General features: G+C 44.8%; 1 protein-coding gene across 1 annotated transcript; it reads right to left on the reverse strand.

Moving 5' to 3' along the window:
• Positions 1–26,479: 26,479 nt before the first annotated feature.
• On the reverse strand, positions 26,480–60,104 carry CDH26 (cadherin 26). Its single transcript, XM_044984581.1, has 18 exons — positions 59,974–60,104; positions 50,427–50,504; positions 49,385–49,507; positions 47,932–48,093; positions 46,681–46,828; positions 44,203–44,369; positions 43,712–43,840; positions 39,515–39,700; positions 39,060–39,328; positions 38,350–38,492; positions 36,539–36,772; positions 35,620–35,841; positions 31,898–32,028; positions 31,419–31,496; positions 29,996–30,064; positions 29,777–29,830; positions 28,981–29,067; positions 26,480–28,284 (listed from the first exon to the last, which is right to left on the reverse strand). Exons 1-18 carry the CDS (start codon positions 60,004–60,006, stop codon positions 28,093–28,095), a joined length of 2,505 nt encoding a protein of 834 aa, XP_044840516.1. The 5' UTR covers positions 60,007–60,104; the 3' UTR covers positions 26,480–28,092.
• Positions 60,105–60,948: the final 844 nt, after the last annotated feature.

The raw sequence follows: 60,948 nt of genomic DNA on the forward strand, positions 1-60,948 counted from the left end.
TACACAATGGAATTTCCTTACAGCTGAAGTCTTAATGTCACAGTCCTTGCAATGAACTGTTGAGAAAAAGATAGAGATCTAAACTGGGTGGCCCTTACATGCCCATGCAGGGGTACAGGAGGAAGTCATGATTCTAACATCACGCCCTCTGCATGGTCCTGTCAGGGCTGGCTGTAATTGCCATTCAAGGGCTCAGGAGAGCCTAAGGGTTGTGCCCCACATGCCTTCCAGCATTCTCTTTGAGCAGTCTGCCACGGCCCTGCTCTATGCTACAGGTTCCGTGGACATTGGGCCTGAGTAATACGAGAAACAAAAGGATGGGAGTGTTGAGAGAACGTTGCACATGGAGAAATCAGAAATGACTAGATGGTAACAACTCTAATGAACAGAGACAGGAGAGAGAATTTAGGGGCACCAGTCAAAACTCTGATCTGGTGCCAGTGCCAGGCAGAGAACTATGAGCACAGACGTGGCGTGGCGGGGGGTGCAGCAAGCTGTGAAGTGGACAGTGAGTGAGAGGTGAATAGAAAATGTAAGAGGAAAGTCTCTTTGACATCTTGTAGTGAAGGTGGCTGGATGAAATATGGCATTTAAGGTACTTTAACATACACGGGCTAGCGTCCTGAGTCCTCTGAAAGGGCACTACTGAATCAAGTGACAGTATTGAGATGTTTCCTTGACAAACTGTTCCCCAAGAGATTGCTCTGAAATGACTGGATTGTGATGTTGGGGTTTTTTAGCATGCAATTCATTATTTTGCTGTCTAAGGAAAGGAATATACTTGACTCCGGTAATGGAGGAGGAGAAGGGTAGAAATGATGTGAAACCTAATCACAAGGCAGAAGTGCTGAAGTTTGGTTAAAACCAGAATATTCAAGTCAGGAAGGATCCAGCAAATGTATTTTTCGCAATATATCTCACGCGTTTAGGAGATGGGTGAGTTTTCCAAGGTGGTAAAGAACACTCAGAAACAGTCCACTAGACAAAGGAGTAATTAGCAAGACCAAACAATAGGGCACAGATTCCCTGAAGGATTCAGTCCCTTCGAGGCCAAACAGTGAAGTTAGTGAGTGGGTACAGTTCAGGGTCGAAAGAGTTGGCAAGTACGGAGCTAACATGAGAGGATCAGTTTTCTTTACTGTGTAATCAATAGCTTGTGAGCAGAAGGATTTAGGATGGATCCATACTTTTGTGGGAGAGCGTCCAATAGATGTTTCTGTTGGTAGGCTAGATTCTTTCTTTAAGGCTAAGATTTTCAGGAGGGATTTACAGGGTTTGAGAATCCAACTACCAGTGAAGTTCAATGTCATTTGGGTGTCTAATTCTCTTAGGTCCCTTTGTGAATTCTAGCCTTAGTTTCTTGACAATAGGCCTTTCGTATCTGAAAGCACAGAATGGTCAGACTTTGAAAGAGGGAAAGGCTTGAGGTTTTTTACAGCTGCCACAAGGGTCTGTTCTGCACTTGATGGGCCAAATTCTCTGTCTCAGTCAATGGAGCTGCATCAGTTTACAGTAGCAGAAACTTTGGCCTCATGGGTGGGTAGCTCCTGTTGACAATACTGGAAGTTAGGAGAGTTATTGGAAATACCTCCTTATACCTATTAGAATATAGTAGTAGTGTTTCCATCAAACCCGGGATGTATATTTAGAAACAGAGGTTGAGAAAACATCATGTAAGCATGAAACTAACCTGCCTTATGACTACCTGTTTATTTAAGGCCACTCTTACATTGAGCGGTGCCTTACTCGAGTAACCCCAGCGGGAAGTACCAATGTGAGTAATGATGGAAGAACTAATGCTTATTATTTTATACTAGCACTGATGTTATTCATTGGGTCATAAAAGTGATCTTTGGATTTCCACCTCCACCCTCCATTTTATTGTGTATTTGAAAGAAGATTATTTTATTCTAAATGATTGGGCAGTAAACAGGCTCAGAATTAATGTCTGTGTTTGAGTTATAGAGTTTTTGTTGATTTAGCCTCTGGTGGAATTCTCTACTCAAACTAATCCAGTTGTCACACTCAATCCTCATTTTCAAATCTAAACAGAAGAATTTTTTTCTCCCAATATTGTATTTCTTCACTAGACTTGAGCTTAAGAGCTCTAAGATGCTTCTGAAAGGGGTTCTGAGAATAAGAAGTATGTGCCTAATTATTTTCCGCAGTGCTTTTGTAGCCATGTTGGTCCCAGGATATTAGAGAGACAAAGTTGGGGAGGTAATTTCTGTTAGTGGACTAGGGTGACCAGATGAGAGGAAGAAAAAAAAGCCAAATGCTGCTGGCGGGGGACGGAAGCCAAATGCTGCTAGCAGAGGGGGAAAAAAAAAGCGAGTGCTGCCTGCAGAGTGAAATATCAGGACAAATATACAGTACACCATCCTGACCAAAGATCAGTCGGGACGCGGGACAAACACCTAAATATCGGGACGTCTGGTCACCCTATAGTGGACCAACTTCTGCTGGTGAAAGAAAGACACTTTCGAGCTACACAGAGCTCTTCCTCAGGTCTGGTTTTGTCATTCCTTTCTATTCAGTTTGTGTCTCGTGTTAATTTTTTGATGTAACTTTTTCTGCTTAGGTTGCAGTGTGCAGGCCAAAATGTTGGTTAAAGTTAAGTTTTGAAATCCACATTCCGGCATCTCGTTAGGTCTGATTTACCTAGGTGCTGAGCTACCTGCAGCTCCCAGTAAAGTTTAAAAAAACTCTTGATGGGAAATTTTGCCGTGAGCACAAGACCTTTTCCCAGGTTGGAAACTTGGGGACAGGGGCAGCTGCAAAAAGCACTCGGCACCTTTGAAAGCCTCTTCCACCTAGGTGCCTAAATTGCCCAGCCTTATGCACCCACCCAGGTTTGAAAAGTTTGAGCTCCATCTGCAGGTCACATCCCTTCCAAAAGAATCCATTTTGTCACTCGTATCCGCTTCTTCCACCGCTTGTGACAATTTTTCACAACTCCTCATTGATTTTTATGCAAAGAAGTCAGCTTTATGGCAAAAATGGGAGCATGTGAATATGCCTCTTCGGAGCTCTTGTGTGTGAAAGCACTAAACTCCACTTACAAAGGGGAAGGTGCCATGATAACCTCCTGTTACTTGGGGCCGCATTGGGTCAGCAATGCATGGCTGTCCTATAGGACAAGTCCTCACTAAGGAAAGGTACGAAGACTATTGCAGGAACTTCCTCTTATGTCGTGTTTCCTCAGTGCTCTGCACAACAGGGCTTACTCAGAGGTCCCAGTTGGGAGCACTAATACAATCCAAATATATACTATATATTTTCTTATGGGTCAAATCCTTTACACAAGCAAAACTCACTTTCCTGGGAGATTTGCCTCAGTAAAGGCTCAGGACAGAAAGACTGGATCCTGTGTGTTAATATCCATTGCTTACTACAGTAAACACATTTAGCATTGGAAGGTCTCTTGTGTGCCTTGATTGGGTGCCAAGATTCTAATCTTGTTTATACTAGTGTAAATCCAGGGTAATTCCACTGAATAAATCTATCTGTTGTAACTCCATTTGCATCAGTGGAATTACTCTGGATTTACACTGGTGTAGGCAAGATCGGAGTCTGGTCTGATCTGAGGCAGTTTGCTATTACAGCTGTGACTGTGCAGGTTCTGTAGCCTGCAACGTGCAAGAGGTCAAACTAGATGATCACAATGGTCCCTTCTGACCTTGAAGTCCATGAGTCTGGGCTGATACTTGCTACTGCCTGCCCGGTGGCTCAAGGAATCCTGCTCACACACATCCACAGCCAGAAGCTCATCGCCTCACTATTTTATAAAGAAGTTGCTGTTTTAACACTTACTTCAAATCTGGGTCAGTTACAGAAGGGGACAGGAGGGGCTCAGAACCAGAATCTAGTATCATTCTACTTTCTCCATTTGCCTCCCATGACACAAGTTACTTTTGATGTCACAGCCCCAGAGGGCAGGCGTGAGTTCATGGGATACATCTGAAGTGCAGCTGGGAGGTGTTACTGCAGAACCTATAGACAGACCCAAGCCAGCTTTGGGTTAGCTAGATCAGTAACAATAGCATGATGTTGCAGCAGCACAGGTGGATGCATGACTTAGTCCCACCCACCCACGACTCTGGGTATATACTGGAGCAGCTGCCACTAGATCAAAAGCTAGCTGACGTGTGCTAACACATGCTGCAATCCCACCTTCTGACTGCACTGTAGACATAACCACGGCGAACAAGCCTGTGCAAAATGCAGAGTTTACTTTCCTTACCTGCTCTGGGACACAATTCTTTTACTCTCTCTCCTAAGCATGTTTTACTCTCCTCCTCCGCAAGATTAGCCTCAAAGGCAGGGCATGCTTAGGCTGAAAATAAAGATACAAGATAGAAAAAGTTCTAGGGGAAAACAGTCCCTTATGGAAAAGTCCTATAGCATTCAAGAGAGAGGAACCCAGTAAGGTTCCATAGAAACTACTCCAAACACCTGGAGAATTTAATAGAGAATGAGATTCCTTCTCTAGGAAGGAAGTGGAATTCTATGCAAATCTATGGAATTCTACAGCAGGGATATAATTCTCTATTAGGTAAAACAGGATGATTCAAAGGGCCTATAAAATGACTACCTTTTCCTATTAAATTCAACAGGGTTTTGGTTTTTTTGGTTTTTAAGGAATGGCTTGGGACCAGATTGTGGGCTTGGGCTAGGGTTAGGATTGGAGTCAGTTGGTGCCCCATTCTAGCCTTAATGGCCCTGTAGGGAGGCGGTGTGGTTCCCCGGTGCCGGACGAGCTCCGCCGGACACCAGAGTGGGCAGAGCCAGAGCACTCCAAGCCCACCCCCCTGATGGTCAGAGGCTGGACAGGAGCTATAAGAGCCCAACCCCAGAGCTCACTCAAGAGGCAGCTGCTGGAGAGGCCACCTGCCTCCAGCCCAGTTCCCGCTGGGGAAACTCCAGCAACCAGCGGCGGACCTGGAGACTGGTCTGACTGGCCGACACTCAACGGGGACCGGCGTGTGGGAGAGTTGCTGAGCCTACCCCTTGCCAGATACTCAGAAGAGTCGCTGAGCCTACCCCTCACCAGCTACCCCGAGGATCCAATGGTGATCCACCCCCCTGAGGACACCACCTTGATGCGTGGGTGGCAGTGTCACCCGCTCCCAGGCCGCTCGGAGCCTGAAGTGTGGGTGTGTTATTTACCTGTGTTTGCTCAGCCCCTGCCTGAGCCTTGAACTCATTGCTGCCCCGCCCTGACCCTGGGCCTGGCCTTGTTGACTATATAAACTTCTGCTCAGCCCCTGCCTGAGGGCCTGAGCTTTGAACTCATCGCTATCCTGTCCTGCCCCAGGGCCTGGGCTCGTTAACTAGGGCAGTTTTTTTACCCACAAAAGCCAATAAATCTGTTAGTCTTTAAGGTGCCACCTTGATTTTGTGGATACAGACTCATACCACTACCTCTGATTCTTAACTGCTACCTGTGTTTGCTCAGCACTTGCCTAAGGGCCTGAGCTGTGACTCTTTATTTCCCCGCCCTGCCCCAGGTCCTGGCCTTGTTATCTGCTAAATACCTGCCCGGCGGCTTGGGCAAGGACTCCTGCAGCCCAAACAATTCCCCAAGGGGTCGAGCAAGGACTAAGGGAGGCGGTGTCGTTTCCCGCCGCCCTGGAGAGGGATGAACCCTGACGAACCCTCTCTACAGGCCCATACATTAAAGAATAAATAAATGAGGCAGATGCAATGAAAATATTTCATTCCTCTCCTTCTTGTGAGCCCACTGGCAATTCTAGCCAAGCCAATGGGATTTGTCCCGCTTTTGCCTTCTGGTAGCACATGTGGGCCCTCGGCAGCTGAGGGGATTAATCCTCTATTTCTTTATTCTGGCGAAACTCCCACTGATTTCATTTTGGAGTTGTGCCCGTGTAAGGAGGGCAGGATGGAGCTGTAAAGTGATAAAGGAGTAGGTGGGTAATTGCTGTAATTCAGATGTCAAGTAACCAGCCAGACTATTGTTTCTTCCCTTCCCTTCGTGTTCCTTTGTATTTTTCCACCTTGAGCAGCCCTGTTTGATTCTGACTGTGGTGCCTCTGCATTCTCACCTATTCCAACAAGCTCAATCTCATTTTCTGTCCTGTATTCAGCTGGGAGATTAGTAAACCAGAAAGTGTGTGGAATGTAATCTGCATTGTGAGTATGAGACACGATCCCCAACAGCAATATTCTCCCCTGGGTTAAAACGCACCTGACATGATAGGACAGTGGCCTGGAGGCCATTAGAGTCCAGTTCTGAGTAGCGCCAGCCAAGGGTACTGGAACCTTTGTAGAAGTGGGGGCATAATGATGAAATTCCAAATTCTTATCTCCTGGAAATAATTTTAATTTTAGCAACACACATACAGGTCCCAGTATGAACAATGCAAACTCCTTTTGGAGCCTCTTAAATTCGACTGCTGTATAAGCCAGATGGGCTTTGCTCCACTGAGGTCAGTAGAAAGACTCCCATTAATTTCAGTGGGCTTTGGATCAGGACTATCTTTGAGCCCATGAGATCAAACATCGAAAAACAGCTCTACAAATGTTTGAGTGCTAGCCACTGAAATATTGGGGCGGGGGGGGGGGGGGTCAATGGCAAGATTATCAGATTTTTTTTGAGTCAGGCGACCTGGGTTCTGTTCCCATCTTTGCCACTTTTCCAATATGTGACATTAAGCAAGCGGTTGGCCCCGTATTTTCCAATGTGAGTGCCACCTAAATCCACTTGGGTACCTCAATGAAAGGCCTGAATTTTTCAGAGGTGTTGAGCACCCACCTCCGTTTTCCGTTAGAGTCAATGAGATCATTCAAGTGGAGAAGGCGAGGAGGATTTGTCTCTAGTCATGTTCTTGCTGTGAGAGTTCCTATGACTTGGTGGCAGAGTACAGTCCTCCTCTTCCTCCTCTCTCCCAGAGAAACTAGCTTTTTCTGCATGAAAAATGTTGAATATATACTATTGGGTGTTTAGTTTAAAAACAACGAGGAGTCCTGGTGGCACCTTAGAGACTAACAAAGTTATTTGGGGGTAAGATAAGTTTAAAAATGTGTATCTTGCTTAATATTTATTCAGCACACTAAAAATATCTTCTGGGCTTTGCTTTCATTTGGCTCATAAACCTGACTGTTGCAACACCGAAGAGCAATATTTATTCAGTACATTAATGCGCCATCGGTTCAGAGATACTTTATATTTCTATCTATGATACTTATATGTCTCCTGTTGCCGTATAATCAGAGCATCTCACACCCTTTAACCTATTAACCTCACCAGACCTCTGTGAGATAGGACAGTGCTGCTGCCCTCATTTCTCAGCTGGGGAACGGAGGTTCAGAGAGACTAAGTAACTTGCCCAGGGTCACACAGGAAGTCGATGGTGCAGCAGGAAATTGAAGATGGGTCTCCAAAATCCCAGTCTAGCACCCTCACAGCTGAACCATCCTGCCCTGATTTCTTTATTACAGGTGTAATTCTGCCCTCTTTTCTCCCGCTAAGTAGTACCTGTCTCTCCGAGTAGTCTCCTTGCTATCGGTGAGACTACTTGTGGCCAGTTATGGGGGCGGGGAGCAGAATCAAGCCCTGTGTTCCCATGAGACATTCAGCCTGGTTTTTTTTTTTAAATAATTTTTTGGCATTTTTACGATAGCGCAAAGGCTTTATGCATTTGTGCTGTAGGAGCTGAACATACATGTTCATTTGATTGTACAGTGCGTTATTCTGCGATCCTGCTTCGCAGGCAGGCCGTGTGTTATACCGGTATGTTCAGATTAGGTCATTTATGCCTGGATTTCCTAGTTTTGGGCTTAGCCCTTGTATGAGCATTCAGGGGAGGGGAAGAAGAGCCTTCCCATTTGTGTGGTCCATGTGAAGGCCAGGCAGAAATGATCCCTAACTCTGCCCACTGGGACGCCCAGAGCCCCAAATGGGGTGAGCATGGCTCCTCCTTCTAGTGCCCCAGCCAGCCCCGCACAGAGGGGCTAGGGGTGTTCTGTAGGGATGTAGCAGTCTGTGCTCTCCTGTATGCACTGCGAAGCTCCAGGAGGCAGTCTGCCTCCCAGGGTGTCTGAGCTCCCCCTGGAGCAATGCAGCACTGTCCCGTCCCCAACACGGTGCTGTGCCTACAAGGCACAATCAAACCCTCTAGGATTTATTATGGGCTTAGACTTTACAGTCTGAGTAACTCCAGAATTCCTTGTTTGGTCCCTTAGAATATACAGCTTTGAAGAGATCCATTTTTGTAGTGAGATTGCGAGGGTCCTGTGGGTAAGAAATGGCCACGAGATCCTGCCTTATTCAGCCCAGATTCCATGAGCTGTACCTCCTCCAGCTCCTGCCGTCACTTGCTGTTTTTGTGCCTCCCATGCCTCCCATCACCCTGCCTGGAAGGAGACAATTTGATCCCATTGGTGTATCGCTGGCAGCTCTGACAGGACCAGCTCCAGCTTTTTTTGTCGCCCCAAGAGGTGAAGAAAAAAGGGGGGGACCCCGATTGACCTGCCGCCGAAGTGCCAACGAAGAGAGTGAGTGAAGGGCCCACCGCCGAATTGCCACCACAGGCCCGGATGTGCCGCCCCAACAACGGACGGAGTGCCGCCCCTTTCTATTGGCCACCCCAGACATCTGCTTTCTTCGCTGGTGCCTGGAGCCGGCCCTGAGCTCGGAGCACACGGGCATGTTCACTCCTTCAAAGTTGCTTTGCGACCAAGAAAATTGTGGGCCTGACCATCCTCTCATGTGTACCAGCCAAGTCCAGTGGCTTCAGTGGAGTCAATCTCGGATAGCATCAGGGAGAGCCGTATCAGGGCCTGAGGAAGGGAATTCTCTCCAGCTCTAATGGATTTCAGAAATAGGGACTCACTAGTCGCTATCACTTTAAAATGAATTTCTAAATGAAAAGACCCTTTATACTGTCAACATTATACCATGGAGATAACAGGTTCTGTTGGATTTCCATCAGCAGCTGCCTGTGTCAGCAGCTTTGCAGGAGCCTGAATACACTCTAGTTTCTACACTAGAAGCCGCTTCTCTGTGTTGTTTTTCCCTAGGTACAGTGTGCGTGCTGGTGCCTCATACTGCACTCGCCGCTCCTTTGTTGTGTAAAAATGTGTCGTGTGTTCTCTGGAACATTTGTTGGTACAGCATCCACAAATCACTTTTAATTCTCTCCCATGTCTCTTCCAAATGCAATTCAATTAAATAGACTGATGGTGTTTGTATTAATCTAAACAGCATTCTTGGCAAGCTGGCAGGCTGAACTAGAAAGAGTTGTTGTGTTCTTTTCATGAGAGCCATGATCGCAGCAGGGGTTTCTTGGACCAAATGTAGCAGGAAACTTTTTTTTTAAAATCTCATCTCTGGTAATGAAGAGAAACTGTCCAGGGCAGGCACAATACAGGACATGGTATGCGTCCTCATACCCCCTGCAAAACACATTGGGGGAGATTTGCAAAGGCACCAATGGCAGGTAAGCACCTAACTCCCAATATTATTTATCAAGTGGTAGCATCTAGGAGCCCTCGTCAAGACCCCAGTGCGCTCGGTGCTGTACAAACACAGAACAAAAAGATTATTCCCCTTCCCCCATAGCTTACTATCTAAGCACGTTTATAATTCATTGACTTTCACTGGGAGTTTGGCGCCTGACTGCATATATGCCTTTGACACACTCTCCTGTTTTGTTTGCACTGAGAATCCCCACCCTGGAATAGTGTGACAGGGTAAATGATCTTGCAAACAAGACACAGGGATTTTCCTTTATATGCTGCCACAGTGTTGAGATTAACTAACCTCTTTATAAAGAAAACAAAAATGCCCTGGCCCAGGTCGTACACATTTCAGCAGTGTCCCAATAAGTCATATTCATGCTCGAAGTAATAGCAGTCAAGTCAGTAGAGGTGCAGCAGTGGTTGATTTATACCCCTCTGTACACATGTGTTTAATATTTTCTAATCTCCATAGCATGGAGCTTTGTTCTGACATTTTTATTCTTTGCAATAGAGACATTAAAGAAAAATAGGTTAAAGAGACGTCCTACCAATCTTGGTCTCTAAGGTACCTGTCCTGGGGTTGGGGCATTGGACTGGGTTCAGTTCCCCACTCAGCCAGGGATTTCCTGTGTGACCTTGGGCAAAGTCATGGGGCCTTAGGAAAATGGGGGAAATTGCACTGCCCTACCTCACTGGGGTGATGTGAGACTAAAATCCATTAATAAGTGTGAGGCGCTCCAAGACTGTGGTCACAAGGGCCATAGAAGTGACCTAGACAGATATCCAAATGCCACCCAATTCCTCTCCCCAGCACATCCCATTCACCATGGCTGTGTAGCAGCGAGGTCTGTGAGTGTTTGTAGCTCCTTCTCCAAGGCCTGGCTCAAACCTTCTCCCTGGTGCTTGCTGTTGTAGCAGCTTCTCCCCCTCACCTCACGTGGGCTGGGTCCTGGGTTCTTCGTTTCTCTGACCTCTGGCACCTCCACCCAAGTCTTAGGCCCAGTACGCAGGGGGTGCTGGGATATTGCACAATGCTGCTAACGGGCAAGGAGTATAAAATCCAGTGCACAAGAAACACCAAAGTACATTAACACAAACCCCAGCAAAAGAATGACACCCAAAATAACAATGTAACAAAGGGGCCTTTATTTGGAGCAGGAACATAGATTCTGGAGAAGCAAAGGGTCAGGATTAACAGGCACTGAACATCAACTACCAACCCCACAACTCTTCCCAACCCCTCCCTGTCCCATCTGGAAGGTGCCAGGCAGATGGGACACTGGAGACAAATGGCACAGAGCTGTGATCAGCTTAAACAAAAAGGCTCCATTTACTGTGTCTCCGCCCCTGGGTGGGGCAGGGTCCTCTTCTGGCTTCCTGGTCTGGCGTCCTATGAGGGTCTTGTCTGGCTCTTGGTAACCAGCGCTGGGTTGGTTCCCTGCCACTGGTCTCTGCTGGGCTGGAACTGCCTGATCCATGCAACCGGATCCCACAGCAATGCAAAAATGTCCCCTTTGCACACAGGGTCCGGGGGAGTCAACCAGAGATTCCCTGAGCTGCTCTGCTTCTCACAGCTCCCAAACTCAGAGCTGAAACTTACAGTCTCTTTGTCTCTGAGCCAGGCTGGCTTATCGTGGGCCCAGCAAACAGCTTGTCCGGAGCCCCCATGCAGAAGCCTGCCTGTTGACCTCAGCCAGAGTTTCTAGTCCATTCTGCCCCCAACCCTGATGCTGAGTTTGCTAGAAGATGGTGTCAGAGGGCTCTGGTAGCCATGACAGTTGTAACCCCTTTGCTAGGATCCTGTAGAGGCTCAGTCTGGCTCTCCACGAGCTGGCAATAGGGTTGCCATCTGTCCAGGTTTTACCAGGATTGTTCCTTTTCTGAGGTAGCTGTCCTGGGGAATCTGTGAGGGGGCTCAGTACACACTGCCTGCTGTCCAGTTTTAGGGGCTCAGGATCATCATGGCGGGCCTGAGTTTTTGTACTTGAGAGGTGGCAACCCTAGTTGGCAAAGTCCAGGTGCGGGTTACATGAATATCTATCATCTTCCCTTAGCAGCAAAGTAGCCTCAGGGCTGCCCCCTCCACCGCCGCCGCCCCCACCCCCACCCCCACCCCACACACAGACACACACACCCCTGGATCCATTGGCTCTTCAATTCCACATGACAGAACAAGGAGTAATGGTCTCAAGTTGCAGAGGGGGAGGTTTAGGTTGGATATTAGGAAAACCTTTTCACTAGGAGGGCGGTGAAGCACTGGAATGGGCTACCTAGGGAGGTGGTGGAATCTCCTTTCTTAGAGGTTTTTAAGGTCAGGCTTGACAAAGCCCTGGCTGGGATGATTTAGTTGGGGTTGGTCCTGCTTTGAGCAGGGGGTGGGACTAGATGACCTCCTGAGGTCCCTTCCAATCCTGATATTCTATGATTCTATGATCCTAGCCTTGTGCAAGGAATCCCCACGGAGACCATTGCTATCCTGTGAAGCAGGGATGGACCCCCTGGGCTGGGTCCTTGAATCCTCCTTCCCCAGCACCAATCCTGCCGTGTCCAGTGCCTTCCACAGCTGCAGGGAGGACGGCAGGATTTCCCCTCCCCCCCAGTATTTAATTCATACCGAGTTGGGAAAGAATCAGATACTTGTTTAATACCATCCCTCTCCTACAGTTTAGCATGTAAATTTTCTCCAGTCCCCAGCTTTGTTCCCTTTCTTGCCTCCTCCAGTCAGGGGCGGCTCTAGGAATTTGGCCGCCCCAAGCAGTCATGCCTGCGGGAGGTGCACCGGAGCCGCTGGACCAGCGGACCTCCCGCACACATGACTGCGGAGGGTCCGCTGGTCCCATGGCTCCAGTGGAGCATCCACAGTCATGCCTGCGGGAGGTCCACCCGAGCCGCGGGACCAGCGGACCCTCCGCAGGCATGACTGCGGAAGGTCTGCCGGAGCCGGCTGCCGCCCTGCCGGCAAAATGCCGCCCCAAGCGCGCTGGTCTGGAGCCGGCCCTGCCTCCAGTGTTTAGAAATGTGAGGGACGCCAAGCCAGGCGTGTGCAAACCTCCCCACGCAGCTCAGCCCAGGTGTCTCAATCCTGACCCGCAGCAAACTGACTAATCCAGCTCTTAGCCTTTCGGAAGCAGAGGCTGCCAGTCACAATGAACTGTGGTAAATTGCAAATTAGTGAAAGGGGGGAAACTGAGGCTAGGAGATCACCAAGATCATTTTCACTCAGAGCCTAACTGGGATTTGAACCCTAGACCTGAAGGGATGATTGTTTAATTGCATTTTCCCCATTTGTTCACTTGTGTGTGGAGCCTTAGTTTACGCATGCAGCAGATTTTGACTTGGCAACGTCCAGACTAACTTAAAGCATATTTGCATTGTGCTGAGCTTCAGTGTTGCACCATCATGTGGCTACTTAATGCTGTGAACTGCAAATTTAAACACACAATGAAGGGGGGAAAAACACCCTCTACTTGAATTTTTATTTGTTGCACCTTTGTACCAGCAATTATGGTATTATGCTAAGCATCATTTATTTTCTCTGTTGCTCGGTGGTATTTATGTCATGCCAATCACTGGAATTTACACTGCATATTGACACATGCAAATTCCACATGTGGACATTTGTATGCTCCAGGGCAATTGCAAGTGTAAGTCCCCCTTTTCCACCCACAAACGGCAGTTTGCTTGTTCTCCCGTAACCACTGCACTTTTGAAAGTCATAAAAACAAATTTCCTAAAGTACCAGATAGAATTAAATCCACTAACCAGAGCACATCTGTCTCAAAGGAAAATAGAGGGAGACATTTTTATCTTTCATTCTAACTTACCACTTAACAGAAATATACGAACAAGCTGGACAACCAAAAAGATTTTTGTATAAAGGACAAACTCTACTGCAAGCATACAGCACAAACATCCAATAAAACATAATGGGCTTCTCACCTTCCTTCTCTGTATCACCCATTAATTAAGATATAATTTTTTAACAGTGAGGCTAATTAATCACTGGAACAATGTCCTAACAAAACCAAATCTCCCCACCCCCCTCGCCGCCAGGCAACCTCCCTACCCAAAAAGAGATTCTTTATAAAGAGGTTTGTTTTGAAACGGAGCAACAGTGAATATTCTGCCTTTGCTTCTGCTGCTTTGTCCAGTAGCCTCCATATCCAGTTTACTGATGCCATCTTCTGGTTAGTTAGTTATGTATGTTTATGTAGCAAAAGCCTCAGTCAGAAGCTTTAGTATTTATCAGTACTGTTAAAGAGTTTTCTAATCACGTCCCAAAAATAGTTTTCCTTATTTTAAGAATGTTGATCAAATGAAATATTAGAAATTTATTAGTAAGGTAATAATATTCAGCATTTATGAATAATCATTATATTTTACAAAGACAGTTATGAAAGTATGATTCCAACAATGTTGCTGTGTTTCCCATTGTTGACCATTAAGATATGGTGCCAATTTTATGATATTTACAATATATCTTATTGATGGAATTGTCTCTGATCTGGCACCAGATTATCGCAAATCACTGGACGTTCTACCCCTTGAGAGAAGGTGAACAAGAACAAACCATATGTAATAGATGTCAGGTTGCTTAATGCACTACTGGAAACCACTCAGATACTACAGGATGAGGGTGGTATAAGAGCCTATATAGAACAGAGTCGCTCTTTATGTGCTGCTGGGAATTTGCGGTGTGTCACAGAGTTGGGGGACTCTGTGCATCTGGGTTGTGAGATGAGATGTGAAACTGAGACCCTGACTACTTGTGGTCATTAAAGATCCGATGGGATTTTTTTGTATTAACCGTAGTGTCCTAGCCAAATCCTGCATCGGGTAAATACATCCCGCCTATCAAAATCTCCCCCTACAGTTTCAGTTGGATATACTGAACTTCACTTCCTGACCTAAATGTATGTGTAGTGTTGCTGAAATAAAGGGTTGATATTATTACCATTTTTGGTCTGAGTGGCTAGCCAAAAATTCAGGGTCCAGTAGGTTGTTCCAACTGGAAGTAGAAATTGATGGAGTTTGGTATTTTCTTTGATGCAGCTTTGTTTATTTACAAAGAAGGTACAAAGTCCTGTGTTCCTGAGCACCGAGGGACTCAAATGACAGGAAACAGCTTCTTTTGCTCAGAGCACCAAGAGCTCTCATTTCAGCCTGCACCTCTGACCCAAAACTTCTTTTCAGGTTTCTTCGAAAGTCAGCTACAATGCTTTCAGCTGCTCCTTCAGGCTGTCTGTCTCACTCAGCCTGTTCCTGTCTGATCTCAGTTTCTGTGTGATCTCTCTACACACACACACACACTCACTCTCACACTCACTCCCCTACCCAAAAGAATACTCAGCCAAAAAACTCCTGGGTGGATTCATAGATTAATAGACTCTAGGACTGGAAGGGACCTCGAGAGGTCATCAAGTCCAGTCCCCTGCCCTCATGGCAGGACCAAATACTGTCTAGACCATCCCTGATAGACATTTATCTAACCTACTCTTAAATATCTCCAGAGATGGAGATTCCACAACCTCCCTAGGCAATTTATTCCAGTGTTTAACCACCCTGACAGTTAGGAACTTTTTCCTAATGTCCAACCTAAACCTCCCTTGCTGCAGTTTAAGCCCATTGCTTATTGTTCTATCCTTGGAGGCTAAGGTGAACAAGTTTTCTCCCTCCTCCTGATGACGCCCTTTTAGATACCTGAAAACTGCTATCGTGTCCCCTCTCAGTCTTCTCTTTTCCAAACTAAACAAACCCAATTCTTTCAGCCTTCCTTCACAGGTCATGTTCTCAAGACCTTTAATCATTCTTGTTGCTCTTCTCTGGACCCTCTCCAATTTCTCCTCATCTTTCTTGAAATGTGGTGCCCAGAAGTGGACACAATACTCCAGTTGAGGCCTAACCAGCGCAGAGTAGAGCGGAAGAATGACTTCTCGTGTCTTGCTCACAACACACCTGTTAATGCACCTCAGAATCACATTTGCTTTTTTTGCAACAGCATCACACTGTTGACTCATATTTAGCTTGTGGTCCACTATAACCCCTAGATCCTTTTCTGCCGTACTCCTTCCTAGACAGTCTCTTCCCATTCTGTATGTGTGAAACTGATTGTTCCTTCCTAAGTGGAGCACTTTGCATTTGTCTTTATTAAACTTCATCTGGTTTGTCCAGATCATTTTGAATTATGACCCTGTCCTCCAAAGCAGTTGCAATCCCTCCCAGTTTGGTATCATCTGCAAACTTAATAAGCGTACTTTCTATGCCAACATCTAAGTCGTTGATGAAGATATTGAACAGAGCCGGTCCCAAAACGGACCCCTGCGGAACCCCACTTGTTATACCTTTCCAGCAGGATTGGGAACCATTAATAACTACTCTCTGAGTATGGTTATCCAGCCAATTATGCACTCACCTTATAGTAGCCCCATCTAAATTGTATTTGCCTAGTTAATCGATAAGAATATCATGCGAGACCATATCAAATGCCTTACTAAAGTCTAGGTATACCACATCCACCACTTCTCCCTTATCCACAAGACTCGTTATCCTGTGGAAGAAAGCTATCAGATTGGTTTGACACGATTTGTTCTTTACAAATCCATGCTGGCTATTCCCTATCACCTTACCACCTTCCAAGATTCACACCATCTTTTGTCTTTGGTAGGGCTTGTGTTTACAGTGATGTTAATTGAAGGGTGAATTTGCACCTACCAATCTCACTTGGGTTTTTAACTCAACTCATTGCAGTAATATCCACCCAGCTCATAACAGTATGCTGCAAGCCAGAAGTGGCCGCACTTCTGTAGGGGTGAGATGATCCTTCTATAGCATCTCAAATGTATGACCAGAGCTACAGAAATAATGGTGCCACATGAACATGAGAGGATAGTGCAGACTCCTGCTGAGGCCACCGAGAATTTAGCAATAAGCTATTACAAGGTGGGTGATATGTGATCGGGGTATTTTTGTCAAGTGCCTGCAGCACCCTGAGAAATGCCCCGGTACCCGAATACAGTACAGGGAGGAGCAAGTGGCTGCTAGGGTACGTTTAACTAACGACAACAGGCATTTTGGAGCATTGATAACAGCTTACTTTGGAACAAGAAGGACGTGCCCCCTGTGTCACTGTGAACAAGGTCAGTGAGCTAAGGTTCAATAAGCAGAGTGAGCATAGGGAAGTGGGAAGTCCCACGGCAGGCCGGGGGTAGGGAGTCCTCTCCCATCCCATCCCATCCAGGCTGCTGAGGGTCAATACAGCAACCTCATGGCTTAAGTAATCTCTGCTGCCCCCGTTTGTGGGAGGAGAGATCCCTGATGCAGGGTGGGATGAAACATCTCTCCAGCTGGTAGAAAGGCCAAGGCATTCTGACCAAGCAGGTCACTTAGCTATTGTCTGTGTGGCAAGTTCCCAGCTGTGCATTCTCTGCGAGTTGGTTCCTGGCTGTAGTATCAGGAAGGCCCCTCCAGCCAATCAGGGAACAAGCCTCCAGAGCCCATTCGGAGGGTCATTTTGAACTGTGGACACTAGCGACTGTCAGCTCCTACATCCTCAGCCAGGCCTTTCCAGCTTCGGTCAGACACTAACCATGTTCAAAATGCATAAAGTAAAGGGGAAGAAAAAGATCAGACGAAAAATGCACAGAGAAGTGATGTTACGCCAGTGACTAGTATGTGGGCTGCACTCCCTTATTTGCCAGCTTTGCAATCAGAATGCAATTGCAGGCTAAGCTGGGAAGCCACCTTTTTAATACCTTTCTCATTATTGTCAATTTTCAGCCCCACCACACATGCAAAAAAGAAGAAAAAAATCCATTTCCAGTTCCTTTAAAGGTGCTAAATGGCTTTTGCACTGAGTTGTGAAAATTTGCCACTAGCACAATCGCGGCATAGTCTGTTTGCCTCTTACTATCAGACAAACCTTGGAGAAATTCACACAGGCCTAGCTGTGTTTTTTATACCACCCCTAATTCAACATTCTGTTGTTGTGTTTAATTATTAAGACAGTGAAATATGACAACAGCTAAGATGTTAATTAAGGGAACTAATTACAGGCCACCACACACCTGGGTCACCCTCACCTTAAAAACCCTCCTGTCGTTATCATCTAGTTGTCCTTTGGATGACTCCTGATGTAGTAACCTCATAATTCGGACAAATGGCTCCTTCAGAGGGGAGTAGATGACTCTAAGTTGATGTAGGAAAATCTTCCTCCTCCTACAGCAGCAGCTTAACAGTCCTGAGAGATCCCCTGTCTGTGCCATGACACAGAAAGGCCAAGCCAGTGGGAGAACAGTGGGCAGGAGGAGCTTTTCCCTTGGAAGATCTGAGGAGCCTTCTTATTGCCCTGCAGCCCAATGTGGAACTCACATCAGCACATTGTAGGTCTTTGTCCCCCTGTAGCGGTAAGGCCATATAAGAGGTTTATGGATCAGCTGCTGCTCCTGGCTATTAGACGTAGGTCCTGATTCAGCAAGGTGCTTAAGCATGTACTTTGAACGCATCACCAGTCCTATTGCTTTTAACACGTGAGCCATTTAGTTGAAGTTAAATGTGTGTTTAAATGCTTTGCTGAGCTTGAGAGGCCCTGGGTGACAACTCCACCGGGGGGGGGTCATCATTCAACAAAACACCACCTGAGTTGTTGGGGGATGAAAGTTACAGTTGCCTTTGATTCAGTGAACAGCAGTGACTATAACTGACTGACTGACGACTAAGTGCTGTGAGTGGCCAGCTCCCTGCAAAGGGTCCTGCTTCTACAACAATTAGCAGGAACATTTTCTGAAGTGTCTGAAGTCGCTTTTGAAAATGGAGCTTAGCTTCCAAAGTCCAGACCCTCACGATACTTAGCAGCCGAACTCCCATTGATTTTAGTCAGAGTTAGGCACCTAAATGCCTCTGAGGATCTGGGCCCCAGGGGCTTTTAACAATTTTATTCTAGATCCCTCCAGCTTTAAAATGTATCCTTATAAGAACTGGAATCCAGAACCGTGGTGCAGTTTGACAGCTCCAGTATATAAACCAGGGTGTAGATCAAACCAACTGCAGCCTCCTCTCTAATGTCTGATCTGAGGGAAGAGTGTGGACCTGAGGTGGTTAATTTCCCCAAGCCTGATTGCATGTCACTTTACTTTTCAGTGAGATTTTATAAATGAGGCAAAAACGAAGACACAGATGAAGACTGTGCAACAATAAACGCTTGTGCGGCTGCGACTCCCACAGACTTAAGCCTAGCAGGGGCCAGGAGTAATGGCAATTCACAGGCATCTTGATCAAACCCCTTACTGGGAGCAGGTAATTGAAATGCTGTAGTCCATCACTAGCACTTATGAAACTATGACCCCTGAAGGGACTGAGTTTAAAGCAGGTCTTGAGCAACCAAGAGACCCCACACATTCCCTCAGACACCGGGCACAGAGGAAGAGGTGAAGTGTATGCTGAACAATCAGTGCTTTGGTCCCGATCCTGCAGGCCAGCATTAGGAGGAGTACAGCATCAGGCCCCATTTCTCTTCCACTTCCTCTAGTTCAGTAGCACATGCCACTTGCTCTGGGGTGGCACTACCTGTCTGACAGAGCTATAAAGAGAAAGGTAACAACCCTCCTGTGTACAATACTATAAAATCCCTCCTGGCCAGAGACACCAAAATCCTTTTACCTGTAAAGGGTTAAGAAGCTCAGGTAACCTGGCTGACACCTGACCCAAAAGACCAATAAGGGAACAAGATACTTTCAAATCTTGGGGAGGGGGAAGGCTTTTGTTTGTGTGCTCTTTTGGGGGGGGGGCGGGTGTTCGCTCTTGGGACTAAGAGGGACTGGACATCAATCCAGGCTCTCCAAATCTTTCTGAAAAAATCTCTCATATTTCAAACTTGTAAGTAACAGCCAGGCAAGGCATGTTGGTTTTATCTTTGTTTTCTCAACTTGTAAATGGTCCTTTTGCTAGAGGGTTTACCTCTGTTTGCTGTACTTTGAACCTAAGGCTAGAGGAGGTTCCTCTGGGCTCTGTTAATCTGATTACCCTGTAAAGTTATTTTCCAACCTGATTTTACAGAGATGATTTTTACCTTTTTCTTTAATTAAAAGTCTTCTTTTAAGAACCTGATTGATTTTTCATTGTTTTAAGATCTAAGGTTTTTGGATCTGTGTTCACCAGGACTAATTGGTGAGGGAATACTCTCAAGCCTACCCAGGAAAAGGGGGGTAAGGACTTGGAGGGAGGAATTAGTCTCAAATCCGCCCAGGAAAGGGGGGGGTTAGAGACTTGGGAAATATTTGGGGAAAGGCGAGTTCCAAGTGGCTCTCCCCTAAGATTTGGAACACGCTTGGTGGTGGCAGCTTACTGTTAACCTAAGCTGGTAATTAAGCTTAGGGGGCTTTCATGCGGGTCCCCACGTCTGTACCCTAGAGTTCAGAGTGGGGAAGGAACCTTGACACTGTCACTCTGCCTCACACTAGGAAACGGCCTAATGGTTAGGGTACCTGCTTGGGACAGCTGGGCTCAACTTTCTGCTCTGCCAGAGTCCCTGTGAAGTCTTGGCAGCTACTTATTTCCAGGGGTCACTTTGCTCAGATTGGCCTCTACGTTCCTGTATACAAATTTGACTTGCCTGAACACACAGAAGTTCTGGGTACTAGTTCTCATTGCGACCATATTGCAGTTATTCCCTTCTGAACGCTCTAGTTCATTATCATCTGCTTAGCTCTCTGAAGCAACTGTTCTTGTTAGTGTTTCTCACAGTCGAAACCTTCTGCTAGGGACCCTTTGGTGATTATTTTGCTGCACCGGGCACCAGACTGGGAGTTAAACATGCAAAATATGCACCCAAGTGTGTGAGCATTTGATGTACCTAACACTTAATGGAGCAGTTCTGGGTCTGTTGAATAGGGCCGTGGTACACATGCGCACTAGCCAGCTCATTGCGATACATTCAAAGGAGTCTGAAAATGAGTCCAGCCAGCTTGTTTCTGTTTAGAGGTGCAATAAAAATCCTGTCTTTGGGTTTTAACAAATGTGAGTTTTGTGTATGTAAATGGCTGGGCCAAAAAAATATTTCAGGCACAGTTAAAGGAGCCCTGCTGAAAATGGAGCCCTGACTTTAATGGGGAATTAGAAAGCAGGGGCTTGAACTTTAGACTCGGGGTGGACTCAATATTTGCTTTTTAAAAAAAAAAAGAAAAAGAAAGACTGGCCTTTGATTGGCAGCTTGAAACTAAAAAAACAGGAGATCACACCCGGAGCTTGGGAGACTGATGATCCTGTATCATCATTACAGGCATCATGATAGCAGCTCATGGTGCTAACAGTGTCACAGGGACTGCTGGGGATCTTTCCAATAGAGCTACATGTATTGGGGAGCAAGTGACACAAGAAAATGTGCTGCTTCCAGATGCCCACCAACATGCCTGTCTCTAGATTCTTACGCGGTCTCCCATGATTAAGAGCCATTTCTTTACTGGCTTCCTGCAGTCATGTCTGCAAAAGCGTGATGGATGCAAATGTGTAATTTGGGTGCGATGTGCCCTGATTTATGCCTCTTTCTCACTAGTTATTAATCATCATGTTGCTTTAAAGCCTCCAAATAATCCTTTTTGATTGTGGTAACCGAGTGGAGAGGACAGACCTCATCAGCTTGGGCTCCCCTGCTGCCAAACGGTGCTAAAAAGCCACTCATGCCTTGAACAGATGTTGCTAGTTTTTAGACTAGTAGGAGATTAATGGAATAATTTAGACTCCCTTTTGAGAGCAAATGCCAGCTCAGTCAAAATCCACACACTGACTAATAAGGGAGGAAGTGTTGTCCAGAGGCTAGAGCAGCTAACTGGGAATCCCACTTCTTGGGATCTCTCTTTAGCTTTGCCATTGTCTCTCTCTATGGGTGTTTGGGCATTTGCTTTCCCTGAAATGTTGGGAAGTGTTCGTAATGTGATTTGAGATCCTTAGATGAAAACTCGGATGTCACTAGTGAGAGGCAGACAGCCACTTCAAAAAACACTGACAGATGTTCAAATAAATGAAGCATTGACTTAGTCAATTAAATTGCACATGTAACTACCACAATTATGTGCACAAGTCAGGGAACAGAGTGCCTTGCAGCATGCATTTAGGTGCGAAATTAGCCCGTTTGTGATCAGAAATGGATGATAGCAGGCTAGGAATACACTGTGCACATGTAACTGCACAAAACTGACAGGCCTGAGAGGAAGGATGGTCTTGTGGTGCAGGTACCTGGGTGAGGGACCTGGGCTCAATTCTCCACTCTGCCACAGACTCCGCGTGTGGCCTTGGGCAAGCCGTTCACTCTTGTGCCTCAGCTCCCCGCCTGTAGCCTGGGGATAACAGCACTGCCTGACCTCACTGGAGTGTTGCACGGATTGTGAAGGGCTTGGACACTACAGTAATGAAGCCCATGTAAGTACCTTAGACAGATAAAAAGTCTGGTCCTAAGAGGCAGCAGTAGAGGCAAGGCAGCTGCTCTAATCACTATGAAAAGGGAAAGAAAGGCCTTGTACTTGAAACCCAGGACTGAGGGTCAAAGGAGCCACGCTCCATTCCTGGCTATGACGCAGGTGTCTTCTGTGTCCGTGACCAAGGAAAGATCTGTGTTTTGCCTTAGTTTCCATTCTCGGTAATAGGGGTGGTACTTCCATAGCTCACTGAGTTGGTGGAAGGTTACATTGATTTAGCGTGTAAAGGGCTTGGAGGTCCTTGGATGGGGGCACTGTAACAACGGCTGGTATCATTTTATAGAGTAGGTTCAGGTTGGCGTAGTACATGCCATGGTGAATGCCTAGAATGGTGGATCCCTGCCATTATACTTCCTCTTAGCTCAAAGACTGTGGATTTGACCCCCACTCATGCCCATTGAGTCTGTGTGTGTTATATCTGACCACAGCATGCTACACACGCACAGTACATGTGAACAGTGACACACACGTGCCTTTCTTTAGTGTGTGTGGGGGGTGTTTTACTTTTCAGCACCCTAAACAGAAAAAGACATCCCAGCTCAAATCTCACTCCCATGGGTACAGTTTGTAACATAACAGCCCTCGTAGGTATTGATACTTTGCTGCAGACTGGCTAAAGCCCTGGGCTTGAGCTAAAGGCTCCCAGCTGCAATGATTAGTTAAAGGCAATTTATCAGAGTAATGATTTATTGTGTTAGCAGATCCTGCCTCAGGCATTTAGAGAAACTTAGCTCCTTGCCAGTCAGAGAAAGTTCTTTGATCGCACTGGATTGAAGGTTTCCAGCTTTGAATTATCGGGTTAATGGCGTCTGAGCAAAGGGATTGATAGGTTGAGTACATTCTGAAATGGGAGTGCGGGGTCTGAGATACTGGACTTCAGATCTACTTCTGATGGAGAATTTTGCTTCTCTTATGAAGAAAGAATACAACAGAGAAGTGAGGTTACGGCTGACCCCATCTTCTGCATGTTAATTCACTAATGGCTGCGGAGTAGCTTTTGCAGATATCTTCCCTTTCCTCATTCATGAACATCAGTATCATAACACATCTCCACTGTCATGTTAGAGTGTGTGTGTGTGTGTGCATCTGTGGACACTGCACACTGTTATACAATGTATATTGTCAGTGTACTCTGAGGAAATCTCCATGATCCTTTTCTTGCTTTCCCATCAGTAGCAAGAGTTTTGTCAATGATGCATGAGGAAGCCTACAGCATTTCTTCTCCATCACAATTACCATGTAGTTTCTCTCTGTGGAAACAGGTGTTTTGGAGAAAGTGGACAGTCATGCTCAGTGCTGCTGTTCACAGTTCTTAGCATTAAGAAAACGGCAGCTTTAGCAAGTCATTTTTTACTAAGAGTATTACATTCACAAAAGTGTAACAACAGGGACAGCCACCAGGTGGCAGCATACCTGTGACATCACAATACAGTAAGTGCACATTAATAGAGTCCTGCATGGATACAAAATGTGTATCTGCATCCAATCCACAGACATGGTCTACGGATACCCATAGATATAAAGCAGATGTCCACAGTTTTGCAGGGCTCTAGATATAAAATTTGGATCCGCATCCATCCACAATCTGCAAGCATGGTCAGTGGATATAAAGTGGATATCTGCAGATTTTCAGGGCTCTACACATTAATATGCCACAATTTGATACCATATGGCAGGGATGCTACAAACCTTTCAAATAATTGTTAGAAGATGCTGCAAAGGCATCGGATAAAATTAACTGTAGTAGCAGTAAAAGTACGTTGCCCCTTACATAGTCATATACTTCAAGGCCAGAAGAGACCATTATGATCCTCTAAACTGACCTCCTGTGTAGCACAGGCCACAGAATTTCATCAGTGATTCCTGCATCTAATCAATCACTTGTGATTGAACTAGAGTGCAGAGTTTTAGAAAGATATTCACTCTTGAATTAAAAACTCCCACTAGTGGAGAATTTACCACATCCCTGGCTACTAGATCCAATGGTTAGTTACCTTTGCTGTTTAAAACAGAGTCTTATTTCCAGTCTGACTTTTGCTAACTTTGACTTCCAGCCCCTGGCTCTTCTTTTGCCTTTGTCTGCCAGATTAAAGAGTCCTTTTAATGTCAGATAACTCCTGGCTGTGATCAAGTTGTTGCTTATGCTCTCTTTAATAAGGTCACTAGTTCACACTCCTTTTGTTTCTCACGATAAAGATGGGTTTTCCAGACAATAAATGACCTCTCTTGCTGCAGAGGTGCATGCAGTGAGTGTATGAACATCAACAAGAGGCCTGGAATTTATAGGGGTAACATACTATCATGACATAAAGCTTGCATCATTAGTGTTTTATTTTTAGCACTTAGTATTGCTGCTGACTGAAGCTCTGAATGAGACACTTAACACCACTGAGCCATTATCTCTATGGCCCATAAGACTAGATAGAAAAGCTTAAATCAAGAACAGGAATGGGTGTGTGTAAAGCCCTATAGCAAAGGAGCCAGCCATTATGTTCTGTGGCTGTTTCATTTAGTGATATGCCCACATTTGGTAGAAATTGAGTCTCTGCAAAGCCACAGGGAGATGTGCTAGCATATGGCAGTTCATTTCGAGTCCACGCCACTGTCACCTGGTGCTAAAACCTGATGGGAGTTTGAGAAACAAGTTTGTAAACAGAAGATGCCAGCCCCTGGCAAAATGGAAGTAAGATGTTAAGTCCCTATTGTGTGGCCCCTCTGCACCCCCTCTAGCAGGTGTGTGGAACAGTCAGGCCTAGAGTAAACAGCATAAAGACACAGGACAATGTGAACAGGAACATCAAGGGTTGAGTCTTTGCCCTGAAGTGTAACAAAGATGGACCTGGGTGGGTATCAAGCAGAAGAGAATTCCACACGGTGGCACTTGTGAGAGGCAGTCAGGGGTCACGCATGAGCAGGAGCATGTGTTTATTTTAGATATATAAAAAGACCGATTCAGACTGTTAGGCTCTGATAGAGGCCTCTCTACAGGATGGGGGAGCCGGCAGATACTGGACACAGTGTTAGTATACAATACTCTGAATACTTTTATTGGTTACAATATAAACCTCAATCACTCCACATTCATACCCCAAACATACTGCACCAGAGTCTGAAGATTAGAATGACGTCCCGACGGCCAGTTGAGATCTGCTCCAATCAATCATAACGCGTGGGGAGCCGGCTCGCACACCTCTTCAAAATCAGGGCTCTGGATTGATGTCTGACTCCAAATTGCAGATGTATCAGGCAACCATTTATAGTCCATTCCGTTGCGTCATCAGTCCTTTGTTTCTGTTTGCTGGGCCTTTCACCCACAACTCCAAGAAAACAGTCCTGGGCATAATCCAAAACGTTTCATTTCCCCCAACTTTTGTCCACAGCTGTAACGGACACATTGCCATGACAACACCATCGATGTTATTCCCTTTTCTGCTGATTTTTTATCTTTCCCAGGATCACAAATTGTTTCACAGAAACAGTCCTTGACCACTCGCAACCTTAAATCCTCACTTTGGCTACCAGCACGCAACCCACATACTCATGTCAAGTGCACTTCACCCACACTAGGCTTCAAATAGCCTATAACGTATTACAACATATTTATATGTGTGTGTATGTATGACAACATATGAGATTATCTCCCAACAAGACTCCCCAAAGCATATGTACAAAATGCAACACACCAGCTAAGCCATTAACAAACTCACCAGCGTCAATTAAAATCCACTTCCAGACTCAGGGCTTGGCTACACTTGCAAGTTGCAGCGCTGGTAGAGGCTTTCCAGCGCTGCAATTAGTAACCGTCCACACCTGCAAGGCACATCCAGCGCTGCAACTCCCTGGCTGCAGCGCTGGCTGTACACCTGGCCAGGTTGGGGTGTAGCGATTGCAGCGCTGGTGATCCAGTGCTGCTCATCAAGTGTGGACACACACCAGTGCTTTTATTGGCCTCCAGGGAATAAGGAGATATCCCAGAAAGCTTTTAACTAAATTACTCTCTTTGTTTTGTTATGCAGCCTCTCTTTGTTTTGTTGTGAACTCCGATCGGAGCTCCGTTGAACTGCTTATCTAAAAAACAAACACTGATCACAGCAAACAGGAGCTATCTGTACCTGGCTGTGAACGATCAAATGAGAGGCAGGGAGTGAATGTTTGCTTGACAGAGAAACAGCGTTGGATGCAGGCTGTTTGCAATTAAGACCAAGGGTTCGCGAACATTTTGTGATTTTTCAATCCAGGAAGCTAAACTGTTGGCTCCAAAAATCCACTTTCTCTATCTTCCCCGCTCCCTGTCACAGTACACCACCCTCCACCCCCCTCTTTTGAAAAGCACGTTGTTGCCACTTGAATGCTGGGATAGCTGCCCATAATGCAACACTCCCAACAGCGCTGCAAATGCTGTAAATGTGGCCACACACCAGCGCTGGTAGCTGTGAGTGTGGCCACACACCAGCGCTGCTCCTACACAGCTGGATGACCAGCGCTGCAAACTACCAGCGCTGCAAAACCGTAAGTGTAGCCAAGCCCTCAGAAAGTCACCTGCTCCCAAAGAGTTCCATGTTCCCCACCCAGGCAGATCCTTGTTCAAGCAGCACAGATTAGAGCTCTGTTCCCCCTGGTCCCAACACACAGGCTATCCTACAGCAACTGAAGGAGAATCCCTACCCCCAACACCCCTGACTGGCTGCTAGTATATCCCCTCTGAGTCTCCAGACCCTGCAGGCAACACATATGTATGTTCAAGTGGGTCTCCTGCACACTGGCCTGTCCATTACACTCTGAGAACCTAGGATTTCACTGAATGGACATATTTGTACTGCAATCTTTGAGAGACCCTTCTCCCACGCCCTCAGATCATTTATGCGTGTTCCAAGATTCCATTTCACCAGCATGCATCTTCCCCGGCAAAGAGCTCAGCACATCCTTGGAACAATGCAGCCAGAAAGTTACTCAGTTAGCATGCTCTGGATGGGAACCTTGTGGGCACTTCCATCTATTTCCTTTGATCTGCCAAAGCAAACCACCCCAGGTACTGAGCCACTGCTAGGACTTTGCTCCTCTAACCATACAGGGGAAACTTTCGGGGCCCACCTCCAGATTCTGCACACTTGCTTTTGCAACAGGCCGGCACCCACAGAAGTGAACAGATGCCCATTTTGAATGTACAAAGACAGGCTTTGCCCACACGAAATGGGTGTGAGCCAGCATCTGTGGGTGGAAGATGAGCCAGCTACATACAGAAGAGCTGCTGCACAAATTCAGGACTAGCTGGAAACGGCCTTCGCTGTCTTGTTAATCAAAAACCTAGCATTTACCTGAACCTGTGCTTGCTTTGTGAGCTGAACTCCGAGCAGAGCTACTTTAAATATCATCAGGATGGTGGCTTTTCATCCACTTCTACAACCCTACATGGGCTTTAACCACTGTGGATTTTAAAACACCATCCTATTTCTAGATTATTCCAATCTCTAGCTCTCTGAGGGGTGAGAGCAGATACCTGCAGACCTCAGGAACGCTATAAGGCCCAAACAACTGGTGACCTGGTTTCCTCCGACATTCCAGTTCGCGGGCTGCACTCGCCCTAGCCCCTTCACACAGACGATGAAGCTACAATACTCAGTGCTGGCAACAATGACAGGCTGGCAATAATGACAAGTCTTTCTGAATTTCATGGGGGCAGGGAGGAAAGGGGGCCGCTACCGCTGGCTGATAGAAATGAGAGTCTGTGTCAGATTAGTTTGAGAGAGAGTCTGAAAAGAAACACAGCCCAAAGGAAACATTAAAGGAAAGCCCTGAGCCCTTGATCAGAAAGGGGAGACCCACTGACTGCAGGTGGCTAGAGATGCTTGATGCCTAGGGCCTAACCAGACTGGACCTGCACTTCCGTCTCTTCAGCTCAGAGAGCTGGAGTAACTGTTCTAAAAGAAAGAGCTCTCTGCTGACATCGAAGGGCCTGTCTAGCCAGGCAGAGAACCCAAAGGGGAGCGACCCAGCATCAAGATTACGTACAACTCTGGGGACATTCCCTGTAGGAGAGAGCCACCAAAGGTCAGCAGATGTTTGTGCTTGGGTCAAGTCTCTTCCAAACCTGTTTGGGAAGGTCCCCACCATTCCATTGTTCCTATGGGAGTGGCTGTGACTGAAATCATTTCTGGCAGATTTCACCCAGAGCAGTGAACTTTGGTCCCAGGGCGTCCAAGAAATCCTTGGGCAGTTCATCGTCGTCAATGAGCAGGGACCTGAAGGAGCTGCTTCTCTCTAGCTTTCCCTCCTCGGCATAGATGTGAGGTTGGTAAGTGACTATGTCCTCCTCCAGGTTGCTGAGGTGATAGAGCTTCTGAGGAAGGGAAAGAGAACAAATAAGAAAACAAAATCTCCCTGGAGACTCCATCTCTCACATCCCTTTAGAAGCCAGTGGGATTCATTGTAAGTAGCAGGTTAGCAAGAAGTCCCAGGGTGATACTGTAAGAAATACTAGTCACTCCCACCCAACCAGCCAGCCCCTTTAAAGCACATCAGCTACACCAAAGAGTGCCCGGGACCAGCGCTGCAATACAGTAGCACAGGGAAGCTGTCAGAAGAAATACAAAAAGCATGAAAAATTACAAGTTCCCCAGCCAACACAGAACGGAAAGACCAAGGAACCTGGCTTTACCCATGCACCTGCAATGGGAAGCACTGCAGCACCCAGTGCCTGTCCAGAAAGAAAAAGGTGCACATGTGATGGACACACAAGTGTCCAGGTAACTTGTAGGTAACCAGAATGGCACAGCAAGAAGTGCTGGAGACACAAAATCTTCAGCAAAGGCTCAGAGATCGTTGTACGTGACTCCTCCTCATGCTCCCCCAGATTGTGTATCTTGCTCTCAGCCAGGGGTTCGGATTCTGCTGCGAGTTAATGCCTATTTTACACACCCTAGCCCCTTTTCCCATTCCTGGAAGGTGTCTCTCCTATGAACAGCTGGAAAGTTCCCAGGGCAAACCGTGTTCCATAGCCAGGACGCACTGACAATACTGAGGAGCTATTCCCTACCTGATTCAACATTTCACCCACTGTTTCTACAATCATAGTGAGGGGTCTTCTGTCGAGTGTCTCCACGCATCTGGAATTGTGGACCCCCTGAAAGAGAGACATAGCATTGGACCTCAGCAAGGCCATAGCCCTCCATCAAGATTTTACAAGTGTCATTCTGGTTTGAACAAATTCCTCAGCATTCATTGTATGTTATAGCTGTTTCTCCTGTGCATGTGTAACCCACACACCTATTGGGTGTGGTGTTCTGTCCCATCTAGTGGCACCAAGACCACTTAGAGAGAGAGGTAAAAATGAGTCTGCCCTACAGCCTTTGCTAACAGCCAGTTGGCTTTTAGCTCATGCAGCAGAGGCTCATGCACTAAGCTCCAGAGGTCCCCAGTTCAATCCTGCTCACCAACGACGGGGTCTGTAGGCGTTACATGTGTCTTATCTATTTAGATTGCAAGCTCACTGGGCAGGGACCATCTGCTACTCTGTGTTTGCACAGTGTCTAGCACGAGGGGCCCCAGTCTTGGTTGGGCCTTTGGGACGACCATCATAAACATGGTGATCATAATAATTCACTGCATTCCTTTCAGTTAAAGGCACCAAAGGCAGGACCTGATCCCGCCAATATTTACTCACACAAGTAGTCCTTACTTGCAAAGGCCTAGTGTTTTAAGTGAGGCTTACCGACTCAAGGTTATGCTATGAAAGTAAAGGTGTTATGTTCTGCATTTTTTTCTAACCTGTCCCCAGAGATAGTTTGTGGAGCCCATTAGTGACATAACACAGTGAAAGGCATTCTACTTACGTGGGAACTGTGATTGTCACTTACTGGTCTGGCCTGGACCATTCTACTGGCACCCTTTAAAAAATAAACACAGGGAACTGTTGTATGATTCCAGGAAAGTTATTAGGGGTTAATAAAACCCACCACAGTTAACCTCTCATCCCTTCTTCCATTCACTCCCCCTCGTCTACCTCCCCCCCCCCCCCCAATACTCTATGCTAGTTTGTAGAGTTTACTTACACATAGATCTTGGTCATAGTGTCCTCGACTGGATGTAAGGGAGGCAGATGGTGCCATTCCATTTACATCCTGCAATGACAAACAACAAGCTCACATCACTAAAATACCTGGCTGGATAGTTAAGAGTCTTGTAAGGGGAAATAGTTTTATTCTGAATGGAGACTCAGCTTGAGAAATGTCAGCCTCAGAAAATGATAAGTGACGAAGCACAGTGCTCAGAATGGCAGTGCAATTTCATTTTACTTACAGGGTTATTATTTTCAAATAGGGCTGTGGTTCATGTCACAGGCCGTGTGTTAGGCACATCTGTGACGTTGGCAGACCAAGTGCCAGCTCATGCCAAAGCCCCAGGTCAATTCACTTGTGTATTAGTATTGACCAAAGTAATTGTTAAATATATAAGAATGTATTTGGTGTTTAAGCATCATGAAAAAGGGATGTTACATGCATTTTTTTAACTTATCTGTATCCTGTTATAATGTAATTGCAAACATTTACATTGTAAATACCCCTGTAACTAAATAACCCTTCAAAGAAGCCTTGTGGAATGCTAATGAAGGACTTTAACAGAAAAGTGCTAATTTCAAATCAAGTGGTCATAGTATGTGATGACCGGAGGTCAATGACTCAAAATTAATTCCTCACTCACTGTCAGAGGAAAAGCCCAAATGGATAGAGACACTGTCAGCTTGTTTTCTGTCAAGAGATGGATTCAAGGAAAGACCCTTGATCTCTGGACTGTTTGGACTCTTACAGAGAAGTGTACCTGATGCAAAGCAGAGATCCCCAGAGACAATCTGAGAAGACTTTTGGGAAACTGACAGTGTGGTTTAGTTTACTATAGAATTGGCTGCCAGTGTTATCTTTGGTGTAAGATCTGGAGTACCAATTGATATGGGGTAAGTGACTGGTCTCTTGGGACTGGGAGCAACCTGATGTGGTCTGTTTTTGATTTGTGACCTTTTATCACAAAGTCCAGTTTGTCTGGGTGGCAAGATAGGCTGGAGAATCTACAGGGACTGTCTGTGACTCCATGGTAAGACGGATATAGCAATCCAGGAGTTCACATTTGTTACTGATTTGGTGAAATCTAAATGTAGACCATACTACCAGCTTGGGGTGACTGCCCTGTTTTCCGACAGTCTGCCCTGAGGTAGGCTCTCACAGTTGTGAGCTACTCCAGACAGCATGACAATATCTCAGTGGTTTGAGCATTTGCCTGCTAAACCCAGGGCTGTGAGTTTAATCCTTGAGGGGGCCATTTAGGGAACTGGGTCAAAAATCTGTCTGAGGATTGGTCCCGCCTTGAGCAGGGGGTTGGACTAGATGACCTCCTGAGGTCCCTTCCAATTCTAATATCTACTTAGGGTGTTAAAAAGGGACCACTCCATTTACACTAATATATAAACAAACGAGTGGTTACCTCAGACATTTGTTTTCCTTTTCTAACTTCTGCATATGTAGAGAGTTGGCTAGCATAATCCAAAACATCAGGCATAACCTGCAGAGGGCAGAGATGAAGACATGCATTCATTAAATGTACAGAACAAAGGACTATTAATCCCTATTGGCTCCTAACCAATATTTTGCAACCCCTGCCCTTCATGTCATTTGTTATTTCCCTGTTCTCACTAAACAGGCAGGTATCACATGGCAAGTAGAGACGGAGGAGGCACTCAAATCTTTCCTCAGCAAAGTGCCTGGTCTGCCTTGTTAATACATTCCAACGGGATGAGGTGTCCAAGAAGAAGGTTACCGAGAAAACCATTGGAATGGCAGAGGATGCATCAGAGTTAGTCCCCATTACCTGGATAACCCAATACCATACAGCAGGTCATTTTCCTGCCACATTCTGCTGAGAAAGGGAGGAGTGAGAAAGTGGATATATGCTCGATTGCCCACCTGACACAAAAAGTTTCCACACTCTTCATTATACTTGATTAAAGTCTGGCTGCCTTCTTCAAAAGGGAGATGGGCTTGGCTTTTCCTCTTTTCAGACCCAAATGAACACCGCAGCAGAAGACAGCCTGCCACTGAAACAGGAAAAGAATGACCATAACTGCTACTGACACCTCACAGCCTTTCAAAGCAGCCCCGCTGGCACCTCACTGAGCTCTATGAATGTAGAGGTCAGATTTCATATCATTCATTAATTCATGTTTCAGACATAGGAAACATCAGACTGGTCTATACCAGTGGTCCAGCTAGCACAACATCCTGTCACTGACAATGGCCAGCTCCAGCTGTTTCAAAGGAAGGTGTGAGAAACCCCGCAACAGACAATTGTGGAGTAACCTTCCTCTATGGGAAATTTCTGTCTAATCAACTCTCCAACACCACCTACTATGAAGAACTCAAAGAAGACCCCACACCACAGGAATTTAAGGATATTATCAAATCCTTCCCCCAAACAACTCCAAGAGAAACTCTACAAACTCATCCCCCAAGAACCCACCACTGGGACCTTCTACATGCTTCCCAAGATACAAACAAGGGAACCCAGGCAGACACATTATATCTGGCAATGGTACTCTCAGTGAAGGAATATTCGGACTCCTAGAAACCATCTTCAAATCAGTCACCACACAAAAAGACTTCCTTTAAGACACAATCAACCCACAAACTCCAGAACATCAACAATTTCCCTCAGGACACTATCTTTGCCACCATGGATGTCACTTCTTTATACACCAACAACCCACAAAATGACAGCATCACTGCCTGCCTCAAATATTTACAAGATGCTGGACAACACTCAGATCTCCACCCTGAACACATCGCCAAACTCATCCATTTCATCCTGACTCATAACAACTTTACATTCAACAATAAACATTTTGTTCAAACCATGGGAACAGCCATGGGTACTAGCATGGCTCCCCAATATGCCATCCTCTTCATGGGCCACTTGAAGAATTTCTGGACAAATGCACCAGAAAACCACTGATAAACTTAAGATATGTCTATAATATTTTCTTCCTCTGGATAGATGACCTAAAATCCCTCATAGATTTCCACCACAACTTCAACAGGCACCATCTGTCCATTAAATTCTCTTTGGAAAACTCCCACACTAGCATCAACTTCCTGGACACCAGAGTCAGTTTCAACAAAGGAACCCTACAGACAACTATGTACAAGAAACCCACAGATCACCACACTTACCTCCAAAAATCTAGCAACCACCTCAAACACACCAAGAAAGTTATCTACAGCCAGGCACTCAGATACCACAGAATATGCTCTAAGGAGAAAGTCCAGGATATACACCTTAGCGCACTGAAAACTGCCTTTACCAAAACAAGAATACTCCACCAGAGAAATGGATCACATCATGATACCAGCCCTGAGAGAATCTACTTCAATACAGAAGTAAAACACCACCTGCCCCCATACCCCTCCCTGTCACGTACCACCCATAAGAGGCATCATCAAATAAATACAACCCATGCTCAGTGGGAACCCATCCTGAAAGAAATCTTTCCTGAATGCCCTCTGCTGGACTTCAAACAATCCCCCAGCCTCTCCAAGCTCATCATCAGAAGCAAGCTCCTCACCGACTAGGACACACCAACTCACAGCTGCACCAGACCCTGCCAAAACAGATGCAAAACCTGCAGACATATCTCCACTGCTGCAAAGATCAACCCCTACCTCCATTGCTATCATAATACGTTGTATACCTCATTCAGTGCACTAACATGCCCAATTATAACTATGTGAGTGAAACCAACAATCACTACCATCTCGAATGAACTCACACAGGAAAATAAGACAAAAAAATACCCTATCACCTGTGGGTGAACACTTTTCACAAAGTATCAGAGGGGTAGCCGTGTTAGTCTGGTTCTGTAGAAGCAGCAAAGAATCCTGTGGCACCTTATAGACTAACAGACGTTTTGCAGCATGAGCTTTCGTGGGTGAATACCCACTTCTTCAGATGCAAGTGGGTATTCTGAAGAAGTGGGTATTCACCCACGAAAGCTCATGCTGCAAAACGTCTGTTAGTCTATAAGGTGCCACAGGATTCTTTGCTACTTTTCACAAAGTGATCATGCTATATCTAACCTCTCTGTCCTCATCCTCAAAAGAAACCTGCACAACACCATCAAAAGACAAGTCCGGGAGCTTATATTCATAACATTGCTAGACACTAAATATCATGGATTAAATAGAGACACTGGATTTATGGTTTATTAAAACAATCTATAACCCACCAACAAAACCTACCCCACTCCAGCTTCCCCTTTTTCCTTTCCCCCAGTGATGGAAGGTCCCTTGAAATCTGTGTTAGGCTAAACGATCTGTTCCACCTTGTGCTGAGTGTCACAGCTAAATACATTTCCTAGACCTCAAGAAGAGTTCTGTGTAAGCTCGAAAGTTCGGCTCTTTCACCAACAGAAGTTGGCCCAACAAAAGATATTGTTTTTTCTAATATCCTGGGACTGACAGGGCTACAACACTGCATATCTATTCCCAGTCAGTTAGGGCTTGGCTAATGTGAAAAGTTTTAGCCTTATACATTTTAACTTCATCCAGGAATCTTCTCAATATCCTTATAAGTGCCTACATTCTACTCAAATTTTCTGTCTTCCTACAGAACTCTTCTTGGCCTCAACGATATCGTTCTAAGGAACGTGTGACTAATGTTGGCATGTGGCCGTGAGTTCCACAGGTTAACTACATGCTGTAAAAGAGAGAATTCCCTTTTATCTATTTCAAGTGTCCTGCCTTTCCATTTCATTGGAGGTCCCCTATACTAATACGAGAAAGGGTCAGCAGGAGCGTGACATACATTTCACACTCCGCCTTATCTCATCTCCTCTCTAAAATACACCGCCCTGAGCTTTTCATTTTCTCCTCAGATGGAAGACTTCCCAGGACTGTTCATTTCCACTGCTCATCTCTGGACCCTTTCTGTTTTCATTATACTTTTGAGACAAACACACTGGTCCAGATGAAAGTGTCCCAGCTCACCGTGGGATGCCATTGTAGAACTGACAGTGTTACTTTCTAACCCACTCTTCATACAGCCTAATGTTGCTTTTTCGATCATGACTGCACGCTGAGCACAGGTTTCCACTGAGTTCTCCACAATAAAGCCCAGGTCCTTCTCCTGAGACGCTACAGCTAATTTAGAATGTCCCTCACCCCTCTCAAATAGAGATGGGTCATTTAAATAATCCCTTCCAAGGTCCATTACCCTTCATTTGTCAGCACTGGATATCATCTGCCATTGTGCTGCACATCATGGCATTTCTGCCAAATAATTTAACAGACTGTTCTCTTGGTTGCTGGAGATGAAAAGACTGCGGTAGTCATTACAAGAGCACAGCTATGGCTTCCATTGCACGACGAAGGTGGCTCTAGAATATAACAAGGCTACAGATCATCTGCTTAGACCACTGAATGGTGGTGACACAAAAGAGCAGTTATTTAGTTCCACCTCTATAGCACTCAGACATATTAAGAAAGTCAAATGGCCATTTTACTGCCACTTGTTCCCTCTAAAGGCAGGTACTACATGCCACATATTAATAGGTTGCAGCTCCCATCTTATAGCCAGGTGATCTTATAGCCAGGTGATGAGTAAGTGAGGGGTAAATTTTAGGAGGGTATCTTACCTAGAAATAACAGGAGGGCTGCTGAAATCACAGCAATGGCGCCACCTCCAAGACTAAATTGCACGGAGTTCGGATCTTCACATACGCGTCCATCTGGGCAACGGCAGAGCCTCACAGACAGAGTCTGCTTCATAGAGAATCCCTGCCTGTCCAGAATTAGGAGAGGCACCAAATACTTTCCACGTGGGAGGTTTCTCAACATTAAAAGTTCAACTGAGTCACCTAAAAGAAGAAAGGCAAGAACTCCTGAGCCTCATGTAAAAAGCAATAAACAGCCTGAAAGCACAGTGTTGATGGAGGAGGGAGGGGCTTTTTTCCCCATTTTGAGCCCTTCTGAGTTATACAAACTGAGTGGGGAAATTGACTGGAAGCACAAAGGGACAGAATGTCCGTGAGGTTAGGTTCACAATCTGGTGTTTAATTTGCACACACCGCTACCCAGTGTGTGCAAAGTGGATAACTGTATGTGCCGGTGTTTTAGTGCCTGCCTGTACCTGATAACTGTATCCATTAAAATAGATCTATCACCTTCCAATATGTGTAATGCCTTCAGTTCCATAGTAACTGTGTCGATAATCCCAACAGAAAACTGTTTCTTGCCATATGTGAGATTTTAGAGGCCTCAAAGCAGAAGGCTGAATGGTGCAAAATCCTATTGAGCCTGTAATCATGGACAATTGTATTAAAAGACATCTAAGTGGATTCTGACCTCCAGAGTTACTCCAGTGTAACTCTGGAGTGACTCCACTGAAGTGAGAGTGGACTTACTCTGAATCTACTCAGAGGTGGGAGTGCAGAACTTAAAACCCTGAAGTGATAATAAATAACAGATGGTAAACATGACTATGCCTGTGTGAAACAGTGACAGGATGACAAAGTGAGCAGGGGTTTCACAGGGTGTGTGGGAGGAAGAACTTACCAAAACTCTTTCCTAATCTCCAGTTTTGCTTTATACTTTTTGAGTCATCAGCGAGTTTAAATGTAAAAGGACTGGCATACGGATGGGAGTCATTATCCTCCGCCTTTATGATGAGAGGAGTCAGTCTTGCTTTGTCACAAACTTCCAAGAAACGTGTGACTAATGTTGGCATGTGGTCATTGATGTCAGACAGGTAAAGCAGAATGGTGCCAGTGCCTGTCTGCGGTGGGACACCTAGGTGGAGAAAACAGGTTAGCCAAGATATTGGCAAGAGGCAACAATCTGGCATGATTCGCCTGCCCATTTCATTTCCTATTAGTCCCTAAGTTAATACATTAGCAAGATGTAAGGACATTAGGATTTTATGTACTGATCCTCCATTCAGATTCATAGTCAATCATTTCATAGTGTGTCTTTTACCTGAGAATATGCTTTATTAGTAATAATCAATTAGCCAGTAATAATTAACCCTTGATACTACTGTCAATTAGATACATATCATCATCCCCTCTTCCAAATGGGTTAGCTGAGGGTATGTCTATACTACCCACCACATCGGCAGGCAGCGATCGATCCAGCAGGGATCGATTTATCATGTCTTGTCTAGACACGATAAATCGACCCCTGAGCCATCTCCCATCGACTCCTGTACTCCAGAGCCACTAGAGATGCAAGCAGAATCGACGGGGGAGCGGCAGCAGTCGACTCACCGCGGTGAAGACACCACAGTAAATCGATCTCAGTATGTCGACTTCAGCTACGTTATTTACGTAGCTGAAGTTGCATAACTTAGATCAATTCCCCACCCCCAGTGTAGACCAGGGCTGAGATACCAAGGAGTTAGATGCATTTCCAAAGGGCACACAGCAAGGTCACAGCCAGGACTAGAACCTCGTCCTCCCTCTCATTCCCCCGTCTCCTGCCCCAATTATGAGATCACAGAAGGAAGTACAAAAGGAAGGTGGATGGTCCAGTACTTGGGACACCAGGGTTCAATTCTCTGCTCTACCATAGATTTCTGGTGTGAGCTTGGGCAAGTCAGTCCATCTCTGTGCCTCAGTTCCCAGCAGTGCATGAGGGATTGTAGCACTGCCCTACCCATGTAATCCATCATCTGTACTGCAGCTAATTAGTGTCTGGGTAAAATCAGAGGTGTCGATTGAGACCTGCAATGCCCCTCCTCTCCCCCTGCAAGCTCCCAACACAGCTGCAATCATCTGAGGTGATGAGCTGACAGCACCCTTATCTGCTAAGTGAGGCTAGTAGCAGGCCCTTCTCACTGAGGGAGGCTTCCACTTGTCACACTCCCTTGGTCCTCTAGAGCTCAGATCTGGTGAACTTCAGGGCACAGTACAAGTCTGGCCTGTTTTCCCAAGCGCTCACTTGAGGCACTGATTAGGAGACAGAGTGGAGCCCATTTTACAGCAGGAAGGGTTTAAGCGGGAGGCTGTTGGGAAATTTGTTTTCTTTGAATGTTTATTTGCTAGATTGTGATGATAGTTGTGCCTTTATACTTCACACGTGTGCCTGGAGAATTTGACAGGTGTCACTGAAAATCTGATCTTCTGAACAAATACGCAAATTAGCAACATTCTGGATACAAAACAAGCAGGGAGTCCTGAAAAGAAAGACTTATTAGCAGCAAGTGAAGACTTTATTCACTGTGCAATCAACTCAAGTATCCCCACTCTTCCTCAACGGAAACTATTTTTCCAGTAACAGGAGCTGTTATTCCTCTCTACAGTGATGCTAATGCTCACAGCACATACTCAGAAATGGTCTCATTTGCTACCATCTGAGCAGAAACTTACCATCATCTATGGCATGAATAATGATGGGGTAAACACTGTCGTTCACATAGGGGGATTCCCGATCAAGTTCTTTCATGGCAGTAATAACGCCAGAGTTCTCATCAACAGTCACCCACCCTGCTGGATCATGAACTACTTTGTATCTGAACAAAACAAGACAAAAAACCCAAGGCCACGCAATTATTTAAATGTCTTAGGCACTCAAATACAAGTTCCATTACATCTCCTGGTATCTTTTTAAGCCTCAGATATTTCCACTCTGGGACTTCACTTTGTTTAGTGTTTCTTGTGATGAAAAGTGATGAGGTAGCTTCACTAGGGACTGAATTTTCTTTATCAGCTGAAACATTTGCAGTGTAGCTAGTGGCAATGCAAGGGTTCCCCACACCAGTGCTAATATGCCTCGCCCAGAGCCTGGAGGAACCACTGTTAAGGGTGAGAGGATGATTTAGTTTCCATTCCAGTTCAAGAAGGAGGAAGTCAATGGGAGTTCTGACCAAGCAAGCACTGTATGATTGGAATCATTATTTTTACCATTCCAAAAGCAAAACTAGATATTTTCTGTCTAAGTCTGGAGTCAGTCTAGTGCTCCAACATACAGTTTAGAACAGTTGCACTAAGTAGAGATTTCTTTGTTAAAGTTAAAACGCTCTTTCCTTTATGTTCCTTAACAATTTCCCCAGCTCAGGGTTTACAGTGTCTCCACTTACTTTATCTTATTTGGCACCACATCTGGATCTACAGCAGAATATTTTCCAAGCCTCGTCCCAGGCTTCACGCCTTCTTCTTTTTGAAAAACAAGTGTAAGTGGGTGAAATTCAGGAGCATCATTTCTGTCTAGGACTTTCACAGCCACGGATGCACTAATGGGGGCTACAGGACGGCTCCTCAGTTTCCCTTTATCACATGAAAATAAAGGTTCTTCATTTTCAACAGAAATGACAAGTCTCTTCTCCAAGTCACCTTCATGGTCCAGAGGCTGCAAACCCCAAAGAGAAACTTCCATTAGAAATTATGGCTTTTCCTGTGGAAAGATCATCTTTCTATAAGTGAGAGCAGTAACTGATCTCAAATTACAAGCAGCTCCAACTACTAACATTACAATCAATCTGTCCATGCTACTAAATGCCATATTGTATCAAATCTACGGCTTCAGTAACATTACCTTAATAACACTTAAAATGCCCTCATTTGTTTCAGGATCGGTCTCAACGGTGAACTGTTCCTTTTCATTGCCTTTCACTATTTTGTACTTTGCTCTCCAAGCAGGTGTGTTTGGAGAATCTTGATCTTCCACCTGGAGCCTTAACACGCCTGATCCTACTTTGCCTTCTTCAATTTGCCACTGATACTGAAAAAAAAAGAGGATTGTATCATCAGTGTCTAATCAGGAATCATCACATTGAACTAGTCCATCAATCCAGGTTCCCATCACATTTCCAAGCCCTGAAGATCCATTTCACAGAGGCCCTGTTCCTCTGCACTAGCTTTAGGGTCCTTACTCCCTGGCAGTGCAGCTCCAGTGCAGATGCACAACTAGGCCCTCTCATACAGCTTCCTCCAGGATCCTGTTCCCCAGGATGGCAGAGGCTCTGTGGATATGGCCTGAGGTTGAGTAATCTCTGAAGATCTGGGTGGGGACATAATTCTGCACAGTGCAAATATCTCCCTAATAATAGTTACTTCCATCAGATTCTGTATCTTCTGCTGGTAATTTTAATTTTTTGTTTAGGGCTCAATGATGCCTCCCTTACTCACACAAAGTAGCACTTTACTCTGCGAGCTGACTTATTGATATCAATTAAACTACTCATGATACAAGGTTCTACTCAACGTGATTAAGGGTGGTGGAATCTAGCACTTGTATCCTGGAGCTTATCTAAAGAACCATTCATTGCCAGAGACCATGGAAGCTGATACCCATATGGAGTGAACAAATCACAATGTCTACAAAGAACCATAGAACTTAACTAGCATGTTTTATCCCCATAAAGCCCAAACTTCATGCAGAAACCTGCTGGAACAGGGTGCATTTTTGCCCTGAAGCTTTCAAACTCTAGCAAAAACAGTCCTGGGGAGTGAATTACATAGGCAGAGGTCTAACTAAGTCTTAGTCAGATGTTTGTTTTGCGCACTTTGTGGCCAATGCTGCAATGTAAGACCCTTTTCTCCTGGTCTGCACCTTAACTTATTAATACCCACACATACCCCGTCAAGCCTCCCACCTTCATTCACTAGAACAGGCAAGTTACAAAACCAGTTTTAATTTTTCATACACAAATGGAAAATATTAACTGGACTAGAACCCTAAAATCCTCAGCTAATTCATAAGCTTTTCAGAACACTTTCCCCAAAACCAAACAACAAAGGAGGAGATAGCAAAGGAGAAATGGAAAGAGCATGCTGGTTGGAGATTGGGTGGTAGTTGGGTGGCTATAATTACTTTCAGCTCAGACTAAAGTCATGGCTCCTTTCTCAAGCAGAGAGGATTTCTGGTTTCTTAGAGGTCAGGAAGCCTACTTCAGGAGAAGAGTTCCGGACTTCCTTAGTTCTTGGATGAGGTAGGGTTCCCCTCTCTCTCAGCCTCTGGTTCAGAAGAAAAAGCAATTACATAAGAACGGCCGTACCGGGTCAGACCAAAGATCCATCTAGCCCAGTATCTGTCTACCGACAGTGTCCAATGCCAGGTGCCCCAGAGGGAGTGAACCTAACAGGCAATGATCAAGTGATCTCTCTCCTGCCATCCATCTCCATCCTCTGACAAACAGAGGCTAGGGACACCATTCCTTACCCATTGATGCTTTCCAGATCCACAACAGTGGAGGATGCATTGCTAAACATAAAGAACATTGAGCCTGCATTCCAGTAGGTTGTAATCAGCCTGGGGAGACTCGTAACTCAGCAGAAAGAAAAAGAAAACAAAGGAAAGGGAAGATCCTGACCATGAAACAAAACAATAAACACCCAAACTGATCCCACTCTCCTCAAAAACACTCTGGATTTTTTATAAAGCTCTCAGGCCAGGCTGTTCACTATGCTCCTTCCAGAGTCGTCTAGGAACTACATCTACCTAAAATATTTTTTACGCAAAAAACAGCCTAGGGACTTAGCAACACGTCCAGCTCACAAACAAAGTTCTCATCACGCATCAGGCTCTTCCTCAGACCAACTCTGGCCATAAGTTTGAGCTCTTTTCCAGAATTCCAAGGTAACTGTTCATTAATCCATAACCCTTTTAAAAGTCACTTTCCTTTAGGCAAGCTTGGTTCGTTGGTCCCATTGTCATAGCAAGCCCCCTCCTGAGAGCACCCTGCTGCTGGTATTAGAGACAGTTTTATCCTCTGACCTGACAGTAGATACAACTCAACAAAACTTAACTTCTACAGTGGGATATACAGAGGGTACATAAGTAGCCAGATGTACAGGGCATTATGTGAAAAAATTCTGGTTGTGATCCAATCAACATTTCCAGTTGTCAGCTATATTAAAATAAATTGACTCTATAATGTGCATTTGAGAATGCAGGTATAATGGGGTGTAAACCCCACACTGGCACTGAGAGGGTTAATAAGAGCCTGGGAGCTGGAACCCAGAGGGGTGCTAAGTAGGTCAATTAGCTGGTCCACCTGGAAGAGAGTCAGGACTGAGAAAACTCAGAGAGAGAGTCAGGAGAGAGGAGGCTGGGAGTTCCTGCTCTCTGAGAATGGTCTGATAGAAGTCAGGTGAGAGGAGAATTGGGAAAAGCTACAGGAGGGGAGTTACTTTGTGTGGTGCATCTCAAAATGGAGGCAAGAGTCCTGGGAGGCAGCCCTGGGGTGTCAGTGTTCAGCTGAAAAGTAGAGTACCAAGGAAACTTGTGAAGGACTAACATTTAAGCCTGGCAGGGATGGAAGTGGGTCAGATTGTACTTCTGGTTTGGGATTTGGCAAAGAACTCTAGGGAAGAATCCTACAAGCCAGAGCCCTGAAAGAAGGGAGTGCCTGAGAGGCATGCAGGTGCACAGTGAGCGCAGGAAGGGGCTGGCAGGAAAGGTCTGTGGACAGGCTGAGATTGGAAGTGGTCCCGGGGAGGCAGCAAGGAGTCTGAGTAGATGGACCTTGGCTGCTTTCTACAGGGTCCCTAGACTGGAACCCAGAGGAGAAGAGGGTCTGGGTTTCCACTGGCCACCAGAAAAGATCCTGGAGACCACTTGTGGAAGGACTAGTGTGTTAGGACTTGGGATGGAGAGTTGGCTTGAGGTTGCCACTCCATTGTTTATCAGACTCTGTTACTCCAGAGGAGATGGGACTAAACGTGGCCTGTCCAGAGGGTTGAGTCACAAGAAGACTCAGACCGCCGCAAGGCCGGAGAGGCTGTCGGTAAGAAGAGATCCTGCTATGCCATGCCCAGCCAAAAGAGGGCATGACAGCAGTGAGTCCACTTTTCTACAACATGTAAGTGCTGTTTTAATAGCACCTGATTACAGAAATGGCACTAAAACCTTTAGAGGAGCCAATATCAGTACATGGGAATCCATTGAAATTGATGACATCCTGTCAAGTGTCTTCCTGTCAACATTTAAGAGATTTCTATTGACATCATAAATGCCGAGGCCAGAAGGGACCATTCTGATCATCTAGTCTGACCTCCTGTATAACAGGCCCAAAATAATTCCTAGAGCAGATCTTTTAGAAAAACCGATTTAAAAATTGTCAGCAATAGATGAATTGTTCCAATGGTTAGTTACTCACGTCAATAAAAATGTATGCCTTATTTCCAGTCTGCATTTGTCTAGCTTTAATTTCCAGACATATCCCTTTCTCGGCTAGACTGAAGAGTCCATTATTATATATGTGTTACCTCAGATAGATACTTATAGAATGTCATCAAATCAACCCTTAACCTTCTCTTGGATAATCCAAATAGATAGACTCAAGGAGCTCAATAACTAAAAGCTGGTTTTCTAAGCTTTTAATCATTGTCATGGCTCTTCTCTGAACCCACTCCAATCTATCAACATCCTTTTTGAACTGTGGGCACCAGAACTGGATACAGTATTCCAGCAGCAGTCACACATTGCCAAATATAGAAGTAAAATAATCTCTCTACTCCAACTCGAGATTCCCCTGTTTATGCATTCCAGGATGTCATTAGCAATTTTGGCCACAGTGTCGCACTAGGAGTTTATGTCCAGCTGAGTATCCATCACAACCCCCAAATCTTAGTGCTGTTTTGTTAATAACTCACATACATATGTACATTAGCTTGATCTTGCAAGGTGCCAAGCACTCTTAATTTACCACTGAGCGTACTCGGCACCTGGCAGGATTGAAATTTCTTCGTCTTGGGATGATTCAGTAAAGTAGCTGCACTTTTTCCTTACATTTTCCTTGGTAAATACAGGCAGGTGGTTGTTTGTATCTTCAACGGCAATGTTAACTGTTGCAGTAGATGACATTTGTGGAGTACCATGGTCTCTGGCTTTGATCAGAAGCTTGAAAGAGCTGGCAGTCTGAAAAACAAGTTAATTAACTTCCAAAATATAGGTTGGAATAAAAAGTGTCTGGTCGCTGCTACAAAATTGATCCTTTAAACTACACTTCTACCCCAATATAACACTGTCCTTGGGAGCCAAAAAATCTTACCGTGTTATAGGTGAAACCGTGTTATATTGAACTTGCTTTGATCCGCTAGAGCCCGCAGCCCCGCCCCTGCGGAGGGCTGCTTACCACGTTCTATCCAAATTCATGTTATATCGGGGTAGAAGTGTATTTATATTTGTGAATTTCTCCGTACTCCAGAGATTCCTATATGAACCTACATTTACCTAAATATACATGGCAAGTATATATCATAACATATTATGTACTTCACCTGATGATCCAAGCATCCTGAAATCATTATCAAACCACTGGTAGGAACGATGTTAAATCTGGGCTCTTTCAGATTGGGTGTCTGTGTAGTAAGGGAATAGATCACCCGAGAATTAGCGGTGTCTTTTTCATCTTTGTCAAGGGCTGTCACTTGGAAAACTGGCTCATCTAGGATGAAGAATTGAAGCATTTATTACTCGAGCTCAACACTGACATGGATGTGCTTGGGCCTAATGACCTTTATCCCTCTCTACTACTTCCCCTCTCCCCTCATTACTCCAAGGCTTCTGCATGTCCACTAGACGCCTCTGTGCCGCCACATACTCTCTCCACATTTGGACTGAGGTTTGCCACTTATGTTTCTCTTCCTCTGCAGCTCCTCCCTCCTCTCCCGCCATTATAATTACTCTAGCTCACTTAGGGACAGAAATTGGTAAGAGAGAGATATACTATAAAGATATTTATTGCATTTCTGTATTTCTTTACTAAACATTCACTGGTTTCTAACCTAGCAGTGCTGCCAGTCAGCCTCACACTGTGTGTTCACATCACTGTTCTTTCTGAGCACACCCAGTCCAGTTTTTTGTTTATCATCTGGTTCATTAGTGGAACTGAAAAAGATTCAGAGATGGCTTCCATGCAAAGGAAAAACTAAAAATATTAGGGCTGCAGCTTTGAAAAGAGATGACTAAGGGAGGATGATAGAGATCAATAAAATATGGAAGGAGTGAATAGAGAAGTGTTATTTATCCTTTTCAAACAACACAAAATCCAGGGGTCATCTGATTAAATTAATAGGCAGCAGATTTAATGCAAACAAGAGGAAGTACTTCTTCAAATAATGCACAACTAACCAGCGGAATTCATTGCCATGGGATGTCCTGATAGCCAAGAGTATAACATGGTTCAAAAAGAACTGCATAAGTTCATGGAGGATAGGTCCGTCGATGGCTATTTGGCAAGACGGTCAGGGATGCAACCCCATGCTCAAGACTGCCTTAAATTTCTGACTACCCGAAGCCAAGAATGAAAGACAGGATGGATCACTCCATAATTATCCTGTTCTCTTCATTGCCCCTGAAGCTCTGGTACAGGCCACTATCAGAGACAGGATACTGGGCAAGATAGACCATGATCTGACCCAGTATGGCAGCTTTTATGTTCTTATCTGTAAGGGTGAAAGGGTCCAATCCTGCAACATGCTCAGCACCTCCTCTAAGGAGCAGAGCCCTATCAGTTTCCAAGTCCAACCACTAAACAACTGATTCACGTGCCTGCCAGGAACACTGAAAGCTCTACTGCTGAAAATGACTGTGTTCCATATGCAGATAAGGGATACTGGAATTACGTACAAAGGCTCTAAACCAGTTCCCACTAAAATCAATGTGAATTTTGCCATTGACATCAACAGTGTATGACCCTGGGATTGTTATTTCCAGGTTGGAGCTGGCCCTGTCTACTTCCCATCCCTTTAAGTTCTCTACAATTGTGTGCAAGTTTTGACTGATAAAAAGGTACCAGACTCAAGGATGCTGGAGGTTTTGCTAAAGATATTTGGTGTTTCTGTATAACATGCTGCCATTGTGTATTTAAAGTTGATGTATACAATAACTTTGGCATTACAGCTTCTCACATGCATGCACACTAAGACACTTCATGCAGGGCTTTCATTATGAACCTTCTCTGGTCTAGGAAAATTCTTGACTTTAAGCCTCAAGCTTTGCAACATCATTTAAACTGCATGATAAAAATGACTCCTCAAACTGCATTCTCTTTTCTGCTGCATTCTTTACAAGAAACTGATTTCAGACCAATTCTTCCTTTAGTTAAGACTTAATTCAATTGCCATACTGCAATCAGAGGTGATAGTAGCAAAGGAATTACTCTAGGGCCCAAGCCTGAAAACAACAGCATGTATCACAGTACTGAAGGCAATGGGGATACTTGTGACAGTCTGTAAGCACCTTTTATTAGGTACTTACAGAATTGTGACCTCTCTGTACATTACTTATGACTCCAACAGAAATGGAAAATTGTTCCTTCACTCCCTAAACCAGTGTTTCTCAAAACAGGGGTCGCTGCTTGTGTAGGGAAAGCCCCTGGCAGGCTGGGCCGGTTTGTTTACCTGCCCCGTCCACAGGTCTGGCCGATTGCGGCTCCCACTGGCTACGTTTCACCGCTCCAGGCCAATGGGAGCTGCCGGAAGCAGCGGCCAGTATGTCCCTCGGCCCGCGCCACTTCCAGCAGCCCCCATTGGCCCAGAGCAGTGAACCACGGCCAGTGGGAGCTGCAATTGGCCGGACCTGCGGACGGGGCAGGTAAACAAACCACCTTGGCCCGCCACGGGCTTTCCCTACACAAGCAGCGACCCCAGTTTGAGAAATACTGCCCTAAACATATGTATATTTGAATAAAAACTATAGGGGAGGGGGAAAAAAACCATAAGCCACTAGAAATCGCTTCTTTAGATAGCACTTACCTGTATGATGGTTTTCTTTTATAGTAATGTTAAATTCCTCCTTGGGAAACTTGGGTGCATTATCATTAATGTCTTTAATCTTAATATTGAAAAATAAAGATCTGTCCTCTATCTCCCCAGTCATTCTATTTGCAACATCAAAACGTATCTGAGTAATGGATATCGATACAGAAACAAAAGTTAGCTATCAGAATTGCACAGGAAATCTCTTTAAGCTATTTCAGTTATAAACATATTTGTCTATTTTTTTTTTTTTTTGCTTTGCATCACCAACAATAAGTTGATTCACTTGGCAAAGTTAGTATAACTCAAAACAATTACCCTCTGCATTTAAAAACTAAACATGGTAAAGTTCTAGACTTTTTGCAAAAATAAATACATAGATAAAATGGAAATGCAGCAGCGCAAAATAACCCAGCAATGGGAGAATCTAACACATCATGTAAATTCAGAAGACCATTGCGGCACCTGCCTTTTGGTCCACTTGATGTAGTTTGTGGACCAGGCTTGGCAGGCTTCTTTCTAGGCCATTCAGAGTTGCTGCAACTATGCACCAGCTTGGCCTGGTTTCCTCTCCACACTGTGCTTGCAGGGCAGCACTCCAGACAATAACTCATGTGGTGGAAGAGGGCCCAACTCTACATTGGGAGGGTGGTTCACAATGCCTAGCCTCCCTGAATACAAAGACCATCCTTTGGTTATGGTACCTAAACATTGAGTTCTCCCATCTGCATACAAGGAAGGAAGAGAACTTCCTCTATACATCAGCATAAATTTGCTTCCAGAAACAGTAACGGTGCAACAGCACTGTACTACAGGCCGATAGTTTATGGTTTTACAACTCATACTTTGCTGCTAGAACTGCAATTTATCATGAGGTGTACAACAAGAACCTTAGACTTCAGGTTCAACCATGCTTCCTTAGAACTGCTTGTGCTGCTTCCTAGCAATATCACTGTAGCTATGCAAGGAGTAAAATTCTGGGTTTGCAGAACTTCAAGCATGGCACAAAGGTTAGACAAGGACATTGATCAATGTTTAGATAATTTAAGCAATTTTATGGAGATCATTGGCCATGCAGATATTTATTGACATATTTATGATAAATATCATAAGAGTTAAGCAAGAAAGTAACAAACAAATACAGACTTGAATTTACTGCTGGATTTCCTCCTTCACATGAAACATTTAGCACTGGGAGAGTAATTTAGAGTTGCCATATGCTTCACTGTTCTTCTAAACTCTATTTACCTTAAAAAAGGAGGTGTTCTCTCTGTCAATGGTACGATGCACGTACACATGTCCATTGGCATCGTCTTTTATAGAAAACAACCCAAACTCTGGAGATTCGTTTACACCAGGTCCACTGATTAAATATTTTATGGACACATTATATGACACGTCGTTGAACAGCTACAAAAGAAATGGAGCATTAGTGAAAAGCTAACTGTATCATAAGGATTAAGTTTCAGCACCAGGATTTAAAGGTTTTAAAGATACATTGACAAAAATTCAGGACAACAAATTCATCTGGTACATTTCTGTAGTCATAGTTATATGACTCCACACTCTGGGAGAATAAATACCATAGGATGTTTCTAGCTACTATGTTAATTCAAATTGTGATGCCAATTTTTGATAAGAAGCAATTTTTACCAGAAGTGGGAGATCTTCATAGTAGTTATGGAGCCTTTGTAATTAAGCGTTTGATCCAAATCCTATTGAAATTAATAGAAAGCCAGTTGGATTGGACCCTAATGTATTAAGAGCAAGGACAAGTTCATAAATTAAAGAGCAACGAATCCCCAGGCCTAGTTAACTTGGACCCAAGTGTTCTGAAGGAACTGAAGAACAAAGGGTGTGAGCTGTTACCAAAAGTCTATAATCACTCATCAAAATCAGCAACTGTAAAAGCTGATACTGAGAACAGCAAAAAGTTATGCCTATCTTTAAGATATGATCACTCTGAGAACCTGAGAATTACAGACTAGTGAACCTTACTTGATCATCAAGTAATCTTGTTGAAACGACAATTAAAAATAGATGAATACTACAAAAAAATGCCTAGATGAACATAATATGACAGGGACAAGCCAGCACTGCTTCTGTAAAGGAATATCAAACCTCCCTAACACAGTTCTTTTAGTGTGTCCAAAAAAACAACAACCAGTAGATAATGGAGAACCAGTTGGACTTTCAAAAAGTCTTTCACATAATCCCTTCAAGAGGCTATTAAGGAGACTTAAGTAGCCATGGAATGAGAGGCAATGTACTGTCATGAAAGACCAAAAGGTTAATCAAATAAGGAACAAACAAAGACTTTAGTTTTCTATTGGACTTTCTCTTCCATATAAACTCTAATGTACCTAATGCTAACTCATAGAAAGAAACAACTCCTATGGACACTTTTTCCTGAGTTGTCCATGGATTTCTTCGCTTCCTCTGAAGCAGCTGGGACTGATCACTGTCAGGGAAGGAATACTGGTCTAGATGGACAACTGGTTCAACCTGCTACGACAGTTCTTATGTTTCTATCTTATGTGGTGTGAAAGGAAGGTACCAGTCTCTTGAATGAGGACCAATCATGCTCCACAGTGGAAGAGTGGCAGCCTCTCCACCCCATTATATTGGAGGCCTCAATCTGCGATGGATAGTATTCTATACAGGAAAGTAGGAATATCCTTACTAAGAGGTTTTGTTTTACCTCTCCAGCAAGTTTGGGGAATGGTCCTTTGTCCTCCTCTTCAAGTTCAAAGGTGGTTATAACCCACCTCCTTTTTGTACGCCGTAGAGGACGAAGATTGTCTGACTGATAATGATCCAGCCCCTGTTGATATAATAATGAATTCAGGTCACAAAAGTGGGAGACGACTCTCCCATTAGATTGTGAATTGCAGATTTTGCTTTTATGATTAAACTATTTTATAAATGTAAGAAGTCTGAGTATAAACCTAATATTTTAAAATCATTACAGTTTTCAATAGAACTGGGATTAGAACTTGGAATTTCCTGATTCCCAGCCCTATGTGGGATGCAATAGACAAGAGGGAAGAAAGTGATTGATCAAGTATTGTACCTGTCTACTTTCTAATACAGGGGTCGGCAACCTTTCAGAAGTGCTGTGCCGAGTCTTCATTTATTCACTCTAATGGAAAGTTGTGCGTGCCAATGTTTTAATGTTTTTAGAAGGTCTCTTTCTAGAAGTCTATAATATATAAATAAACTATTGTTGTATGTAAAGTAAATAAGGTTTTTAAAAAGTTTAAGAAGCTTCATTTAAAATTAAATTAAAATGCAGAGCCCCCCCAGACTGGTGGCCAGGACCCGGGCAGTGCGAGTGCCACTGAAAATCGGCACGTTCGCGTGCCGCCTTTGGCACATGTGCCATAGGTTGCCTACCCCTGCTCTAATACTTCCTCTAATAGGGAGTGAACTTTTCCCCAAACATACATACTAACAGGCGCAGCCACAAGAACAAATTTGGCACTTAGATGCAAGGGGGGCAGGTACTGATGGAAATAATTTTGCAAATAGGCCACTCTTCCCTTCGACTTCTCAAGCATAAAGGGTTCATCAAAGAGTGTGACCTGGCCTTTTAATAATGCAACTAATTCTTCCCTGCCTTTTCACATCATGGTGATTTCTTGCAAGCCAAGACTAGCATTGCAAATCCTAAAAATTTACATATCACTCTACTCCCAATTTTAAATACATTATTTATTAAGTAAATTAGTTGACCAACAAACCTTGCTGTTTGTCTTGTCGATGGTCTTTATTAGACTGACACTGTCCTTTTCAGGAGAGGTGTTGCTGGCAGCAGTAACCTTATAAAACAAAATGGCTTTAATTAGAGGGATGGCTAATTATAAGATGTCTGTGAGACTTATGTAATAATCTGCTTACCCAACAGAAAGTACATTGCTTTTTCAGATAGAAAAAGGAACCAAAAGACATCTGACTTTAAGAAGAGTTTTCATCAAGCATTTCCCAAATTGTGAAGTATAAAACAGAGCTTGATTTATGGTGGATTGGGTTTCTTTATCTCTCCAGAACTTACTAAAAGTTTTTAGTATCATAGATTTGTTTATCTTCTTGTAATAGTGTTGCTTCACACCTGACTCCATAAATTTGTGGTTTTTTCCCAAATCCAAACAAATACTAGGAAATACTAATATTCTGATACGCAGTCCTACAACATACCAGTACTTAACCCAAAAGGATAATTACCGTAGTACAGGATACTCTTACATAAGCAAGTGGTCAATTATTTCTTTGCTTTAAGAGTTAGCTCGTTGACATTTATGGCTTAAAGTGTTAGGTCCTAAAACAAGGACTTATCAGGTGGGATTTTCAAAAGCACTCAGTGGTGGTTTAACACACTTCCCACCAATGTCAGTATCGTGGGGAGAAGAACCACGCCCACCCTGAACAATTTTGAAAATCCCACTCTATTTGGTCTGCAGGTGAGATTTTCAATGGAGACTAAGGGAGTCAAGACCCCAACTCCCATGGAACTTCAATAGCTAACTCATTCCCTTGGGCCCCTTTGCAAATGAAAGGAAAGACGTTCTACAAAACAACTTTCACAGCTGTGGCATTTTCAATGTTGAGCTCACCAGTGGGGGTATGTTTTCAACAAAGCTGAGACTTAGGCTCCATTTTCCAGATGTAGCCTGTACCCACAAAACCGGAATTTTCAATTTTTTACCTGCAAAATTATTTGCAGGGGCAGTCAAGGCTACTAAACTATTTGATTTGCAACTGCAATGTAATTGTGGATCAAGTGTTGCGAGTGCCGTTTATGACCAGAAAAGAAAGCCCATCCTTTTGAGAGCTCTCTGTCTCTTTAGTTGTGACGCTCTGTACCTTGGGGGAACACCCAACACCCCCATGTTCATCCTTGTAAAATGATTGTGTGGTTTCCAATGCAAAGTTTGTCATGTCAGGTGTCTACGGAAGGCTCATGATATACTAAGTATTGTTTTATAGTGATGTTATAGTTATGTTATGGGCTATAATTTCATGTATATAGTTGTGAGGCTGAAACTGTATCCTTATGGCTTAAAGCAGGCCCAGACAAGAACTCTCCAAGAGCAGACAGGCAGTTGACACCTCATCTGGGCAGGTATGGGGCAAACCCAGCTCAGCCTCACAGGAACAAAAGATGCTGGTGTAGGCAGCAACAAAAAAAATCTGTTAGGGTAGGTCTATACTGTGAAGTTATTGACAAAACGTTTGTCTTTCATGGGTACTTAAAAAAGCCTCCCCGTGAAAGACAAAAGTTTTGCCAATGCAAGTGGCAGTGTGAACGCCGCTTTATTGGCAGGAGCTGGAAGTATTTTGTCAGCAAAAGTGCCGACAAAGAGCGTTTACACACGCTGACTTTTAGCGACAAGGCTGTGTTGACCCAGCCTTGTCACTAAAAGCTGTGTGGTGCAGACAAGCCCTTAGAGATTCTCGAGGGAATCACCCCCCTTCCTTCGGTCAGTTTGGAACTGCGATGAGGTAATGCTCACCTGACTCTGAAGCGGGGGAGGGGGCAAAGCCAAGAGGGAAAAAAGGACATGAAAAAAGGAGAGACATTTGCCATGCTCTCTCTCTCTTTTCCACCTACATCTACAGACACCACACCAAGCGACTGAAGTACTGATCAAAGGGGAGAGCCTGGCTGAAGAGCAACCAGCCACCCTGTGGTGAGAAGCATCTAAGTTTGTAAGGGCACTGAAAGTGTTAAGATCAGCTTAGAATGCGTTTTGCTTTTATTTCATTTGACCAAATCCCACTTGTTATGGTTTGACTTATAATCACTTAAAAACTATCTTTATAGTTAATAAATCTGTTTGTTTATTCTACCTGAAGCAGTGTGTTTGCTTTGAAGTGTGTCAGAGACTCCCCTTGGGATAACAAGCCTAGTACATATCAGTTTCTTTGTTAAACAGATGAACGCATATAAGCTTGCAAGTCCAGTGGGCATAACTGGACACTGCGAGACGGAGGTTCCTAGGGTTGTGTCTGGGACCGGAGATATTAGCTAGTGTCATTCAGTTACAAGTAGCTGGGCGCAGCTTACATGCCAGAGGCTGTGCGTGAACAGCCCAGGAGTGGGGTTCTCACAACAGAGCAGGGTAAGGCTGGCTCCCAGAGTCAAGGATTGGAGTGACCGAGCAGATCACGGGTCCAGATTACACCAGAGGGGAACATCATAATAGTATATGAAACGATATTATGTAGAACTAATTATCTGCAAACACAAACAAGCTTTTCCATGGAAGACCAACTTTTTATCATAAAGGGCATTAAGCACATGCACGGTACAAAGGTCTGCTTTATTGCAACTGAAATGAATGAAGTTACTCCAAGGTCCATACCCATTTCCTTAAACAGCATACAAAAGTGTGAACTGCTGGTCAGAGAAATATTGTTCCCCCTTTCATGGCATGTTATCAGGTCCTCTAGTCTATCCCCTGGGGAGAGTGCAGGATTGATCTCCAATGTATATGTTCTAATGCTTCACATGCTAGTTTGAAGTGTCTCCCAGGGCTATATTGTGCTATGCATTATTAATATCAATTGCTGTTCATTAACTCACTGAACAATATGGCCCACTGGCTGGGGCTTTCACCATTTTCCATGGGAAGTTATTCCACAATCTTGTAAAGCTCAGCTACGTGCTCCCCTAGTTACCCTCCTCTTCATTTCATTCCATTATTTTTAGCTACAGCCACTTTGTACCATGGTGATTTCTCTCTCTCGTCGGTATTTACACCCTTCCAGTATATGCGGCGGGCAAGTCATTCTCTGCCATTTCCACAGGACCATATCCTGAGAAGTGCTGGCTTCAGGTGCTCAGTAAGCAGGAACAGAATGTGGCCATAACTCAGTCTGTGCCTGGTAAAGCCCATAACCGTTCCAGCCACAATTCCCTTCCTTTCACTGTACAACAGACTCAGGCTGTGGCTACACTTGCAGATGTAGAGTGCCGGGAGATAAACCAGCCCTCGGAGACAGCAGCAGGGAAAGCGGTGCCCTGTGTTCACACTTGCTCCTTGTGACTGTGGAGCACGTCCACATTAGCAGCTCTTACAACGCCACAGAGAGCAGTGCGTTGTGGGAGCTATCCCAGTGTGCAAGTGGCTGCAGCGTGCTTTGGAAAGGGTTTGCAATGCTTAATGCGTCACATAATGCAGGTTTCCCAATCCCATTGTTCCAGGGGCATCCTACTAGATTGCCAGCTGCTTTTCAAATGAAGGGGTGGGGAGTATGACAGGGAGTGTGTTGCGTGTATGTGGGGTGAGAGAAAGTGTGTTTTGGGGGGCAGTGTGTCAGCATGCTGTCTTGTAAATTCAGACAGAGGCAGGGGGAGGGTGGAAACCCGACATCAGCCCCTACTCACCACTTCTCTCTCTCTCTCACATACACACACACACGCACAAATGTCCTCTGCAGCAGGAGCATTGCACAGTTATGGTTTGCTTATGATAGTTAATTCTGCAGAGACTTTCACAAGCATGTCACTACAATAGAACCTCAGAGTTATGAGCACCTCAGAAATGGAGGTAATTTGTAATTCTGAAATGTTCGTAACTCTGAACGACATGTTATGGTGGTTATTCCAAAAGTTTACAAGTGAAAATTGACTTAATACAGCTTTGAAACTTTACTGTGCAGAACAAAATGTTGCTTTTAATCATCTTAATTTTAATGAAACAAGCACAGAAACAGTTTCCTTACATTGTCAATTTTTTTAAAAATTTTCCCTTTTTTTAGTCGTTTACATTGAACACTGTACTGTACTGTATTTGCTTTTTTAAAATTATTATTATTATTATTTCTGCTGCTGCCTGATTGTGTACTTTCGGTTCAAGTGAAGCGTGTAGTTGAATGGGTCTGTTCGTAACTCTCAGGTTCTACTGTAGTTCCACTCATCTTAATGGGACTATTCATATGCTTTAAAGTAATTCTTTGTAGAACTGGGGACTGAGATTGGTACCAACACTTTTTATGTATTATTTCCATCGCTTTACCTTGTTGCAACATCGTCAACTTGTTTGGTTATTTTTTGCACAAAGGAACCTATTTCATAGAATCATAGACCTGGAATGGACCTCGAGAGGTCATCTAGTCCAGTCCCCTGCACTCAAGGCAGGACTAAGTATTATCTAGACCATCCCTGACAGGTGTTTGTCCAACCTGCTCTTAAAAATCCCCAATGATGGAGATTCCACAACCTCCCTAGGCAATTTATTCCAGTGCTTAACCACCCTGATAGTTAGGAAGTTTTTCCTCATGTCCAACCTAAACCGCCCTTGCTGCAATTTAAGCCCATTGCTTCTTGTCCTATCCTCAGAGGTTAAGAAGAACAATGTTTCTCCCTCCTCCTTGTAACAACCTTTTATGTACTTGAAAATTGTTATCACGTCTCCTCTCAGTCTTCTCTTCTCCAGACTAAACAAACCCAATTTTCTCAATCTTCCCTCTTAGGTCATGTTTTCTAGACCATTAATCATTTTTGTTGCTCTTCTGTGGACTTTCCCCAATCTGTCCACATCTTTCCTGAAACGTGGCACCTAGAACTGGACACAATACTCCAGCTGAGGCCTAATCAGTGCGGAATAGAGCAGAAGAATTACTTCTCGTGTCTTGCTTACAACACTCCTGCTAATACATCCCAGAAGGATGTTTGCTTTTTTTGCAAAAGCGTTACACTGTTGACTCATATTTAGGGTGACCAGATGTCCTGATTTTATAGGGACAGTCCTGTTTTTTGGGGCTTTTTCTTATATAGGTTCCTATTACCCCCCTACCCCCTGTCCTGATTTTTCACACTTGCTGTCTGGTCACCCTACTCATATTTAGCTTGTGGTCCACTATGACCCCCAGATCCCTTTCCGCAGCACTCCTTCCTAGGCAGTCATTTCCCATTTTGTAGGTGTGCAACTGATTGTTCCTTCCTAAGTGGAGAACTTTACATTTGTCCTTATTGAACTTCATTGTATTTACTTCAGACCATTTCTCCAGTTTGTCCAGATCATTTTGAATTTTAATCCTATCCTCCAAAGCACTTGCAACCTCTCCCAGCTAGGTACCATCAGCAAACTTTATAAGTGTACTCTCTACGACATTACCTACATTATTGATTAATTGATTTGTAGGCTTGGAAGGATTAGATTTTTGTTAGTAAATGTTGATTTCACCGAACATACACAAACTGACAAATTGCCATCCATGATCATTTACATTTAAAGCTAGACAATGTAAGAAAAATTCTGCTTCAAAATGTACTAGAATTGATTTAAGGATATTAACTTTGTCTATTATACTTTTGACAACTTGTGTTTTAATGGGTATAAAGCCTTATCTTTTTAAATCTCATCCACTGTCATCTAATAATTAGTGTCTGGCCCCTCCATAACTTCCCACAACTATAAAAATGTTGGCCCGGAGCGGTGAACCGCAGCTCTATAAAACAGGGAAGCAGGGTGCTTCCAAATATGGGAGGGCTGAGACTAGCTCCTTTCCAGCACAAGGCAACATGTCCTCAGGTGCCGGGGCAGGAGATGGGCAGGGATTACAGAAACTGTCCCAGTTGTTAGCTGGCGGAGTTCTGCAGCTGAACAAATGACAGAATCCTTTATTTCTTTTGACCAGATCTGACTTGGTATGCTTTGATTTATAATCTTTATAGTTAATACATTTGGGTTTTTTATTCTACCTAAAGCAGTGTGTTTGGTTTGAACCATGTCAGAGGCTCCCCTTGGGATAACAACTCTGGTACGTATCAGTTTTCTTTGTTAAATTGATGAACTCATATAAGCTTGCAGCGTCCAGTGGGCAAGGAGATATTAGCTAGTGTCATTCGGTTGCAAGTAGCTGGGCGCAGCTTACATGCCAGAGGCTGTGCGTGAACAGCCCAGGAGCGGGGTTCTCACAGCAGAGCAGGGTAAGGCTGGCTCCCAGAGTCAAGGATTGGAGTGACCAAGCAGATCACGGGTCCAGATTACACCAGAGGGGAACATCATAATAGTATATGAAAGGATATTATGTAGAACTAGTTATCTGCAAACACAAACAAGCTTTTCCATGGAAGACCAAGTTTTTATCATAAAGGGCATTAAGCCCAAGCACAGTACAAAGGTCTGCTTTATTGCAACTAAAATTAATGAAGTTACTCATAGGTCCATACCCATTTCCTTAAACAGCATACAAAAGTGTGAACTGCTGGTCAGAGAAATATTGTTCCCCCTTTCATGGCATGGCTTAACTTCAAGCATGTTACTACAGTAGAACCTCAGAGTTATGAACGCCTCGGGAATGGAGGTAATTTGTAATTCTGAAATGTTCGTAACTCTGAACAAAATGTTATGGTGGTTCTTTCAAAAGTTTACAACTGAATATTGACTTAATACAGCTTTGAAACTTTACTATGTAGAAGAAAATGTTGCTTTGAACTGTGACAAAGTGGAACTGTTCTTAATGTTTCCTCTGAATACTGTGTGGGTGCCTCAGTTTCTGGCCAATGCTCTGTCTCCTGGCAACTAATGGCCCAGGCCCTTCCCCCACCCCCCGCAAGGGGATGCTAAAGATGTGGGAGAACAAAGAGGTCAGGTGACCTCCTGGCCCTGGAAAGGAACTTCGCAGAGAAGGAGGGGCTGGAGGGGGTTTCACTTTGGGGCTGGCTGGGGACGGGAACTGAATGCAGACGGGGTTGTCTGGCTCACTGGGCCCCAGAATGGACCCGGCTGAGGGGTCCTGTTCTCTGTACCTACAAGCTCTGTTTTAGACCGTGTTCCTGTCATCTAATAAACCTCTGTTTTACTGGCTGGCTAAGAGTCACATCTGACTGCGAAGTGGGGGTGCAGGACCCTGTGGGACCCTGGGCGGACTCACTGTGGGAAGCGCATGGAGGAGCATATGCTGAATGCTCCAAGGTCACACCCATGAAGGTGAAGTCATGTGAGCTTCTTGCCCTGAGAACAGTCTGCTCCAAGGGAAAAGAGGCTCCCCAAAGTCCTGACTGGCTTTGTGGGGAGCAGTTCCAGAGCATCACCCGGGGACTCCGTGACATTAGCCATCTTAATTTTAATGAAACAAGCACAGAAACAGTTTCCTTACCTTGTAAAAAAAAAACAACTCTCCTTTTTTTTTTAGTTGTTTACATTTAACACTGTACTGTATTTGCTTTTTTATTATTATTATTTCTGCTGCTGCCTGATTGTGTACTTTTGGTTCCAAGTGAAGCGTGTAGTTCAATGGGTCAGTTCGTAACTCTCAGGTTCTACTGTAGTTCCACTCATCTTAATGGGACTATTCATATGCTTTAAAGTAATTCTTTGTAGAACTGGGGACTGAGATTGGTATCAACATTTTATGTATTATTTCCATCGCTTTACCTTGTAGCAATATCTTCAACTTGTTTGGTTATTTCCATCACTTTACCTTGTAGCAATATCTTCAACTTGTTTGGTTATTAGGAATCTATTTCATAGAATCATAGACCTGGAATGGACCTCGAGAGGTCATCTAGTCCAGTCCCCTGCACTCAAGGCAAGACTAAGTTTTACCTAGACCATCCCTGACAGGTGTTTGTCCAGCCTGCTCTTAAAAATCCCCAATGATGGAGATTCCACAACCTCCCTAGGCAATTTATTCCAGTGCTTAACCACCCTGACAGTTAGGAAGTTTTTCCTCATGTCCAACCTAAACCGTCCTTGCTGCAATTTAAAACCATTGCTTCTTAACCTCTGAGGATAGGACAAGAAGAACAATTTTTCTCCCTCCTCCTTGTAACAACCTTTTATGTACTTGAAAATTGTTATCATGTCCCCTCTCAGTCTTCTCTTCTCAAGACTAAACAAACCCAGTTTTCTCAATCTTCCCTCTTAGGTCATGTTTTCTAGACCATTAATCATTTTTGTTGCTCTTCTGTGGACTTTCCCCAATCTGTCCACATCTTTCCTGAAATGTGGCGCCCAGAACTGGACACAATACTCCAGCTGAGGCCTAATCAGCGCGGAGTAGAGCAGAAGAATTCCTTCTCGTGTCTTGCTTACAACACTCCTGCTAATACATCCCAGAATTATGTTTGCTTTTTTTGCAACAGTGTTACGCTGTTGACTCATATTTAGCTTGTGGTCCACTATGACCCCCAGATCCCTTTCCACAGTACTCCTTCCTAGGCAGTCATTTCCCATTTTGTAGGTGTGCAACTGATTGTTCCTTCCTAAGTGGAGAACTTTACATTTGTCCTTATTGAACTTCATTGTATTTACTTCAGACCATTTCTCCAGTTTGTCCAGATCATTTTGAATTTTAATCCTATCCTCCAAAGCACTTGCAACCTCTCCCAGCTTGGTACCATTGGCAAACTTTATAAGTGTACTCTCTATGCCAGGGGTTCTCAGACTTTTGTACTGGTGACCCCTATCACATAGCAAGCCTCTGAGTGTGATCCCCCTTATACATTAAAAAAAACTTTTTTATATATTTAACACCATTATAAATACTGGATGCAAAGCAGGGTTTGGAGTGGAGGCTGACAGCTCGCAACCCCCCCCCCCATGTAATAACCTCGCAACCCCCTAAGGAGTCCTGACCCCCAGTTTGAGAGCCCGTGCGCTATGCCATTATCTAAATCATTAATTGATTTGTAGGCTTGTAAGGATTAGATTTTTGTTGGTAAATGTTGATTTCACCGAACATACACAAACTGACAAATTTCCATCCATGATTATTTAAATTTACAGCTAGACAATGTAAGAAAAATTCTGCTTCAAAATGTACTAGAATTGATTTAAGGATATTTACTTTGTCTATTATGCTGTTGACAACTTGTGTTTTAATGGTTATAAAGCCTTAACTTTTTAAAATCTCATCTACTGTCATTAAATAATTAGTATCTGGCCCCTCCATAACTTCCCACAACTATGAAAATGTAAATTGATTAAAAATCAAAGTGCTTAAAAGTGATATTATTAAAAAACAAAAACCAAAGTTGGCCAAGCCCATCTCCTTGAGATCAGCGCCTCTCTGAAGAAGGCAGGTTAACAGGCAAACTATTTCAAGGGCAAAGATTTCTATTTCCAAAGGCTCCCCCCCCCCCCCACCCGGCGTTCCCACAGTGGGGCAGTTTAATGCGGTGGGGTGTAGCTGGTGGCACAGGTGCGGGGGACGCCTAGGCAGACTCTTGTGTACCCTTTCTTCGGAGCGTCCCCAGCTCCCGCATCCGCTGCCTGCGCACCGCTCCAGCCTGCCCCAGCCTCTTCCCGCAGCCCCCGCGGCGCCCCGCGCACCTACCGCCAGGAGAAGCAGCGCAGCCAGGCGCCCCATGGCCAGCAGAGGAGGCGGTAACCGGAGCGCGAGCGGGTCTGAGCCGCTGCACCGCAGCCTCCCCGCTTATAAAGCGGGTTGGAGGAGCGGCCTGGGCGGCACATGCCGCCCCCCGCTGCAGGGATCGGCGCGGGGATACCGCGGCCGCTTCCCGGAGAGGCGGGGGCCCGCGGAGCGATGGGGGGAGGGGGAGGAGCTCCCCCTCCCGCGCCGGCGGGGGGAGATGCCCGCGGCCCTTGTCAGTAGTTGCTAGAGGTGCAGGCAGAGCCCGGTCTGGTCGGCACGCTCCGCTCCGCTCCGCTCGGAGCCGCGGCAGGTGCCAGCTCCGGAGCGCGCGTGGCTGGGAACAGGGGGGTGGGCGTGCGACACAGGGCTCCCGGGGAAGGAGCGGGGAGCTGCAGGGCTCGTGCCGTTCTTCTGGGGCGTGACCCTGCGCCCCCCCCCCTTCCACTGGCTGTAACTAAGGGGGCCCGGGGCAAGGGAGAGGGGGTGGGAGTCAGCTCTGCCCCTAGCAAACTGTGCCCATGTGCACAACGTGAGGCTCTGCCCAGGGGAGATTGTGGAGATGTTCAGACTAGAGTCATGCAGCAATCTGCCCTGCTGGGCTCCACCTTGGTTGTGCTTGAGTGTAACCATGGGCTCTGGCTGGCTTCCTGACTGGAGGGAATAAATAGTGGTATCTCTTAAGCCCTACCCACTTGTAGCATGAAAATGAGACACACACCCTAGGTGCATAGGTGCTGGAACTGGGGGTGCTCCCGCAGCCCCTGGATTGAAGTGGTTGCCATTATATACAGAGTTTACACTTTGGTTCAATGGCTCTCAGCACCCCACACTCCACAAATTGTTCCAGCATCTGTCTCACTGCATTGTCTAGGTTTCTGATCTTCTGTCTCCTTTCTTACTGCAGCAGTAAAATAGTTCACAGTAAAAGCAGCAAAG

Source organism: Mauremys mutica, chromosome 13 (assembly GCF_020497125.1).
Source record: "Mauremys mutica isolate MM-2020 ecotype Southern chromosome 13, ASM2049712v1, whole genome shotgun sequence".
NCBI classification, from domain to species: Eukaryota; Metazoa; Chordata; order Testudines; family Geoemydidae; genus Mauremys; species Mauremys mutica.

Excerpts from the sequence above, each read along its gene's own strand:
- CDH26 (XM_044984581.1), bottom strand. The coding sequence starts at position 60,006 with ATGGGGCGCCTGGCTGCGCTGCTTCTCCTGGCG. Across the intron at positions 49,508-50,426 it reads TCGACAAGACAAACAGCAAG|GGGCTGGATCATTATCAGTC; the intron begins GTTTGTTGGTCA and ends TTATATCAACAG. Across the intron at positions 36,773-38,349 it reads TATTCATGCCATAGATGATG|GTGTCCCACCGCAGACAGGC; the intron begins GTAAGTTTCTGC and ends TTCTCCACCTAG.